The sequence below is a fragment of the Sceloporus occidentalis genome, unplaced genomic scaffold, assembly GCF_023333645.1.
Source record: "Sceloporus occidentalis isolate IW3139 unplaced genomic scaffold, rSceOcc1.0.p SCAF_30, whole genome shotgun sequence".
In the NCBI taxonomy this organism is placed as follows: domain Eukaryota; kingdom Metazoa; phylum Chordata; class Lepidosauria; order Squamata; family Phrynosomatidae; genus Sceloporus; species Sceloporus occidentalis.
This window is the reverse complement of record NW_028317010.1, coordinates 839,956-912,044: the sequence shown is the minus strand read 5'-3', so window position 1 is coordinate 912,044 and position 72,089 is coordinate 839,956. Positions and strand designations below refer to the sequence as shown.

Sequence of the window (72,089 nt, the reverse complement as noted above, 5' to 3'; positions counted from 1 at the left end):
ATCCTGTGGATTCGGCAGTTTCATTCTTTGCTTTACCTGTGCGTTTCTTAATCATTGTCTGTCTGTCTCAAGCCATGTTGGTGTTAAGTTGGAGGGGTTTTTTTGTGCTAAAATAAAACTACTGCATATTTTTGTATATAAGTCTGCGTGTTGTTAAAAAAAATATAGATATAATATTATATGTATGAGGATAGCGTATTATATCAGGCAGTGTATTTCTGTCTCTGTTGAGTTATGAGTGGGGATAAACCTTCTGCCAGGGATTAAAGATTTCAATGAGAGGGGGAGAGACAGAGAGAGATCAGAAAGGGAGACAGAGCCAGTATGAGAAATGGTCAGATATAGAAGAGTTAAAAACAGAGTGGATTGGAAAGGGGATAACAAAAGAGTTGCTGAGAAAAAAAATGGAAAAAAAGACTGGAAAATAATATTGGGAGTGACAAGTAGAAAGTTATATTCTAAATAGAAAACAGATTCTTACTGGTTTGATAGAGGTACAAAGTCAATAATGCAAAGACAGATTAGAGAGGGGAGGTAACGAGATTGTAGCGATTACATACAGGTAAAGATTGCATACAGGTAATAGACAGGGTTAGTCTTAGTGCCATGCAAAGTATCTGGACCTGGCACTGGCAGTCATCTCAGAAAATGTGCCCACTGTATCAGTCTGGTGCCTGACATTATTGTAACAGAATAGCCCACAATACATGAGGGTGCTCAAGAGGTGAATGCATTAATTGGCATTCTAAATGGATAAAAACACGTGGTGTTTGTGTGTGTGTAGGGATAACAAAGGTGCTTCAAGTACCAATCCTAGTTAACAGGGGCTATATGGTATCTGGTTAATGGTGTGGCATCTGAAAGAAAGTGACATAACACTGTGCCAAAGAATTGGGGAAAGAATATAGTGGGGTATGGCTAACATGTAATAAAGGGAGGGGGATACAGTGCGGGGCAAAAAAGATACTGTGTGGGAAAACAGGGCACACATTACACTGAGAGACAGCCTCGGTGATATCTGGAGGAATTAAAGAAATATTTCTATTTTCTAATCTACTAATCCTAGCAAATCTCATCCGAACTAGAGCTGTGTGTGTATTTTTGTGGGGAGGGGGAGGGTGCAGTTTAAGAGCACTGGTTGTGTGTGAATAGGGTGGAGAGGCAGAAGAAATGTCACCACGATGGATGCATGTCTTGAGAGAGCATAGTGTAAAGTGTTGGTTATGTTATTGAGAGCGAGCTGGGTGTCGTAAGAGTAGATTTGCTTTTTTACATGACTGATAGGAGGCTGATTGTGTATAGGATAAAAGGAAAATACCTAGACGGGATAAAGTTATGGCCATTTGGCCAAGTGCTCCTAAATAAGTGCAACTTCATGTAAGTGTCCTGTCTACCTGGACTTGAAAAGAGTTATATGAAAAGGCTTTTTGTTCAAAATCTTCATCTACATTTATTGCATGTGGTCATCAGCTATCCCTCTCTAGGGTCCTGATAGAGCTCAGCTGCCATCTGCACCTTTAGCCAAATGATAGTATAGCCCTTTAAAAAGAAATGTATCTCATGAAAAACCTAATGAGACATTGTTAAGGGGATAACAACATGAAAAAAATTATAGAAAAGCACTGGCTGCAGATACTGCAGATAATCCACTCTTATCATTCTACAAATCAATGAGGAGAAGCTGTGGAGAGGATTCAGATGGCTGCTACATGTAGCCTGGACTCAACCCTGGAATCTAACTCAAATGTAACTGGCTTGGTTCAGGAAGCCTTGAAGTCTATTTGATCCCTTTTTGATGCTAGACTTCTGGAAATCAATACTAACAAACTTGAGGCTACCACAGTAAAGGTCACTGAATTAGAACACCGATAAGGTGACCTTGAAGATACAATGGTACAACTACAGGTGGAAATGGCAAACCAAGCAAGAACCATTTAACTTTTACAAGACAAGATTGATGACCTGGAAAACAGGAGCCAAGGGAAAAACTTGAAGCTACTAAACCTCCTAGAAAATATCAACCCACTAATTAAAATCTTACAGAAGTGGCTTCCGCAATCCTTGGGTCTAAAGTACCCTAAAGAACACCAGATACAAACTGAAAGGGCACACGGGATGGACAGGGAAGTAGAGGACAGAAAATTAAAACCAAAGCTAGTCATCTTTAAAGTCTTTCAGGACCAAAAAAAAAATTATTACAGCCTATAGATCCAGAGGCGAACTTCATTATGGAAATAACAGACTTTTCCAGGACTATTCTGCACAGATGGCAAGTAGACAACAGGAATTTTCTTCTTCTTCACAGCCCTGTACAAGCCAAGTATACGTTTTGCTCTCATGTATCCAGCCAAACTAAAATTTATCATGAGGGAATTGTCTATCACCTGATAGACAATTCCAGGGCAGCTGCGGAGAAGATTAAGACTACAGTGTCCTTGAGTCCATAATTCTACCTATATGCACTAGAGACAGAATTGATAAGATGCCTACCTCAGTTCGATTTTCCCCAACTGTTATGCAGGATAATATAAAAGTTGGTACCTGGAATGTTAATGGCCTAGGCACAAGAATTAAACTGAAGAAGTTTATTAATAGGCTGCACTAGTTGAGTCCCATGTTTGTTAATGGGTAACTGGATTGGTCAATGTGTCACAGCCACTTATACATCTAATTCTAGAGGGTTGGCTATTGTTTTCCACAAATCATTAAACTATACGATCAAATCCAGTAAAATCTACCCAGAATGCAGATATGTTATATTAGAAGTGGTTATTAATGCTTGTAAATATCTGCTAGTAAATATCTGCTAGTGAATATGTATGCTCCTAACACACCAAACAGAAGTTTATTTTGCAGGTTGTAGGAGGATCTGTGTGACTCCTCTCTCTCTGAAGTGATATTGGGGGGCCATTGTAACATAGTAACATAGTAACATAGTTCATAAGGTTGAAAAAAGACCAAAGTCCATCAAGTTCAACCTATATACATATTGTGTCCCTATTGTGTTAGACCTGACTTTAGACAGACTATGCCTGAAAACGCTACCCTCGCTGCACCAACACGAAGATATTGCTCTAATTTGGGGCTAATTGATCTTGGAGAACATTGAACCCCACAACTAAAGACTTCACTTCCTTCTCCGGGGTACACCATACAATGACCAGACTTGATTACTTCTTGGTTACGCCAGACATGCTTCAAGGTATTAGCGTCACTGAAATTCACACAATTCATGTCTCAGATCACGCACGGTATCGATGACACGGTATCAATGACACGGTATCAATGACTGTGAGATTGCAGACCCCACTTGGAAAACTTCGACAGCTTTGGCTTCAAATACCACCTCTATGCAGAGGACACACAAATCTATCTCTCCACCCCCAATCTTACCACCTCAAAATAAATATATCTAAAACCGAGCTCCTTCTTATCCCTCCCTCTAACTCTATTCCCCCTTCTGATCTTTCCATCACCGTCAACGGTACCACTATCTCTCCTTCACCACAAGTCCGCTGCCTCGGAGTGACTCTTGACTCAAACCTATCTTTTATGCCTCACATCAAATCACTCTCTAAATCCTGCCACAACCAACTGCGCAACATTTCCAAAATTCATCCATTCCTGACTGCCAGCACCACTAAACAACGAATCCACTCCCTTGTAATCTCCCGTCTAGACTATCTCAACCGACGCTCTGCATCTGCCACACCTCTCTGCGAGTCCCTCCACTGGCTCCCCATCCATAGCAGAATTAAATTCAAATTACTCACTCTATCCTACAAAGCTCTCACTAACGCCGCTCCCCCCTACCTATCCTCCCTCATCAGCAAATATACTCCAGCCCCCCCCTCTAAGATCCAACAATGACCTGCTCCTCGCATCTTCACTTATCACCTCCTCCCACGGCCGCCTACAGGACTTCTCTCGCGCAGCACCAACCCTCTGGAACTCTCTTCCCCATGCTGTCTGACTCTCACCAACTCTACCCTCCTTCAAAAGCTCACTAAAAACTTTTCTCTTCAGGGAAGCCTACCATTGAGGTAATCATCAAAACTTCCCTCTCACCCACTTACAACCCTTATCTCGCCACATATTAATGTAATTCATTACTATGCAGTGCTCACCTCCTGTTTCTTACCCCCGTATCCACCTAGATTGTAAGTTCCTCTTGTATCTGTATGTCAATTGTTGTATTGTACCTGTCATTATCTGTAACCTTTTCACCTTGTACAGCGCTGCAGAATCTGTCGGCGCTTTAGAAATAAAGAATAATAATAATGCATAAACCCGCTTTTATTAGCGTTCTGGAGATGGTGTGGGGCAATTATTTAGATGACAATTCACAACATTAACAAGACCCCCTCATCTTTTGGTCGATAATGAAGGCTGTCATAAGGGGACATAATTAAATAAGGATTGGCAACAAAAATTTTAATCTGTAAACATATGGGTCTCAGAAACGTTCCAGACTATTATTAACAATACATACGAACAGAACACCCTAGAATACAGCCTTTAGAGGCTCACTTATTGGAGAGGGCCCCAAAACAATTATACTATATGAAGAATAAATTTTATCATTCAGGCAATAAGGCTGGGAAACTGCTGGCTGCTTTTGCCTAAAGCAGACAGGGAAAATGGCATATTAGTCACTTGTAGATGCAATAATTGAGTAATGTCTCAAAGACGAAAGCGATGAACTTGGGATCAGATAGACATTCACCTGGTGTTCATACCCTGGGCATTGAGTGGGAGCCTTAGGCTCTTATTTTTTTTTAGGCAGGGCCATAACTAGAAACCACTGGGTGAAAATTCCACTGGTCTGTGCCTTCTTTGCCCCCCAACATGCAACATATGTAAACTCACACAAATTACACACTCATACTAAGACACACTCCATCTCACCCCACTTACACAAGTCTGCATCCATACTCACACACACAAACACGTCCACATCCATGCTCACACACACACACGTCCACATCCATATTCGCACACACACACACGTCCACATCCATGCTCTCCCCATGCCGGTCGGTACAAGGAGACAGGAAGAAGGGGTCGCACCGGGCCCCCTAGAGCCACAGCTGCCACCACTGCGACCCCTGTAGTTACGTCAGTGTATTTAAGGGTTAAAATACCTATAGGTCTGAAATTGTTATATACTTTAAATATCTTTTTCATAATACAAAAAATTAAGAATGAGCTGCACTATTGGGGAAAAAAATGGGGTCATTCAACTAGGGCAACTAACTTGGGGGGATACTGCTTAACATAAAATAGTGTTTTATTTCTACAATCTCTTATTTTCTGGGCAAGAAATTAAAAGCAACAGGCAATATATGTGTAAAAATAGAAAACAAAATAAAGTAATAACAAACCGTGTGAAGAGATTGGTAATAAAATGGCTGTTGTCAAAAGTGTCCCAGTGAAATACCCTGGTTAGTCTTCTTTATAGTAACATAGTTTTATGAAGTGGTTTTGAGATCTGTGACTACTAGTTAGAGTCCCACCATGCTAAATTTGAAAAAAAAAAAGAATAAAAAAAACAGTGATGTACATCTTTTAATATCTGCCCTTTAACAGTAAAAAATCCTACGCATATAGGGTGGTTTCCATACCAAGTCAAGTGAATTAATATATTGAGTATTTTTTCCCATTGGCTTCAGCTGTTCACAATTTATATACATTATGTCTCATTTAAAAAAAAAATAATGTCTTACATTTATGCATATGGTTTTAAAAGAAAGCCCTACTTGTGCTGAAAGAAACTACGGGTGAACAGAGAGAGTAAAATGTCTCTTGTCCTGTAATGTAAAAAAGCACTGGTCCTTTGTAGGCTTTATAAGTGAACGTGACACTCCTCAAATATTAACATTTAATAGTCCATCAAAAAAGGCTCTTTATTGGTGGCAACTAATCGCTACTTGTGAGAAAGAGATACTCAAGATATACTAAAGAAAGATATCCAAGCAGAAATTTAAACAGTGATACACAAGTGAGACTCAAATATCATTGGCTCAGTCTATAATATGCGACCCAGAGAATATGCCAATTTATTCTGACACCCTGACTTTAGTGTAAAAACCCTGATACTCATCCAGATGTGGTAATATCTCATCCAGTCAAGTCAGTTTACCCCTTCTTCTACCGCCACGTAGTAAAAGACAAGCAAAAAAAGTATGTTGGTTGGCAACCCTCTAGCAGTTGTTAAAGAATAATGGCCTATACAGAGAATATTGTAGGGGTGCTGTATCTCACCTTTAAGCAAGTGCTGTGTTTTAGACGTTCCCTCAAGGACCGAAGCACAAGTGTTTCAGGAATAGGTATCCTCTGTTCATTCACAGAAGGTGCATCAATTTGCTCTGCAGAACTTTCACCGGCTTCCTCTGCAGATCGACCCCGGGTCTTTGTTTTTAAAAGTTTCTTACAATGACTCTTTGGAGTCTGTTTTACAGCCCCTTTTTCAGTGTTTTCAGTGAGAGACCTTTGAGTCTCTCTGAGAAAGAAGAACATCTCTTCATTCAAACCTACCTATTTCAGAACTGTTTTCTAGCTCTAACGTCTTTCTACTTATCTTTGTCTCTCTTCTTCAACTGGTAATCAGTAACAACCATGGACCCATGCTCCCCCCCGCCAACACAACAGCGCTTTGTTTTCATTCAACTTGTTGCTTTTGTATTACCCTTCAGAAGATGAAACCTCTACATCAATTATGCATGCCACAGAGTAATTACTAACTACCCTCGAAAAACCCATCCTAGAGTTATTTGATCTTTGCACTTGGGACTAGATTGTATAATTATATATATATATATATACATACATACACACACACACACAAACATTTAGGCAGTACTATAGTTTTGACTTAAGTAATAGAGGAGCCATGCTTTGCCTCTCTACACAGCAAAACAATATCGGTGGTTAAACCTAAGATCACATTAACATGCCTATTTAATTATGAATAAGTACCAAGCCTTAGTTTCTGACAAGATACAAATAACTCTGTTTCTGTAAGGGTACAGATAGACAAGAAGATTATTTGGGTAGATAGCAACCAATTAGTCAATAGTTTGCCTGCAGTGCATCTAATTTAACAAATGTTTACTGCCTTTTAGAAAGTCATTACAGGTATTCATTGCAATTGTTAATATTATTTTACTACATGAGTTACTATATGAGTTATATTATAGTCTCCTATATTCATAGATGCAAAGCATTGACTGTTGGTGCATATCAATAGAAATCCACTATTTGGATCTGCTAGTAATTTTGATCGCACAACCTATGGTACCATGGTAGAGATTCTGTAGCAGTGTGTGAATTAGTGAGGTTACCAGTACTTGATGATTCCACTCATAATACTACTAATCATAATAATGGATCATATAAAAATGCTGACAAATCAGGGGAGAGACACTGATATGCCACCACATCATATGTGGTTGGCACTTTGGACCTTTTTACCAACCATCACTTACATGCATTAAATAAGGGGGTATGGAACAGAGCAAGCTAAAACAAGAAATGAGAGGGTTCAGAATTGGATCACATTTGCATTGCACATATCTTTAAAATATGACAGGGTTAATGTAGATTGTCAGTAGATGTGTATATGAAAATTTGAAAAAAAAAAATGTGATAGCCAGGGATAAATGCCTAGATGGTCCGGTATAAATCCATATGTTGCTTTTGATGAGTTGGAGTACATTGCTGTACCATTTACATAAATTATGATATTTTCTGCTATTCCTATATACACACATTTAGGTCTTTTAGGACACAAATAGACTCATTGACCCCAAAACTCAGAGTCCTACAAAAAGCGCACATGACTGAGGTAGAGCTAATGTTGGCATCCCTTTTCCATTCCTCCACCTTAAATAACAATACATGAACAACAAACTCAATTTGACCAAATTTTAATAAAAAGTCAGCTATGAATAGTTTTGTCCAGGGTGCAGTCCATCCTGAATCTCCATACCTTCACACTAACAGCAATGTAACTTGATATGTATAACCATATGCAAATAAACAAGAACATATTAAAATATTTTCCACATCATTACCAAGCATTGGCAACCGAACCAACACATTGCGCTTTTACAAACAAATCCAGCCAACATAACCACTGCACATAACCGTCATTAAACCAACACTGGCTGACATAGGTGTATTAACTGTCATCCTGCTATGACTACTGGCATCCCATGCATGACAGCCCACATCCACCAACTGGAATCACGAGGGCACCAGCCCAAGGAGTGTTCTGCACTTAGGCCAGAGGCTTGTGCACAACTACCAGAGGATGTCCCACCTTGCATCTCACTGGCCCTTCAACACCTCATCTGTTCTTTCCAATCCAGTCTGGACATTGAGTAACCAGATATCTATCTCTGTATCTGAAAGGTGAACCCTTGTACACCGGGAAACTGCTCTCTCATATTTTCCGTCTTTGGGGGCCAACTGGGAAAACCCCTCCCACTGCGGACGAGAGAAGGAATCATTGATGCTCTTATCAACACCAGGAATATGAAAGTCCCTAAAGCTCATATTAAGCTACAAACAACCAAGGGCAAAGCATTTCAACAGCTTGACAACTGGGACAGATTAGGAGGTAAGGTTATTTACCCAACATCAGGAACAGGATCTCATTGTAGTCCCACAGAAATAGGTCTCACACCCGAAAGTCCTCCTTCAGACACTTGGTCAGGCAAATAAAATGATGTGTGAGCAACAGAGCGTCTACCATCATTACCTCCATTCGAGGCCTCCAGATCCTGTAACTGTCTGCCTTGCTGCCATGGAAAACTGCTTGTTCCGGAAGGCTCTGAAGAGCCCTATCCACTGTCCCGGACTGGACTGAACTGGAGCTTCTGGACTGCAGGACCTACTGGACACTGCCTTCTGACTGCCTGGGCCTAGCCACTCATCTGGATATTGCAGTACGCAGATTTTTCCTCTTCATATGCCTGTTGCTTCAATGCTGACAGTGGATCCTACTACAGGAAGGAGGTAGTGGAGAATCTCTGACCCTATATAACCAAATTCACAATATGTTTCTTGTATATTCACAACTGGCAAGAACCATTTGTATAAAATAATGCTTGTATTCACCTGCTTGCAGCACACTCATGTTGGTGCAAGTTAATAAAAATAAACAGATTTGGGATATATTTATCATAATTTTTGATTTTCAAATGTATACAGAAACTCCTGTATACCAAGTGAGCTAATTTATTAGGCTTAGCCAGTGTGTGGTGGGAATAAGCACCTAGTCCACTAAGTAGAGGGATGAGATCCATCCAGTGCACCAAGTGGGACCCTCCTGTAAGCAAGTGTTACCCTCTAAATAACTCATTGTGTTTGGCCTGGTTGGCTTGTGTGAGTTTTCCTTCTTTTCTTTTTAAACAGAGCTGCAAGGCAAATCCTGAGTAAAGTGCAAAACTGGTAAGTGAGGCATTAATTGCCAGGAAGAAGTTTAAATACAGGAAGGAAGTTGAAAGTATAAATTGAACACTTGCTTTTGCACACTTGTACTTTTATCTAAATTGTTTGGTAACACCAGTTGGAAAAGTTGGGAAACACCGCTCAATGCATATCTTGCCTCCCATTAGGAAGAAAACGTCACTGCAAGTGATGTCATATTTCCTCGAGTTCAAGTGAGGGCAAAATGATGGCGCATGCGGTGACGTTCTCTCACTCAATTGGACGAAGATAGCAGATTAAAGATAGAAGAGAATAGAGACGAGAAGGAAGAACATAAGGAAGAAGATGCGAAAGTGGATGTGGTTAGCAGAAGCAGAAGTGGTTCCAGAGAAACATTTAGAGAGGGTAAGAAAGACAGTGAACAAGTGTGTGACAGTTAATGTGAGCACCAGATTTCGTTTTTAAAATTAAAAATGCCCCCGAATTTTGAGCCGATCCGAGTGGGCAGGGAACGAAATTTGATGCCTGAAAATGATTGAGCCAAAAGTAAACTGAAAATTTAATACGAATAGTTTTTGGCCCATTTTGCACACATCTAGGAATAAAATCCCTGCACTTACTGCATTGGTAACAAGTGATAATGTGGATTTAGGGGTGTTACAGAGACCTGGTATAATGAGCAAAATGATGTTGCCATCCCAGAATACATGTCATACATAAAGGGCCACCCTGCCTTTATTTTTTTTTACATAAAGGCAGGGTGGCCCTTTATGTAAAAAAAATAATAATAATAATAATTACTTAAAGGTTAATTTTATACAAAGTAATAAGGAGAACCTACAGACAGTTTAGGTAACCTTAGGACTAGTTAACAAAGTGGTTGTTCACATTGGTGTGATATATAGCCCACTTGGACATGCGGAGAAGCTCAACCATCTGCTACTTGAAGATGTCAGTGAAAGGCGAGGTTATGATTACTTTAATCTTCCTAATGTAGATTGGAAAACCCAACCAGCAGGGTCAGAGACACCCTAAATTCCTAACAGACAATTCGTAGAGGAGACAACAACAAAATAGGGTGTGCTGGATTTAGTATTTACATATGGAGACTTGATTTCTGATACCACAGAGATTGTTTGGGCTCCAATGATCATCAATCTGTGTGGTTTAACCCCTTTGGCTGATTTTATTTTTTATACCCTTCGTGACAATGACTGTTTTACCATTTCTGCGGTGCTCGTGTTTAGCTGCAATTTTCTTCTTTCTCATCTACCTAACCCACACAAGTTATATGTTGGTTGTTTTTTCAGGACAGGAAGGGCTTTCTTTAGATTTCATTAGTTTGATTGTATCATATAATTTACTACATATAAAAGTATAAAATATGGTGAAACTGTCCTGACATTAAAAAAGGGCTTTTTCTGACTTTTACTTCAATCTTTTAAATCATCTTTTAAAATCTATAAAAGCTGCTAAAGAAAAATATGTTTTTTTGCTTTTTTCTGCAGGTTATAGGGCAACAATTACAAATAGCGTTTTGCTATTTCAAAACCATTTTTTTCCAACAATTCCTGGTAATTCTGCCCCAAAGTGCTATTTTGAAGCTGACCAATGCAATTTACCCTTTTAAACCATATAGTTTTGAAAACTAGACATCCCAGGGTATTTCAAATGCTAGTATTTTAACTCTTACCATGTACTAATTCTACCACCAGTCTGTCAAAACTTGTGGTAGTCATTTTGTCACATTTTCTTTTGTATCCGTTATATGTATATATGTTTGAAAACTAGACACCCCAGTGTATTTCAAGTGCTGGTATTTTTTTTTTTCAAGTCTCCGTTTATTGAAGAAGTAACATTGCTTAAGGAAGTGTACACAGCATAGCAGACGCAAAACACATTCGTAAGCATCGGGCAAGTAGTACACAAAAGGGTGACAGTTCGAAAAGACACAGCTGATGGCGAATACACGTCAAAGTACCATACAAAAACATACAGTGTGGAGAACGGTAAAAGTACAATGTCACAACGTATGGCAGCAGGTGAGCTCGCAACGGAGAGTCGCCACAGTGAACAAAAGTAAGAGAACATAACAAAAACATGAAACAAAAACGAAATTGTACGTGAGCAGGCGGGTGGGTGGCTGGATCGCCGTCTCCAAGAGCACAGTAAGTGAATGGCGACACAATGGAGCAAAAGGAGACAAATTGAAACAAAATAACAAGGCCAGAGGTAAGTCAAACGCGTACGGGTCGACAAGCTACCCTAGTCTAAGTCCGGGGGAGCTGCAACGAAGCTACCCAGAACAGCCTGAAAAGAAGGGGAGGCCAAGAACTCCCTCCAGGGCAACCACTTCAGGCCGTTCTTATACCCAAAACCCCTAGAGGTCATGACCAAATCCTCCATCTGGCATATGAATTTGACCTTCCTCAACCACACAGAGACAGACGGGGGCGTAGCCCGACGCCAAAAACAGGGGATGGTAGCCCTAGCAGCAGTGATAAAGTGGATCGTGAGTGACCTCTTGGAAGGACCGAGGCCGGAGGGACCGTGAAGTAAAAGCAGCGCCTCGGGGGAGGCCTGAAAGGAGGGGTCGTCAACAGCCCGTATCACCGCGACCACGGCCGTCCATAAGGGCTGCACCAGGGGGCAAGACCACCACAGATGCATGTAGGAGCCAACATCAGCTCCACACCTCCAACACAGGGGGGAGACCCGTGGAAGGAAGCGATGGAGATCCTCAGGCACCCTATACCACCTGGTAAGGAGTTTGTAAGCAGACTCTTGCAATCTACTGGAAGTGACCCCCTTAAGGGCGAGCAACATCATCCTGTCCCAGTCTGCGGACTCAAACGAACGGCCCAGATCCCTCTCCCACAGACTGAGAAAGTACGGTTTTCGGGGGGGTACGGTACGTCAAAAGGAGTTTGTAGAGTGTGGAGAGAAGGTGCGAGTGCCTAGAGGGGTCCGCACAGAGCAGTTCAAATGGCGTCAGAGGTCTGGACAAGTCGGGGGCTGGAGAGAGGGAGGACAGGAAATGCTTGATTTGGTGGTAGAGAAATGTAGTCCCAAAGGGAACTGGAGTGGTAGGAAAAAAGTCCGAGAGAGGGCGAACCGAGTCCCCAGTAAAGAGGTGGGAGGCCCGAAGCACCCACTCCCGAGCCGGCAGGAGGGGCCGTATGTCTGCCTGGTTGAGGCCTGGGGGGAAATCAGGGTTAGACGAAATGGGGGACAGAGGGCCAGGGCAGGACGCGAGGGGGTACCTGGCGAGGGACCTCTGAAGGACACGTAGTGTCGGGGTGATGGTCGGGTGAGTAGGGACAGCGGGCCGGCTATGGCGGCGAGGCAGCCATGGTATGGCGGCAATATCCGAGGGGAAAAGGGAGTTTTCGAGATGCACCCATTGTTTGCGGACGCTAGACGTCCACTCCACCACCCTCCGGAGATGGGAGGCGACCCAGTATCCCTCAACGTCCGGGAGGCCCAAGCCGGCCTGTTCTTTAGTGCCAATCAGGTATTGGAGGGCCAGCCTGGGAGAACGGTTGGACCAGACGTAGCCCATAAAGGTCCTGGTCCATTTCTTAAGGTGCGACTGCGTCAGATAAACGGGAAGGGTCTGGAGCAGATACAACAGGCGTGGGAGAATATTCATTTTAAGAACTCCGACTCTCCCAAACCAGGAGATGTGGCCAAAGGACCATTTCTTAAGGTCCTTGGCGACTGAGGATAGCAGGGGGGTGAAGTTCACCTCAAGCAGCGTAGATAAGTCCTCCGGGATATGTACCCCCAGGTAGGTAAGGGAGGAGTCCGTCCATCGGAAAGGGTGGGCAGATCGTATCTGCGATTTAACAGAGGAAGCAACACGTACACCCAGAATTTCCGATTTTTGTAGATTGATTTTATAGTGTGATAGGTCGTGGAACTGGCGTAGCTCAGAGGTGAGGTGCGAAAGAGAAGACAGAGGGTTCGTGACCAAACACAGCATATCATCGGCGTATATGGAGAGTTTGTAATCCACACCCGCCACCGACAGGCCGGTGATGGAAGGGTTCGCTCGGATGGCGTTGGCCAGGGGCTCTAGTGATAGGAGGAAGAGAAGGGGAGAGAGGGGACAGCCCTGCCTAGTGCCATTAGTCAGGGCGATCCTGTCGGAGAGGGTGCCATTAACACGAACAAATGCAAAGGGAGAGGAGTACAGAGACCGAATGAGTTGAATAAACCTGGGGCCAACAGCAAGCCTCTCTAGGACTCGGAACAGGAAGGCCCACGAGACCCTGTCGAAGGCCTTCTCAGCGTCCATCGACACCAGGAGAAGAGGAGTGTTGCGGGAGTGCCATCAGATTCAACACCTTCATGGTATTATCTCTGGGCTCGCGTCCCGGAACAAAGCCGGCTTGATCACTGTGTATAAGCTTAGGGAGGAGTGGATTAAGCCGAAATGAGAGGATTTTGGCGAGGATTTTGAGGTCGACATTGATGAGCGAGATCGGGCGGTAATTACCACAGATCTCGGGGTCCTTGCCCGGCTTCGGAATGACCGTGATGTGGGCAACGTTAGCCTGAGGGTCAAGAGAAGACCCGGAGGCCAGAGCATTAAACAGGGACACCATGTGGGGGCCAAGGGCGCGCAAAAATTTACTGTAGTAGAGTGGGGTGAAGCCGTCTGGACCCGGGCTCTTGCCTTTCGGAAGGGACTTAACCGCCCTCTCCACCTCCTCTAGGGTAATAGGCGAGTTAAGGCCGGCCCTTTCGTCGGCAGAGAGTCTGAGTTTAAGGTGCTTGTCTAAGTAGGCTGCTATGCGGGGAAGCGCTGCGTCACCTGGGTCTTTACCCTCACCGATATTATAGAGCTTGGAGTAATAATCAGAAAAACAGCGGGCAATATCCCCTGTGTGGTGGTGCAGGGTACCGGATACGTCCCTGACCCTGGGGATGTATGTGGCAGCCCTCTTGACCCGGAGCGCCCTGGCGAGGAGCTTTCCAGGCCTGTCCCCTAATTCGTAAAAGTGTCTCCTAGTGAGGAGATAATTCCGTTTGACCCTGGAGTCCAGGAGGGCAGAGAGGCGAGTACGTAGGGCTTGGAGCTGTTCGAAAATTTCGTGGGACAAAGTCAATTTATGTCTAAGTTCCAGCTCCGCTATCTGACGCGTCAGGGAGATAAGGGACAAGCGATCCAAGCGTTTGAGTTTGGCGCCAAGCTGGATCAAGTGACCTCTCATCACCGCCTTATGGGCCTCCCAGACTGTCGGGACCGGGGTGCCACAAGAGGAGTTGTCAACAAAGTAATTCTTGAGGTGCTCCTCAAGCTCCGGAAGGAACGTGGGGTCATTAATCAAATTGGCATTAAGGCGCCAGCACCACACCTTGGGAGGTAACAAGGGGAGATGAAGGGTGGCGTGGACCGGAGCATGATCGCTAAGTGCCTGAGAGCCAATAGAAGCGGAGCGGAGATAGGACAGGTGGTGGTGGGACAAGAAGAGAGCGTCAATACGTGTGTAGCGGTCATGAGGGGGGGAGTAGAAAGTGTAGTCAAGGGTGGTGGGATGGGAGGCCCTCCAAACATCAACCAGTTGGTTGAGGAGAAGCATACGTTTAACTTTCTTGATGTTTGCATAGGAGAGGTGGTATGTACCCGTCGAACAGTCGAGTCTGGGGTCCAGGACCATGTTAAGGTCCCCCCCGAAAACCGTCACCCCCTCCTGACAGTCCGCCAACCTGGAAAGGAAGCGGACCAAAAAAGGGATTTGGTCCTTGTTGGGGGCATAGACAGTAGCGAGTGTAATTTTGTGCATGCCCAAAAACCCTTTAACAATCAGACCCCTGCCCTCTGTGTCTCTCCATACATCGAGAAGTTGAAAAGGGAGGCTGTTGTGCAGAAGGATAGCGACCCCCTTGGTCTTAGTAGTGGGGGAGCTGGAGAAATATGCCAAGTGAAAGCGGTTATCGGTAAGGTGAAACTCCTTCCCGGCCACAAAGTGGGTCTCCTGAAGGAAGGCAATATGCGTTTTGTAAGAGCGGAGGAGGTAAAGTAATTTAGACCGCTGCTGAGGTTTATTGAGGCCCCTGACGTTCAGAGATGTACAGTTAATGTGGGGGGCAGCCATGGGGTATAAAAGAAAGAAAAACAAGAATTAACGAGAACGGCGCAACACACCACCCGATAAGGCACCCTATGGCAAGGAATACAAATGATATCACGTACAATGAAATAAGAAAAACAAAAACGGAATCGAACTGGGCAACGAGAAGCCCGATGTAGCCACATCGAATTTTGAGCCGAGCGACCAGGGTAGTGGTCAGTGAACTAGTGTCCATGCCCAGAGGGCAAGGTAGGTAGGCTCTGGTGGGGGAAGTGGAACAGCTGAATGTACGGCGCAAAAAGGCAACAAAAAGAACAAAAACAGGACAAACCATGATGGACATGTGGTGGTGAGGCAGGATGCGTGAGCACCCTCTCCGTGTCTAAGTGTCGGCGTAAACGGCAGCGTGTGTGCGTGCGTGTGTGGGGGGAGAACGGCCATGAGGCCGGTAGGCGGTGGAGGCAAGAGGGCCCGTCCCGGGAAGGCAACCGGTCAGGGCTAACAACCGTACACCCCAAGTAATCAGAAGGGGGGGGCAGAAGGGGGAGCAAGGCCCGACCAGACAACAGCACTGTGGGGCGCGGTGGCAGAACACCATGCACCCCCGCAGGGGGACAGCGTAGCATCGGGTGAGCGGAGAGAAGGAGCAGACCCCTACAGAAAAGGCGCGTCACCCAAAACCGAACAGGGCGGCATAGGGCAGTATAATGGAGCGGGCCAGGAGGAGAGAGGCATAGGCCTGTGTGCAAGGGGGGGGGCGTGTGGAAAGGGGGAACGAAGGCGACCCTATGGGCAACGGGAGCCAGGGGCGCCCGTGTATCAAGGGCACAGGGGCGGAAAAAAAAAAAAAAAGGGAATCAACAATAAGGCGAACGAAACCAAAATCGTGTACCGTGGAACAGCGACTGGGGGGCCAGGGCCTAGCAGTACAGCAGAGCGTCCAGAAGAGAGTCCATGGCTGCAGCCCACAAAAGTCCAGAAGAAGATCAACCCGACGGCGTCACGGTGCAGGAGCCGAAAAATCGAAGTGTCCCGGCGGAAATCCAGAGGTCCTCATCACGGGTGGGCGACGCAGCAGAGTCATGGCGTCGGGAGCTTCTGGCGCTTGGCCCTCCGAGGCTTGGGCATCCAGTCCTGAGCAGGGTCCCGCAGGGTCGTGGGAGCGGAAAGGGCCAACTCCAGTCCGGAACGGGTATAGAGGGCAGTCCCAGGCTCTCTAGAAAAGACGGGGCGTCCGAGGCTTGGCGGAGGATGAACGTGTCGGCATCCTTCCGAGCGATCAGCGCGAACGGGAAACCCCACTGATAGGGGATAGAAGCCGCTCGTAGTGCCGCTGTAACCGGCCTCAGGACGCGCCTCGTCTGCAGGGTAGAGGGGGAGAGGTCCGGGAAAATGGAGATGGCGTGCCCATTCCACTTTGGGTCGCCGCTTGCACGGCAGGCTTTAAGAATACTCTCCTTCACGGAGTAGTAGTGGAGCCTGCAGACAATATCCCGCGGAGGGGCACCGGCATCACTACGCGGCCTGAGGGCCCTGTGAGCCCGGTCAAATTCGATTGGGGTGTCTATAGGGCGTTGCAGGACGCCGTTGAAAATGGCCTGCAGGGTCGAGGCGAGGTCAGTGTGGTTGACGTCCTCCGGGACACCGCGTACCCTTAGGTTGTTGCGCCTGCCCCGATTGTCTAGATCCTCAAATTTGCGAGCCAGAGTCCGCAGCATGTGTGAGTGATCAGAGACACGCGAGGAGAGAGTATCCACGGTTTCAGCGATCCGAGCCGCGTCGGTCTCTACCGTCGCCACGCGGTCACCAAGGTGCTGGACATCAGCCTTCAGCTCAGTTAAGGCGTCACGGATGCCCTGAGTAGCCTTTTCTATAAGCGGCACCATGTCGTCTTTCGTAGGTAATTGCCGGAGAGTATCGCGGAGGGTAGAGTATTCCCTGGAGTCTGCACCAGAATCCTCTGGGCCGTCGCTACACGAACCGGCAGGAGAAGGTGCCATTTTGTGAAGGGAGTCGCTAGAGTCATTGTCGTGGGCTCCTTGGAAATAGGAGCGGACCGAGGCGAGTGAGGACTTTTCCCTAGGTGCGGAGGGCTTCGGGGTGCCGGGAGGTCTGTTGGTCTTGCCCATGGCAGAAAAAAACACGCGGTTTGTGACAGAAACACGGAGAGGGGCTGAGGAGCAAAGTGCCTAAGCAGCCATCTTCGTCCGCAGCTAGCCACGCCCCCCTCAAGTGCTGGTATTTTAACACTTTCCATGCACCAATTGTACCAGCAGCCTTTGTCAAAATTTGTGGCGGTATTTGTTTGTTTTTCTTTACACACACACATTGTACTTCAGGTACGAATTTACCACTCCTGGTATATGTCACTGTCCGACAACACTCCAATACAGTATCTCATAAAAGTGAGTACACCCCTCACATTTTTGTAAATATTTTATTACCGTATTTATCAGCGTATAACACGCAGCATAACATGCATTTTTATAACTAAAATACAAAGCTGAAACCCTGTGTGTTATACGCCGATGAATCCTAGAGCTGCATGATTTGTAGCCACGTCTCCCTCACTTCTGGTTCTGGGAAGGGCGCGTATTATACGCCGGTGCGTGTTAAACACAGATAAATACGGTATCTTTTCATGTGACAACACTGAAGAAATGACACTCTGCTACAATGTAAAGTAGTGAGTGTACAGCCTGTATAACAGTGTAAATTTGCTGTCCCCTTAAAAATAACTCAACACAAAGCAATTAATGTCTAAACCTTGGCAATAAAAGTAAGTACGCCCCTAAGTGGAAATGTCTAAATTGGGCCCAATTAGCCATTTCCCCTCCCCGGTGTCATGTGACTCAGTGTTACAAGGTCTCAGATGTGAATAGGGAGCAGGTGTGTTAAATTTGGTGTTATTGCTCTCACACTCTCTCATACTGGTCACTGGAAGTTCAACATGGCACCTCATGGCAAAGAACTCTCTGAGGATCTGAAAAAAAGAATTGTTGCTCTACATAAAGATGGCCTAGGCTATAAGAAGATTGCCAAGACCCTGAAACTGAGCTGCAGCACGGTGGGCGAGACAGCGGTTTCACAGGACAGGTTCCACTCAGAACAGGCCTCGCCATGGTCGACCAAAGAAGTTGAGTGTGCGTGTTCAGCGTCATATCCAGAGGTTGTATTTGGGAAATAGACATACGAGTCCTGTCAGTATTGCTGCAGAGGCTGAAAGCGTGGGGGGGCAGCCTATCAGTGCTCAGACCATATGCCGCACACTGCATCAAATTGGTCTGCATGGCTGTGGTCCCAGAAGGAAGCCTCTTCTAAAGATGATGCACAGGAAAGCCCGCAAACAGTTTGCTGAAGACAAGCAGACTAAGGACATGGATTACTGGAACCATGTCCTGTGGTCCGATGAGACCAAGATCAACTTATTTGGTTCAGATGGTGTCAAGCGTGTGTGGTGGCAACCAGGTGAGGAGTACAAAGACAAGTGCGTCTTGGCTACAATCAAGCTTGGTGGTGGGAGTGTCATGGTCTGGGCCTGCATGAGTGCCGTCGGCACTGGGGAGCTACAGTTCATTGAGGGAACTATGAATGCCAACATGTACTGTGACATACTGAAGCAGAGCATGATCCCCTTCCTTAGGAGACTGGGCCACAGGCAGTATTCCAACATGAGGAATCCAGTGGCAACCTCTGAAGCTCTGGTGAACTCCATGCCCAAGAGGGTTAAAGCAGTGCTGGAAAATAATGGTAGCCACACAAAATATTTACACTTTGGGCCCAATTTGGACATTTCCACTTTTGTTGCCAAGGTTTAGACATTGATGGCTGTGTGTTGAGTAAGATAACAGCACATTTACACTGTTATACAGGCTTTACACTCACTACTTTACATTGTAGCAGAGTGCCATTTCTTTAGCATTGTCACATGAAAAGATAAGGTTTGTGAGATTATTTGTGAGGAAAGGGCCAACTTTAAGAGGTGTGCAATTTTTTTGGGGAATTTGGACATCTGGTCAGTCTGTGCCCATGTCCTATTTTTGGGACATCTTTGAACTGGGTCAATTTGATTCACCCCATCAAATCATAATTTTTTTTTTATACTAGGCACTCCATGGGCATTTTACTTGTCAGTATTTTAACTGTAACAGCTAACAACTTACCTGCAGCTGCTACAGCCGTAGCAGCCTCCCGCAGACACTGCCAGGCGAGATCCTCACGCATGCGCATGCCACTCCTAAGATAGCCAGGCATTCTCTCTGTGTATTTATGCTAATAGTTTGAGACGGGGTTATCTGCCTGGGGGCTATTTGAGGGCTCCTTAGCTGTCCACTCACTGCCTGTCAAAGAGTTTCATACTTTGTTTCTCTGGGCTCTGTTGAGGTTTTGTGTTTGCTCCAAGTTCTGACTTCGGCTTCGTATCACGGTTATCCTGACTTCTCCAACCCTTGACTTCGGCTTCGTCTCTCGGCTATCCTGACTTCTCCAATCATAGGTGGTCTCTGCATCTGAGTCGTCAAATCTCGTTATTGGCACCATCAGCACCGATCTTACCCAACCGATTGCCGTATCTCAATATCCACGACCCATTTCTCTCCAAGTTCCTAGCCAACGTCTGTTCGGCCAGCCTCGATTTATTAAACCATTGCTCGCCCGGTTCCATGCTTCTCCCGTGGCAGGTCATCGTGGAATTCGCAACACCCTGTTCCTTCTTCGACGGACTTATTGGTGGCCCAACACGCACCAAGACATCAAAGACTTCATCCGGGCTTGCTCCGTATGTGCTTGCCACAAAGTTCCACGTTCCAAGTCTGGGTTGTTGTGCCCCCTGCCTATTCCTGACAGACCATGGAGCCACATAGCTATGGACTTTATTACAGACTTACCCAAATCCCAGGGCAATACCGCAATTTTAGTGGTAGTTGATTTCTTTTCCAAAATGGCTCACTTTACCGCGTAGCCCAAGTTACCCGCCGCCAGGGAACTCTCCAACGTTTTTCTGCGGGATATTGTTAGACTCCACGGCGTGCCGCAAAGAATTATCTCTGACCGTGGTCCTCAATTTATATCTCGTTTCTGGAGGAGCTTATGCACTCATCTCGGCATAGCTATGCACTTCTCCTCTGCGTATCATCCTCAATCCAATGGTGAAACCGAAAGAACCAACCAGGTGCTCAAACACCTTCGTTCCTATGTCTCCGAAGATCACTCCAATTGGTCCCAGTTGCTTCATTTGGCCGAATTCTCATATAACAATTCATTTCATGAATCCCTACAGAATTCTCCGTTCTTTGTCACATGTGGATTTAACCCTTCCATGTGGCCCTCTGCTCAGACACCGTCCGATTTACCTGAAGCAGACGCTTTGGCACGAGACATTGTCACTAGATGGCAGACTACTCGACGACTTCTCGTGGCTGCCAAACAGAAACAGAAGGCGGCTAATCTGCATCGCTCTCCTGCTCCATGTCTCCAGCCTGGTGCTAAAGTATGGCTTTCTACCAAGAATTTACATTTATACCAGAATTCCAGAACTCTAGGTCCCAAATACATAGGTCCCTACACGGTTTGCTCTAGGATCAATGCAGTATCGTACAAGCTGGATCTACCTGTGTCCATGAAGATATCTGATTCTTTTCATGTCTCCCAGCTTAAGGCGGCAGTTACTAATAGATTCTCGGATCCGTTTTGTATTCCCAAGGCTGTGGCGATTCAGAGCCAGGAGGAGTATGCGGTTCGTCGGATCCTTGATTCTCGCATTCGGAGGGGTCAATTTCAATTATTGATTGGAAAGGTTATGGTCCAGAGGAGAGATCCTGGGAACCCGTCTCCAATATCCACGCCCCGGCCAGGATTCGTGACTTTCATTTACGCTGGCCTTCCAAGCCTGGTCCTGGGCGCTCGGAGCGCGCCCTTGTGGCGGGGGATGGTGTAACAGCTAACAACTTACCTGCAGCTGCTACAGCCGTAGCAGCCTCCCGCAGACACTGCCAGACGAGATCCTCACGCATGCGCATGCCACTCCTAAGATAGCCAGGCATTCTCTCTGTGTATTTATGCTAATAGTTTGAAGCCGGGTTATCTGCCTTGGGGCTATTTGAGGGCTCCATAGCTGTCCACTCACTGCCTGTCAAAGAGTTTCATGCTTTGTTTCTCTGGGCTCTGTTGCGGTTTTGTGTTTGCTCCAAGTTCTGACTTCGGCTTCGTATCACGGTTATCCTGACTTCTCCAACCCTTGACTTCGGCTTCGTCTCTCGGCTATCCTGACTTCTCCAATCCTTGACCTCGGCTTCGTCCCACGTTTATCCGGACTTCTGCAGTACCATTTCGCCTGCCTCTGGTTCATGCACAGGTTCTGCACTGTGGATCCTCGGCTACTGATCCTGACCATCCCTGGCCGTTACATTAACTCTGTCGATGCCATAATAAAAAATTTTGTAAAGATATAACAATCATTTTATTTTTGGACATTTTGTTGGAACTGGAAGGTTCCCCTAATGGTGACATTAGTTGGGAATTATTTTTACATGTTACCCATTTTTTTTTCACTATTTTTACTTTTTATTTATTTATTTTACTAATCACATTGTGAGAAGCTAGCTTTTAAGAACTATAAAAAGAAGCTAAGCTTAGGGAGGCAAAGCACATTATTGCTGTGCCAAAGCAAACACTGAGGAGAAAATTGCAGTTAAAAAATAGGGTGACAAAACATTTCTTTTTAGATATATAAGTGAAAGAATAAGATATAAAACAGGAATATCAAACTTAAGACAAATATAAACAGAACCAATGCTATACACCCAAAGTTATTAAAAAGTCACTGTTAGCAAGAGTAGTTCCAGAAGACTGAAAATTGACAACTGTAATACCACTTCACAAAAAAGGTAGCAGGGAAGACTTGGCCAACTAAGTCCTACGTCAGTAGTTGGCAAATTAATGGAAATCCGGGAACCAGTCCTTAAAAAAATATTATGAAACTAGAAAGGGATTCGAAGATCTTAGTTATGAAGAGGGACTAAAAAAGTTGCATCTATAGACACTTGAAAAACGGTGTCGTAGAGGGGATTTTATAACTAGTGGGGTACTTCAGGTGTCAGTATTGGGACCCATACTTCTTTTTGCAAATGATACAAAGGTTTGCCCACAGGGTAGAACAAGTCAAATGACTAAAAGAAATAAGAAGAATGGTCGTGACTGTGGCAGCTGCAGTTTAATATTGATAAATGTAAAAGAATGTACTTGGGATGTAAAAATCTCAAGGCAGAATATAGCATTAGGGGCACTGTTCTGTCAGTGACAATGGAAAAGAGGGACATAGGAGTAATTATTTCTGATGACTCAGAGGTAAGCAGAGAATACAATAAAGCATCCAAAAAACAACCTGGGTGCTTGATGGTATAGCAAGAGGCATTAGTAGTAGGAAAAGGGAAGATGTTATGCCACCTTATATATATCTGGTCAGGCCTCACCTAGAGTATTGTGTACAGTTCTGGACACCCTATCTCCAAAAGCATTTTGACACATTTGAGAAAGTTCAGAGGGGAGCTACAAAAATGGTACTGGGTTTGCAGAATAGAAATAATCAGAAAATACTTAGAGATAATATATATATAGCTTGGAGGAAAGAAGAGAGATGGGAGATGCTATAGAAACATTTAAATATTTAAAGTGATTTAACAAAATACAGGAGGAAAGCTTATTTGAAAGGAGGAGCAATATTAGAACAAGTCTAAAACTAGAGGGTCAGACACTTAGAGGTAATGAAACGAAGTTCTACTTTACGGAGAGGGTAGTAGATAAATGGAACACACTCCCAACAGAAGTGGTAGGACCTAATGCAGTGGGGGGATTTAAACAGGCACTATAGAACCAGACCAAGAACTGATAGGGGTTTGAATCTATTACATCAGAAAAAATGGGCAGACTGGATGGTTCTTTATTTGCGAACGACCCATAGCCACCAGGAATACAAGATGGAGCTAGCGTCGAAGACAGCAGGAAATGCAGCTTCTCAGGAACCTCAGTGGCACTGTAACATAGCAATACAGTGCTAACAAGGACAGCACCGAGGCTTACCCCAATAACAAGACAGAACACGTATTGAGGTAAAACAGGAACTGACTTTATTGGGAACTGCATAGATATTTATACAGACAACATAACTGGATCAGGAGTATAATCCCATCAACTATCAGACAGGCCAGTGACTCCATACAGCTCTATGGCCAGCAATACTCACACAACAAAAAGTCAATATTTGCGGGGTGATCCTGAAGGAGCAGAGTCAATCCCAGCATACCAATGGAGAGCTGAGAATGTTATGTTTCAAAAAGCATTTTGATCCGGTGTTGGGACCCTGAGTGGCAGCATCGGAAATATACTCGGGAATAGTCCACGTGGCTGCATAAACTCTGGTCCTAAAGATTGGTAATAAAACTAGGGTTCCCAAATGAGCTCCCCCTCCGTAACCACCACTGAGTGTTGCTCACCAAAAACATACAGGTGTCTGTAGCAACACAGTTCCAATTGTTGTCTGGCATCTTCACAGTTCCATGGATTTGCTGCTAGGTCTCAGTCAGGCGCATCGAGCCTTTCTGGATATGTAGAGCTGGCTAGTCCCTAGGAATCTGGTAAGGGCAGGCCAGATGGGGTTTTCCGGTCACTCTGTACCCCCCTCAATGAGCACAGAGTGACTTAGACATAAGACGGAACCGGGCAGGCAGGTAAGGAGTCACTCCATGAATTCGCCATGCCCCCCTCCCAACTCAAACCTACCCCCATGTGTCCTCAGCCTCAGGGGGTTTCCGTGACAACATCCACCCTCTAGTAGGTGTAATGCCAGGACAGAGGTCAATAGAGTAGTCATAATTGCACTGGAGAGGCAGGATCCCATTATTTTTTACTGAACACATCAGCATAGGCAGCATAATTTGGTGGAAGAGAAGGATCCAGGACAGGAGAGTAAATGGTGACTGTGCCGGTCTTTGAATGATATGTCTCCCGACAAGAGGATACGTTTGTATCTTTTGAGCCATGGATAATTAAATATTAAAAGGAAAGTAATTAACACTAGACATTTTAGCGCAAAGTGTCCAGATTCACTACAGTATAAACAAGAGTTGGTTTATAAGTATATTAATTTGTTTGTATGTGTTTGCCAGTATGAATGTGTGTTTTGTTTTCTGCCAGGAAACCCCCTGGCACTGGTTGTGTATTGATAGATTGCAGATGTCACCAGTACCACCTCTAAAGTGCACCAAAAAGCATTGGCGGGCCTTCTGCACAGATCTCATGTCCCTGTTGTGTATATCTTTTATTATGCCTGTCTAATTTGTCTGCAGTGTTGTATAATGACATTAGATATTGCGGTGTAGATTGCAGGATAACAGTAAATCAACACCACAATCTATGTGTGTCAGTACTACTGTAAACAAAAACAGTGTAAGTAATATGTCCTTTATATACTCCAACCTGTCACAAGCAGACAATGCTATCACTGACTTGGTAAGTTATTATGGAGTTTTAAATTGTACAATGCAATTTCAGGGGCATCAGTTAACCTATTAAATGCAATATAATACATTTAAAATGTCTGAAAACGGATCTCCTTCTTACCCAGGATTCACATTTCGAGAAGCAAAAGATGTGACATTGGAAAGACACAGAGTTGGTAAAGTAATATGCTATCCTGAAAACCAATAAAACAACGTGGCACTGAGACTACTAATGACTTTGGGGTCACAGCTACTGTAGATCTTGGCACCACCCATCCCCACCGACATTTGCATATATTTGTGTAGGAGTATAAAAAGATACTTTGTGAAGTAGGGGAATTTGGACATCCATGCCACCACGAGCATTATATGCAGAGATTAGAAATGCTTTATTTTAAGTACAGTTGCTGAAAACATCATACTTGTAATCACAAGTTGGTTAGTAAACAAGATACATTATATTGATAAAAAAAATAGCAGGAAATTGTGCCTCCTATTAGAGGGGGCTATAGGTAGCTGCTTAATGTTGTTATATGGTAGTGCCACACCTGATAATATGGAAATAAATATTTACATACCTCCCAAGTGTCTAACTTTAGGAGTAACTGTATCACATACTTACCCACTTCTGCGACATCCTCCTCTTCATGGTGAGTGCTCTTGGTGACATTAACTCGGTGCTATGTGGGACAGACTATGACTTGTAGGCAGCGCAGCCGTGTGAGTGCTCTTCAGGGAGTTTTTTTAAACATCTCAGATGCAGCCTCAGTCAATTATGACCTTGGCTGCAGCCTGTCAGTTAATCAGCTTGTCACTTTCAGAACCTGATTTGTTAACAAGTCTTTGGTTCCAACTGATCCATTACCAGCGTGACAAGGAAATGGTTTATGAATTATCTTTGCCCAGTTCATGTTGCCCATTTAAAGAGTTTAGGTGCTCCTACTGTGGATGATATACATTTTGTTTACCCTGTGTACCAAACGTTGGCTTCACCCTGGACTTATCTCTGTCCCCATGTACACAACTTTTGGCTTGACCCTGACCACATTTGAGTTGGTTTTCTCTTGTACCAAACTCCTGGCTTGTTAATGACTACATCTATTTGCTGCTCCTGCTGTTTCTCTCTTCTGTTACCAGCACTTTGGCAGACAGGGAAAGCCCTGTGGCTGAAGAGGTTCAATCTTAAGGGGAAATAGGGGTAGTCATAGGTGAATACCATACCTCTAGTGCTAGAAAATGTCATTGTGGGCAATTTTCCCTCTAATTTTTAGAAGATGGAGTGCGCAGAAATCCTCCGTTGTGCAAATTGTTTTCCTGTCACAAAGGTATGTGCCCACTGAATGCTTGTGCAAATGTAAACCTGAAATGTATTTTGGCACAGCCTTTCTGTTTTGGCTAATAAAACTGTATTGCCATGTTTAAATATAACACAAACATAAATACAATCTATGAATTTCTATAATTTTAAAGTTTGCTTGTTCAGTTGTTCAGTTTGCTGTTCCATTAAATAAAACAGCAAGGAAGGTTCCCCCATGTCCATCAACATGTGTTATTTGTATGTATGTACAGTATGTATGTGTTGGATTGTTGTGTGTATGTAAGTGTATTGTGTTACAGTGGCTGTGTTTGTATTATGCATGTATATGTAAGGTGTTAAAGTTTGTGTGTGTATGTACGTATGTATGTCTGTATTATGTATGTATGAGTAAGTGAATGGTGTCAGAGTGGTTGTATGTGTGTGGATGTAACCACAGCATAATAATTTGTTCACAACTCCCACAACAATCCTTACACTACAACCACTACACTTTCCACCCCCTACCATCATCACCCTATATTGAATCACAATAAACTGCCTTCATGCCTCCTAACATAACTTCTCATAATCACCCTACCCACCCAGCATTATTCCCCATCATCTTCATACTCTCCCCTTAGCACACCCCTTTATATTCATACAAACATATTACTCCCCCACCTCCCTGTACTTTACCTCTGAGACTGGCACCCTGCAGTGCGATCTTCCTCTGCACATCTGCCTTTGTCTGTCTGGAAGTTATGACTTCTATGATTCATCCAATTACTCCTTCAGCCTGTGCAATGCACCTGCAGTGAAAAAATGCTACATATCTCAGTATGGGCATTTCTAGGCTATCAAGCACAGATAGACAGAAAATGGTAAAAGGTAATTCTGGCACAGAAACAGGAAAATTATGATAACAATACCTAGATAACATTGTGATAGAATGGTCTATATGCTACAGCTGAGATGTGTGACTTTGAGAAAACTAAATTAATCTTCCTAGGGTACGTCATCTTTGCAGGAGGTCTGCAAAGATGCTGAGGGTAAAGGTGATGGACTGGCCAAGCATGTCTCCAGACCTAAACCCTATTGAGCATCTGTGGGGCACCCAACGGAAGGTGGGGGAGCGCAAGGTCTCTAACATCCACCAGATCCGTGATGTGGTCATGGGGCCCAATTTGGGCCCAATTTAGACATTTCCACTTAGGGGTGTACTCACTTTTGATGCCAAGGTTTAGACATTAATGGCTGTGTGTTGAGTTATTTTAAGGGGGACAGCAAATTCACACTGTTATACAGGCTGTAAACTCACTACTTTACATTGTAGCAGTGTCATTTCTTCAGTTTTGTCACATGAAAAGATATAAAATACTTACAAAAATGTGAGGGGTGTACTCACTTTTGTAAGATACTGTATATCTACCTATACTACGCTATTATTGTTTATTTTGTGTATTTGTTCCCCTGCTTTTGAAAGTGATTTGCAATTAAAGTATTGAAGAAGTACTTGCGAGGGAGCAGCAGCTTTAAAAGGTTAGGGTGTTACTTTGTGTATCACTTGGTGTGCAGTGTTACAGCTTGTTTGTTATGGAAAATGTACCTGTTCTCTAGTAATCTCTGAGGTAAACTCTACTCCCCCCTGTAACGTTATTAATTTATTTTAGGACGGCTTGTAGATCTGCCTCAGTGCCTCTCCAAAGAAAAACATATTGTCAATAAAACAACCATAGATGACCAGGTCGCCTTCCAGATGCCAGTATTAAAGATTCATGGTGCAATCAGGCCTCCCACTAAAACAAACAGATCAGGCAAGGAGGGTATGAATAAGAGAGGCGACAAAGAGACCAAAGGTAACTCTCAAGGAGCTTCAAATCTCCACAGCGGAGATAGTATCGCTTTCAGCATTCACACCACAGAACTGGGCTTTACAGAAATACGGCCAGAAAAAAGCCATTGCTTAAAGAAAAGAAAAAAACAAATATGTTTGCTGTTCACCAAAAGGTATGTGGGAGACTCTCCAAACATATGGAAGAAGGTGCTATGTTCAGATGAGACTAAAATGTAGCTTTTTGGCCATCAAGGAAAATGCTAGGTCTGGCTCAAACCCAACATCTCTCATCACCCCAAGAACACTATTGCCACAGTGAACCATGGTGGTGACAGCATCATGCTGTGGGAATGCAGGGACTGGGAAACTGGTTAGGATTGAAGGAATGATGGATAGCGCTAAATACAGGGACATTCTTTAACAAGTATGCGTGATTGAGGGAATGAATGAGTATCTGTGAATGAATGAATATCTGTGAATGAGAATGTTTGCGGGAGTGGGAGGGATCGGATACATATGTTGCGGGAGCGGGTAGGATTGGACACACATGTTGTGGGAGTTGGCGGGAGTGGAACACACACCTTGCGGGGGGTAATGGTCAGAAATACAGCGGGAACGGGATTAAGAAAACAGTCCCCTGCAGGGCTCTACTACAAAGTATTGACTTTGGGGGGTGAATAGTTATGATCAAGTTTTGTTTTATTTCTTGTTTGCTTCACAATAAATGGTTGTGAAAATTTTGTGAAAATGTAATGATGCTAACCCCCAACAAATCCATTTTAATTCCAGGTTGAAATGCAACAAAATAAGAAAAATACCAAGGGAGGTGAATACAATTGACCTGCTGGGTGGGGAGGGGATATTCTTACGTATCTTTGGGAGGAAGTAGAAAATGTGAATCTTTGGATTTGGTATAAAACAGGTAGTTCATCTAATGAAATAAACTATGTATTTACATCATTTAATTGTCTGATTCTTTTAAATAATACGTTTACGTTATAACTAAACCTCTACTCTTATCGACACACTTTATAATTATTTCAGGGTCCTTTATAGTTTCTTTAATGCAATGCTTTTCCACTAAAATTCCTTTTGAATCTATTTGGCTTGTTGTATCTTTTGTAAATCCTTAACCATTAGTTGGCCAATTATTTTTTCGATTAATCAGATAAAAAAACAAATGTAAATTTTTCATTTATTTAAAATAATTTAATAAACAAACAGGATGGTAAAAACAAACGGCAGAATAAAAAATGCATTTCTTGTTTTTATTTCCCAACCTGCCCCCCAATTATGCATATTTGAGCCCAGGCTTGCCACACTGCCTCCCAGATATGCCACATACCCCCAGATATGCCACACCACCCTCCCCACATATGCCTTATATACCCTATATGCCTAATACACCCTGATATGCCTTATATACCCTATATGCCTAGTACACCCTGATATGCCACATAACCCCATATATGCCACATATACCCTATATGCCTAATACACCCTGATATGCCTTATATACCCTATATGCCTAGTACACCCTGATATGCCTTATACCCCCAGATATGTCACTCGGTCCTCCCCAGATATGCCTTATACCCCCCAGATATCCCATAGTGCCCTCATAGATTCACAGACCCGTTCACAGCACACTGATGCAATACTTTTATAAATAAATACAGGATTAATCTTCACTGCTCCCAGGATTTAGATTCCCTTTACTTTGCCCCCCATTACCTCTAACTGCACCTTAAGTTAACCTTATTAAATTAATTAAATTAACCCTCAGTCCTCAGCATTAAATTAACCATAACTGCCCCTAAATTAACCCTACACACCCCATCAACCATAACTGCCCCTAAATTAACCCTAAACACCCCATCAACCATAACTGCCCCTAAATTAACCCTAAACACCCTATCAACCATAACTGCCGCTAAATTAACCCTAAACACCACATTAACCATAACTGCCCCTAAAATAACCCCCACTTCCCCTAACTTTCAGCAGCCCACACAAAGTTATACTCACAGTTAGATGAGTCCCTGAGCAGTGTGGACGCTATAAGGGAATGGGTGGGGCCAATAGTCGGTGTGACTGCAGGGAGGGACTGTGAAGCAGAAAGGGGCTGGGCCAATTAGAGGGATTGCAGGGAGAGACTGTAAGTAGTAACTGCTGTGAGTCACACTGAATGAAATGGATTATAAAACGAGGGTTATTTTTCAGAACATTTTTAAAAAAATCGATTCAACTAATCGATTATGAAATTAGTTGGCAACGATTTTCATTATTGACTATCGATTTTATCGATTAGTTGTTGCAGCCCTATTTCTCACAATTATATTGTTTAAAAAAACATTTCTTCAAATATATTTTTCCAATAAATTTCTGTACGTAAATATAGGCCGAAAAAGAATTAAAATGTTCTTCAAAGCTTTTTTCTGGGTCCCAGTCAATATTTTAGAGCTAAGGTTAAAAATACCTACCTCAATTTCACCAACTGATTTTTTTACTCTGAACTATACTACTTTAAATTGATTATGTTTTACTATGTTGTATCATACGCCCTGCTCTATTACCTCCAGGCTTCTTATTTTTTTATTGGAATATTTGAGGCTAAAAAGATCACCTATCTTATTGCCTATGTTCCTGCTCCACAAGGGGTGGTTTTATCTTGTGGGTAATCTACCAAGGTTTTTCAGTTATGATTTTATTATCAGTCACTCATATGAAGCAGTTTCCAATTTAAAAAGACACAGAGGCTCATATTATGCATAACTTTCTTTAATTCCCTCAGCAGCAAGAAGGAAAAACATTTTTTTTAAACCAATCACAACACACTCCTCAGTAAACACTACTCCCATTATCAACACTGACTACAATAAACTCCTCTTTCTTGCTGCTTCCCTCAGGTTTTTTCATTACAGTCCCCATCTACCATACGTGCCAATATGCCTTATAGGGATTCCCTTGACCCTGCTGCCTCTGCTCCCTCAGGGTCCGCCCATGAGGCCAGACAGCCACCGTCACTATGCACTATAGATCAGCCGTCTGACTTAGATAACACAATGTCCAGGTCTGTCACACAGGCAATTGAGACTGCTATGGGGCTCATGTCATCTAATATTGCTGACTCCATCACATCTACCCTGAGAACTGCCCATGATCCTGCCTCAGAGGAAGGTATTAATGCTACCCATACCGTGAACCCGACCAGTGCAACCGGCCGCAAGTTCTCCTGTAAATCCAGACATGCTATACCACCTGCCTCCAAAAAATGTTTAACTGACATGAATGATCATGTGAATGATGGCGCGCTACAACCACGCAAAAGAGCCCAGTACCGGGCAAAAACGGTACGGAAGTGGAAGAAGGCAAGAGCCTTACCTGATGACTCTGATTCCGAGTGTGATTCTGAGGCTTCAGTGGGGTCAGAGGAGTCCGTCCCAGACATAATGTTGGATGAGGACACCTCATAGTTTTGTCCATGGACTATAACCGGGACATACCTGCTCGATCCTCAGGGCGAACCCGTTTGACTCGGACAACCTCCAATACCCATGTTCCCAGACTAGTTTCCAACCTCCAAGCCTGACCCTCAGGCAAAAGGCATGCTATTCGGTGATAGCTTTGTAAAGGAGCTGGGCTCCTTTGTACAAACATTTACTGCCTTGGACAAGGCCCAGGCAAATATGAAGCGAGTCTTCCATCCCAACGTTTTCGATAGGACGGGCAGATGTCTGGCCAGCTGTTATCAATGTGGACCAGTCCATGGTTCCTGAGGTCCCAGTTTTTCCAGATAGTCCTTTCAAGAGACCTGGACTCCAGCCACCCCCTTCTTCCCACAAAGGAGTCGTCCTTGGCAGAACCAAGGGGCCAAAGGCTCTTATCAGTCAAGACGCCCTTGCGGTAAGTCTATACTCATTACCTGAGATCCCTGAGGTAAAGGTTGGGGGGAGACTGAGATATTTTCTCAGTTCATGGACTATGCTGACCTCAGACACATGGATCCTACAAACAGTGACAGGCTAACACATAGAGTTTACATCCCTACCTCAACAGGTAGTGTTGCCAGGTACCATTCAGTTCTCCCCTCAGGACCAATGTCTAGTTACACAAGAGGTTCAGGCCCTGGCAAGCAAAGGTGCGATAATTCATGTCCCTATGTGCTCTCAGGGGTTTCTGAGCAACCTGTTTCTGGTCCCCAAGAAGGGAGGGGGAACTTGTCCTGTTAGGCTGTTGAACGAGTTTGTCGTGTATCGGGACTTCAAAATGGAGGGGATTCACTCCCTGCAGGATTTACCGAGAATAGGAGATTGGATGGTCAAGCTCGACCTACAAGATGCCTACCTCACTGTTCCTATAACAGAAGCGCATCAAAATTCCCTTCAGTTAAAGTGGAATGGCCAGAAATGGCGCTTCACTTGTCTACCATTTGGTCTATCCTCAGCCCCTTGGTGCTTCACCAAGTTGTTAAAGCCAGTAGTCGGATACTTACACAGGAAAGGCGTCTGCGTCATCATATTTTTAGATGACTTGTTGATTATGTTCCAAGACATGTCGTCCGTATATCTCCACCTACAGTGGACCACTTCAATCCTTCAGGAACTAGGCTTTTTCATAAATTGGGACAAGTCAGTACTCTTACCTTCACAGTCAATGGAGTGGTCGGTCCAGGGTTCTTTGCACCTGCCACAAAAAAACTGCCACAAAAAAAACATTTTTAATTCTGCAGTGTGCCCCCGGTATATGCATGTACCAGGTTTCTCTGTAGTTATAGAGTCCTATAGGATACATGCACTTTTCAGCTGTCAAATGTGAAATTTTGACCATTTGATTTTATGGGCCAATTGTCTAAATTTGGGGACAACCACAATTTTCCTTGACTTGGCAGTCCATTTGCAATAGTGGACCTCCAAGGCTGCATGGCAGGTGACATTTTGTGCCAATTTCTGACAAAGTTTTTGTGGGCATTTTTCTGTATATTTTTCTTACGCAGTGCACTTTATATGAAAGATAAAGAGAACTTATGGGTAGTAGCAGGTGTTATCGAGCCCTCCAGCAGCCCTTGGGCTTCCCCGGTAGCGCTAGTGCCGAAGCGGGACGGCAAGACCCGCTTCTGCATGGACTACCGTAAGTTAAATGACCGGACTACGACCGACGCTTACCCCAAAGATCCAGGCATGAAATTAAAAAGCTAACATTTCAAATACCCATGGGTTGTCTAGCCTAAAAAATATATATTGCCTGATGTGGTAAATGGAATTGGCCGGATTCAAAGATGTCCCATTAGGACATGGGCCCAGACTGACCAGATGTCAAAAAGAAAAAAGGTGCACCTCCCATAAGTGCCCTTTTAGCTCCTAACCAACCCGACAAACCTGACATGGGTGGTATCATTGTAAACATATTGGGGTGTGGTTTGACAGATTCAGGCACATACTTTGAGGTTGCAAGTTTCCTCCTTCTTGTCCCACTGAGGGAGGCGGTGGTACAAAAAATAAAAAACAGCATGTCCTTGAGGGGTTAACATATTTTATACTAGATAAAGCAGTGGTATCGCTTATACCTTGGACAGGATAATAATTCTTACATATCCACAATCTCTTTCTAAACAACATTTGGTGGTATAAATTGTTTTACCCAAGGATACCAAGCAACCCTAAATGGGAGTTCGAAAATGTTTCACCTTGACTGCCTTTTCAGCTGTAGCTCTAGAAAAACCAATATATAATTGTCCATGACTCAATACAGGTTGGGACAAATCCCAACCATTAGCAAACATGAACCCTCCATTAGCAGACATGAGCAGTATCAATTAACCCCCTCCATTGCCAGACATGAGCCGTCAGGCAATTAACCTCTCAATTACCGAGACATGAGCAGTCCCCAGGAGCCTTTGATCGCTCTTACAGCAGCAATTCTACAGCATCAACAAGTACACCAGCGTATGGCATTCCCAGCTGCCACCTAATGTATCGGTTTGTCTTAGTCTGTCAGTTCTAGTTTTGTTATACCCCTTGAATATATGTATTGTAAGAAGTGCTGCGTAAATTGTTGAGCTATATATAAAAAAAAAACTAATATACTGCTCTGCTTGAGTCGGGGGAGTAAGAGCAAGGCGTAAGGGAAAAGGCAAGCTGGGCCTGCTTATGCAGCTACTCGTCTTGCCTATGTGGTTCTTAGCTGCCAACACAATCTATGTTGCACTTTGTATGCTTCTATTCATCCCCATACATGTACAGTACATGTTGTATTGCAGATTTAAATCATAACTTTACCTCAGTTTACGCTTGTTATATATTTGAGCGATTGCGTAACTGCTGCTTACAATGTCACCCCGCAATTACACTTTCTCTCCCCGCCCGCGGCCTCACTGTCTTTTATTTCCTCAGGGTGGGGGCGTGGTTTGTTGGAGCTAACCGTGTCACGCTACCTTGTCTACAAATTGGAGGTGCGTAGCTACCTGGAAGGAGGTTTATTGGTCGAGCTGCTTCTGACCAGCAATTCATCACCGACAAAAAGTAAGTAGGGTTATCTATAATAGTAATAGGCATAGTCGGTCATATTTGTTGCGTATGCCCAGGGCAGTGTTTTAAAAGTGGCCCGAGGGGCTCTACATGGGTAGCCTAGTGGGCGTGTTAAAAAATCGCTTTTAATGATACTATGAGCTCCTTGTTGCGGTCCTGGGGGTCTTTCTGTGTCAATCTGTTGGAGCGTTCGTGTGTTCAAACTCCACGTAACCAAACCGTTCGTTAGTTCTGCAAACGACTAGGTGATGACAGAGAACACGGAAGGTAAATTCACTTGCAGACCTAGTGAATGCTTCGCATATGTGGGATTATCTCGAAAATCAAAACTGGGGAAATAAATTGGATGCATTTGTAAGTTTTCCTTTTGTTGCACTAGTGCTTATTAAGATATATTTGTAAAACACTAGCATATTATGTAAGCCATTGATTGCACTGATTTGTATTCGTGTAAGACTGTGGATTGCTAGTGTACTTGGGCATACTGCCCTGGGCTGGCAAACCAGGCAACTGTCCAGTGGCTGATGGTTCCTGCGCTTGCATTTATTGTCCCCCAGCAACCGAAAGGGTACAATGCATGGCCGCCGGCTGGATGTATGCTGCCATGCCCTGCTAGAAACTAAGGTCAGCTGCCGAAGGCTGGTCTTAAGGTGCCAGAGCTGTTTTCTTCAACACTTCGGTCCTGGGCATGAGACCCACTAAGAGTACCGGTCTTCACAGCAAGCCCATGAATGCTCCTGTTTGCAAAAGTGTCCAGGGGATGATGGGCCAGTCCAGGGGATGATGGGCCAGTCCAGGGGATGATGGGACAGTCCAGGGGATGATGGGACAGTTCGGATGTTTGGTTCGGTAAAGAAATGTTAACAGCACATTGGAAAATATTAATCAGATAAGTGCAGTTTGCTGTATTTTTACCAGGAAAAATATTTTCCAATACTTCTAAAACCATCCCTTGTGTAGAGCTACTGTACCGAGCAAAAGGTCTTACCCCTTATTTTTCTTTTTATTGTGCTTTTGCAGTGCCTGAATACACCATTATATACTTCAGTGTCAGAGGTGAGTGTAAAATCACTTTTGGGACATCCATTAAATGTTTGGAAGTATTTTTCCCAGCTCAAGTTTATCTTTAGGTCAATTCCAACTCATTATCAAGCCATAATTTACCTTTAAACCGTCATCCTAATAATATGTTAGTTGTTCTCAGTTTATAGTCTTATCATGTGAGTGATTTTTTTTTTTCTTGCTGCTGCCCCTTTGCTTACAGCTCCATTTTTCCCTGTAGTTAAAATCTTACTGACCACTTAAACTATAAGATTGTCCTCTCCATTCAGTTGCCTAGATAGTCTTGTTTCCTATTGAGAAAAGGAAGAAATCTTGGTTCTGCTCCCGCTGTATGCTTTGTCTTGTTGTGTGTGTGTTTAAATGCCCACACTTGTCTACCCTGCATAGGACAACTTACTTTAGATTTATATAAAAAAAAAAAAAAAAAATGACTTGGTCAGGAAAGACAGATGGATCTCAATGTGTATATTTTGGGGTAGAAGGAATGTGATACATAAATAGGGGTTTAACAAAGTACAGAAGGGTAGATTATGTTAACCCCTTTCAGTCCCTTATAAACGTACCAGTACTGTACTAAGAAGCCCTTTAGGACGTACGTAAGGAATGCAGATGGGATAAAAAAAAAAAATTAAAAAAAGACAAATCCCTCCCCCGTTAAGTTATTTTCTGAATTTTGCTGGAACTGTAAAATGTTTTATTTGGTCTTTGCTCAATGATTAATCTAGAATAATTGTATATCATATCCTTCAAACTCCCAACATGGTTATTTCTGGTGGTTTTCCAGGGCGTTGTGAAGCAATGAGGATGCTTCTGGCTGATCAGGGCGTGGAGTGGAAGGAAGATGTTATAAGTATGGAAGCTTGGGGGCAAGGCAATCAAAAGGCTAAAGCGGTAAGGCCGTGGTATAAAATATTCCTGAATTAAAAGTGGTAATCTTATAGCCGTATAGTTCCGGTACCATGCAGAGTATCTCTACTGGTCATTGTGATAAGGTCCTGTTAACCAGTTGGATGTCTGGATAGGTTTTTATTTTTTATTTTTTTTGTTTGAGATGCCACCTAGGTCCACACTATTGGCAAGAGTGTAGTTGTGAAACGTGAGGCAGCAGTAGGTGTGTGGAGAGGAGTTAATGGGTGTAACAGAAGCTACATTGTCTGGAAGGTCCTTGGATGTTGCCTGCTTCTTCTTGATATGCTACAGAAGAGTATCCATCTTGGTTTTCTGAGTAAAATGCAGCTCTAGAGATTTCCTAGTAAATCTCATTCTATCAATATGTAGTGACTACAGATGGGTAGCCATATCACTTCATCTGTACTGCAGTAGAAGTAATAAGTGTGTGATATAATATGTTAGCTGTGCCTAGTTCCCCACTAGAGAACGGTGGTATGGGGTTTTGTTTATGAAAGTGAGGAGAAGTTTAATGGTGGTGAACAAGGAACATGAACCATGGTCCTGACTGCCACTCTGACTCTGAAAGCAAATTCATGATGGCATGGTTGATAAAGGAGTTTTATGACCAATCAAATACTTTTTATTTATTTTGCCCAAAATTGCTCTTTGCCTAGCCTATTACTTGTTGTTTTGCAGGTATTTGGACAGCTTCCTGGGTTTAAAGATGGTGATATTGTTTTGTACCAGTCTAATGCCATTTTGCGCCATCTTGCCAGGAAACATGGTAAGCCACCTTTTTAGTTTGCCCTTTCATTTCTGTTTCTTGAATCGTGTGCCCAGCCAGTACGGTTGTCATTTTTCTCACTCAAAGCTATTACTGTAACCAGAAACTTCAGCTTTCTTGAGCTCCACTTAACTGCAATTGAATGTTTTACTGCAGGTCTGTATGGGAAGCAGCCAAATGACGCGTCTCTGATAGACATGATGAATGACGGAGTAGAAGATCTTAGGCTGAAGTACATCCGTCTTATCTATCAGAACTATGTGAGTGATGCTCTGAGGACAGACAGGGCTTTTATTAATTTTAGATGTACAGTTGAGATAAAAAGTTTGCATCCCCTTGGAAAATTGGTAATATCTGTACCATAAAAAAAACCAAAAAACAGTAAACTGGCAAAACACATTTATTACTTATTTATATTCAACTGTAGGTCATAACAGAAAGGCACGATCATAAACCAAAACATGGCAACAAAGAAAAAAAATAAAAAAATAACCCCTGTTCAAAAGTCTGCATACTCTTAGTTCTTAATACTGTGTATTGTCCCCTTTAGCATCGATGACAGCGTGCAGTCTTTTGTAATAATTCTCCGAGGCTCCAAATTCTTGCAGGTGTTATAGGCTGCCCATTTGTCAGAATGCCTCCAGGTCATGCAAAGCATGCTCAGTGCATTCACGTGAAAGCTAACAAACTTATTGACTATTTATACACACTAATTGCAATTTAACCTCTTAATGACCTATGACGGGTCATGCAAAAAATTGTGAGTTAACGACCAATTACGTGCCTGGCACGTCATGACGTTAAACAAATTATCACTTTTCTTCGCTTAAATGGTTTTGCTGTAATGCCTCGATGTCGGCATCAGAGCCCCTCCCCGGGGCTTCAACGTCCGCCTTGCACTGTATGGCCGTTTTAACAGTTTAGGAGACGATTAACGATCGCTTCCTAAACTTCAGTTGTGTAGCTGAAATGCCTTTATAGTGAGGCATTCAGCAACACCGAACACCCACCCCAGGACATGCCGTGAACCCTCCAGAGAGCGGTCACAACCACCACTGCGAGAGATTTTGCCACTTGCAAGATGGCAGCGTGTCCTTTAAAAGAAATGCAAGTATTGCATTCAACCATGCAAGTCAGTGGAGCCCAGCTTTCTAATTGCAATGTGATTAGTAAAATAACGGGTTTAAAAGAGATTGGGGATAAGAAATACCCAAACACCTTGTACTCTCAACTTTAGAAACTTCTGCTGTAGGAAGTGCTTGATTGACCCTGTATTGAATATACCAGATGTATTTAATCATCTCACCCACTGAGTTACATAATATGCAGAGAAATATGCCAGTGTTAGATGTTCAATAATGACTGGTAATCTGAGGGAGCCGGAATTTAAGCTTATGTAAAGTTCACCTTAAATTTATAAACTTTAAGTTCTAGTTCCACTATTTTCTTTCCTATTGAACACTTTCTTCTCTTCTACAGGAGGAAGGGAAGGAAACCTACATTAAGAATCTCCCTGATGAATTAAAGCACTTTGAACGTTTTCTCTCAGAGAATAATGGAGGAAAAGGCTTTCTTATAGGAGAAGAGGTGAGGTTTGAGGCAGTGGACCTATGTTCTAAAGCTACCTAGAATATCTGTGGTTTGGGAATATGAAATATGTGAGTTTAGTAACTCTTTCAAAGGCTATGGTGATGTTGATATTGGCAATTGCTTATTTTTACAGTGCATTGACATGTTCAGTTCCGCAAGAAAGGCACACAATATAGTTATTTTTTCAAGATGTTAGAGCTGAGACGATCCCCAGGGTAAACAAGTTATCCAGCTAATGGGCATAGCATTACAAAGCATTGTTGAGCCAGGCCATGACCAGTACAGTATATGGGATTTGGTGAGAGTCTCCAGACTGGTTCTTCTAGGACACAAGTGATGTTAGCAGGTAAAGTGTTATAATTTTCTTGTTAAATGTAATCCATGAATGTGACCTTGCATTGTCTGTCTTCAAGATTTCCTTTGCTGATTATAACCTTGTGGATCTTCTGCTCAATCACCTTGTATTGGCTCCAGAGTGTCTCGCAGACTTCCCTCTTCTCTCAGCATATGTCAAGCGCATCACTTCTCGACCCAAGATCCAGGCCTTCCTCTCCAGTGATGCCCACAAAAAAAGACCAATTAATGGCAACGGAAAGCAGTAACTAGACTAACAGCTGTTTGTGGTTTCTCTGTGTGTCCATTACAGTAATAAACTGTTCACGAGTCAAACTGTAGATCTGTCTGTGTCCTGAACATCATGATACCTTTTAAATGTAGTTAGGCTTATACACAACACGTTATCAAGGGTGTGCACTGCAAAAAATAAACTTCTATTAACTGCAGGTTATATTTGAAACATATTTCAAAGCGACTACCAGACTTGATCTTGTCATGGTAGACCCTTCCTGTGCAATCGCTTTTGACGGTGATGGATTAAGCTTTTATTGGTGTACCATATTTCGACAGGTGGGTGGGGAGCCTCAAGGCCTGGCTTATCATGGAGATAGCTTGCAAAGCTAATAAATGGGCTTAGTTTTATCTTTATTTATATAGCGCCAAGAGGTATGACAAGACTAGAATTGACAGTCCAGGGCTTGAGTGTTTGCCTTTTCGTATCCAGCAGCTACTGTTACGCAAATTGCCAAAAAAAAGTTCATGCTGGTTCTGATAGAAAGGTGATAGAAACATTGCAGGTTTTTGCGTATGAGGCTACGTAGCCACAGACCAGTCAGGGCGCCCATGCTGACCCCTGTTTACTGCTGAAAGTGCCTACAATGGACCCGCGAGCAATAGAACTCTTCCACAGAGCAACGGAAGAAGATGGCCCGGTCTAATGAATCTCACAAATGGCCTGGTGGGTGTGTATTCTCCACATGGAGAACACATAGCACCTTGATGCAACTTACAGGATTTAAACGATCTACTGCTTATGGCATGGTGCAGAGCACCTTCATAGAACTAGTGGAGTCCATGCCACAAAGGATCAGGGCTGTTTAGGTGGCAACACAATATTAGGCAGGTGGTTGTAATTTTATGGCTGATCGGTGTATATGTAATACAATATATACTGTATTTGCTCTATTATAAGATGACCCTGATTCTAAGGCACCCCCCCCCCCAAGATTTGAATATTAATATAGAAAATAAACACCTGAATATAAGACTACCCTATGGGGAAAAAGGTTTTATTAGTAAACATTAATTCACATGTAAACTGTTTTTTAATATTAAATAAAAACTGATTGAGAAAAATGCATTTGCCAACCTGGCCCCCAGTTATGCGCATCTGCCCCCCTATATACCTTAAACCCCCCCCTACGCCCATTGGACAGAGCTACGGAATTTGATGGCGCTATATAAAACAATAAATGATAATATGCAACTTTGCCCCCCATATATGCCCTATACCCGCTATAAGCCACTCTGCCCCCTAGATATGCCTTATACCCCCCTATGTGCCACTCTGTCCCCCGACTGTGACTGAGCACCGGAAGGTCATGTCACGCCAGCGGAAGTGCCGGGCAGAAGCGGAGGTTGTCTGCGTGCATCGTGCAGATGTACACCCGCTGCCAAGAGAGGAGGATCCAGGTCTCCTGCAGCTCTGCGGGGGACCCTCCTCTATGGCAGCCGGTGAACGTCTGTGCTATGTGCGCAGACAACCTCTGCTTCTGCCCGCCACTTCTGCTGGGGCTTCTACGAAGGAGCCCTGGAAGGTCATGTAAGCCCAAAAGGAAGTGCCAGCAGCAGCGGAGGTTGCCAAAGAGGAGGATCCAGGTCCCCTGCAGACCTCTATTTGAGGTCAGATTATAAGACGAGGGGTATTTTTCTGAGTATTTGCTCTGAAAAAAACCTTGTCTTATATCCGAGCAAATACGGTATACATACACTGCTTAAGGGAACACTTAAACAACACAATGTAACTCGAAGTCAATCACACTTCTGTGAAATCACACTGTCCACTCAGGAAGCAACACTGATGGACAATCAATTTCACATGCTGTAGAGGAAGGCATTGATGCTATGGACTGGCCCGCCCGTTCCCCAGACCTGAATCCGATTGAGCACATCTGGGATATCATGTTTTGCTCCATTCACCAACGCCACGTTGCACCACAGACTGTCCAGGAGTTGGCGGATGCTTTAGTCCAGGTCTGGGAGGACATCCCTCAGGAGGCGTTGTAGGGAGGTCACGTGGAGGCCACACACACTACTGAGCCTCATTGTGACTTGTTTTAAGGACTTAATTACATCAAAGTTGGATCAGCCTGTAGTGTGGTTTTCCATTTTGATTTTGAGTGTGACTCCATATCCAGACCTCCATGGGTTGATAAATTTGATTTCCATTGAGGATTTTTGTGTGATTTTGTTGTCAGCACATTCAACTATGTAAAGACGCAAGTATGTCATACGATTAGTTCATTCATTCAGATCTAGGATGTGTAATCTTAGTGTTCCCTTTAATTTTTGGAGCAGTGTATATCAAAGGAGAAATATTAGAACAAGAGGCCATAGTCTAAAACTGGAGTGTCAGAGGTTTAGATACAGGGTAGTTTTAGCTTACAGAGAGGGTGGGAGATAAATGGAGTAGCCTCCCAGAAGTGAAAGAAACTAATACAGTGAGGGAATTTAAGCATTCATGGTATAGGCATAAGGGTATCCTGAATCTCAAACAAGACCAAGGACCGATTAAAGGTGCTATTCCACATAAATGTTTCTGTCCCCAACATTCCTGGAATTTTGATATTATGTACTAAAATGAAATGCGTCTTAAATTAGCTTATTACCTTTTTAACCCCTTAATGACAAACCCTGTACATGTACAGGCTCAAATGCATTGTTTTCAATGGGTTTATGGACCGCCCATTGTCCTTAAGGGGTTAAAAATAACATCCCATTTTGCTGTATTTGCCTGTTGTTTAGCCTACCCAACTTTGACATCACAGAAAGGGTGTTACTTTCTAATCCCTTTCATCATACCTATAACACAGAACATCCCACTTAATCACACTCACTGGCCATCACTGTAAATGTGAATTGGTAAAGCTTTGCTGTTTCACATGCATAGAATGGCCAAGTGGCCCATGGCTATAGGTGGTCAGACTGCTCTGATGTAATACATAGAGGAGGGCTTTGGAGAATTGATAGGACTGTTCATAGGCAACTGTAGTATTTGAACAAACTTTATTAAAAAGCATTAAAGATAAAAACAAAATTATAGATTTCTTTTGGAACAGCTATAAGGTCTCTACATCAGAACAAATGGGCGGACTAGATAGATAGTTCTTATCTGCTATCGAATTCCAAGTTTCTTTAAACATTTTCCTAGTCTCCTTTGGGAAAGGACTTCACAGGCAGGATTTAGTGAGTCCACGCAGTCCTCACCTCCTGTTTCTCACCCCTTATCCAGCTAGAATGTAAGTTCCTGCGGGAACAGGGCCCTCCATTCGTCTTGTATCTGTATGTCAATTGCTTGTCATTTTGTACTTGTCGTTATCTGTAAAATGTTTACCTTGTACAGCGCTGCGGAATCTGTCGGCGCTTTATAAATAAAGTATAATAACAATAACAGAGTGAAATCAAATGTGACACCAAGGCAGAAACTTGTTCTGTCAGGTAGACTGAGGAATCCTCAGTCTTGGTGATATTGATCTTCAGCTGGTGGGATGCCATCCAGGATGCGATTTCAGGAAGATAGGTGGGAGGGAGGAGGTGCAGATAAAAATTAGTAGAAGCTGTAGAACTGAGCCATGCAAGGCACCAACACAGAGGGGTAGGGGAGAGTGGCAGAACTGTATTAACCAAAAATCACTTGAAAAAAAATGGTTTTGAAATAGCAAAATACTACTTGCCCTCATTGCCCTATTACTATAACCAAAAACATAAAAACATTGAGTATTTTGAAACTTAGGACAAATACTAGAATCTACTAAGCAGGTTTTTTCCACTTGCTTTTTTAGAGGAGTAAAAATATTTTCAAATAAAAGTCAAAGAGCTTTTTTCAATTATTCACAATATTTTATATTTTTTATATAGTAAATTAGATTATATGATAAAACTAATGGTATCTAGATAAAGCTCCTTTTGTTCTTAAATAAAAACAATATACAATTTGTGTGGGTACACTAAATAAGAGAGAAATGTTAAAACAGCCATTGTCACAAAGGGTAAAAAATAAAAAACAGCCCTGGATATGCAGAAAATGACCGTAGGGAGCAGATTTGCGGTATGGTGCATTCCTAGAGGGTATGATTTGTTTTAGTTTGCACAGGTAAAGTATTAGTTTGCATAATTAAAGTATCCATTAAAGACACTTCAGCCATCATTTGGACCTTATTGAGCAGAGAAAAGGTCCCTTTAAAGGTCCCTTTAAATTTGTGGTGTCACCCTTGCAAATGCATGGGGGATTCTGCAGAATCTCCCATATACATTTGCCCCTTTGCCAACCCCCAGCTATTTTCCGTGAAAAAAAAATGTTTTGCTGAATAAATCCACATGATATACTTACCATTAGCCAGCTCTAGTGTTGTCCCGACTTAACAAAGCCATTTAAAGGTAAGAATCTTCACACCACAGAGTAGGGTGGGAAGCTGCAGCTTCCCCCTATGATAAGTTCATTTTTTCACTATTTTATTTCTAACTTCGAACAAGTACAAAGTACTTTAATATGCATTGTTTGTTTAGGGTGTTCTCACAGGGACACTGGAGTGCCCCTTTATGCACTGCACTGCAGTCAGTCGAATATCCTTTTGTACTGAACAACTGTAGTTCCATTTCGAAATATAGAGTATATCTGTTTGTTTGGTAATTAGTTGGGGTTTTTTGTTATATATGGATAAACCTTTCCCTTTAAAACTGCCCACCACTGAGCTAAAATGTGTGCAAGAGCAGTGTAAGCAGGCTTGTGGGAGTCATAAATTCATATGGGTTGTTACACAATTTACCTATCCTAGATGCAGGTACCTCCAAGACTGAGCTAACCTCACTGTTTTCACAAAGGTATATGTATGTTTGTTATCTGGCCAGACTGAGCATGCAAATGTTTTAATCCAAGTACTAAGCATGAGTAGTGACAAAGTCGTGCCAAAGACAGTTCAGTTATTTTCTGGGTTTTTTTTCAGGTAAGATGAAAACCGGCAAGACAAGCAACAAGCTCAGTAATTAGATGTCCGTTTCTCTGAAAAATAGGCATAGGCCCATTGGCTTGCAGGGCATTTGCTATGTGTTCCCTGTGGCCTAGTATACATTCTATAGGTGGCCCTAGTTAGTAGCCATCCTCTGGTTCTTTTAGTGGCTGCCTTTTAAATTCCTTTAGTTTCAGTGTTGTCAATATTGCTTCTGCCACTTAAATGGTTAATAATGTGCAGTAGACAAGCTTTCATGTAATCTATCTAATAGATCAAATGTCAGTGGTTACTTCTGAAGTGCACCTTACAGTGTGTTCATTGTATGTATATAAGTACATGTTTATGCTTTTGCTGATCTCATGGTGAGTTAGCTAGATTTCAAAAAAACAGATATCAATGAGATCACACAGGAAGTGTGAGATGAATTATACAAAGAAAAGAGAAGCATCCAATGTTATGATGAAACAATTATGCCTGTTTTTGCAGAATTATTACATTTTTGTACTTATGTCCTGTTCCTTACGAAAAATTACTGCAGTTTTTTCTGAAGTAATACTGCAGTTTTTTGGACATGAAAAAACTGCAATACTGCACTTTTACTGCAGTATTACTGCACATTTACTGCACTTTTACTGCAGTATTACTGCACTTTTACTGCACTTTTTTTTTATACTGCAAACCTACAGTTGTACTTCAAAGTACTGTAGCTTTATTGCATTTGTACTTCCGTACAAAAATAACTGCAGTACAACTGCAGTACAGTGAAGTACAAATGCCGTAAAACTGCAGTAAATGTGCAGTAATACTGCAGTAAAAGTGCAGTATTGCAGTTTTTTCATGTCCAAAAAACTGCAGTATTACTTCAGAAAAACTGCAGTATTTTTTTTGTAAGGGGAGCACTATGCTATTTTGTCTGGCTGAATAATGTTGGTATTTTGTTTAGGTTGTGTGTATTAAGCCATTTGTGTAGCAACTGTCACGGTAACCCCCTGAGGCTGAGGATACATGGGTGTAGCTTTGAGTTTGGGATGAGGGGCCATGACAGTATCATGGAGTGACTCCAGTTCCCTCTTCTGTCTAAGTCACTCTGTGCTCATTAGGTGTACAGGGTGGAACCCTGTCTGTTCTGCCCTAACCAGACTTCTATGGACTAGCCAGCTATGGGGGCTCTACATGGTCAGAAACGCTCCACGCGCCTTACCGTGACCTGTGCAGCAGTTGGAAACCTTGGTGAGAGAGGGAGAGGGAGCTCATTTGGGAAAACTGGTTTTAGTACCCATCTTTAGAACCGGGGTTTACCCAGCCGGAGCTGTGAAACCGTGCAGACTATTCCCGTGGTTGCTCAGGGTCCCGACAATGGATCAAGTCGCTTTTTGGAACATAACATCCTTGGATCCTGAGCGTTCCATTGTTACTCCAGGATTGATACCACTCTTCTGGGATTATCCCGAAATCGTGACTCGTGTTGGGTGGGCATTGCTGGCCATAGATGGATGGAGGCTGTCTGGTGGTGATTACACTCCTGATCTAATTATGCTTTTTTGTGTAAATAGCCGTAGCGTTCCAAATAAACGTAGTTTGTGTTTTCCATCTCAACATCAGCTCTGTCTGATGATTGGGGTGGGCTGCTCTGACAACTTATTGTCCTTTTCAGGCCACAGTGCCAGCACGGCACCATTAGATTGATGTCCTGCTTTGTCTCGCCAGTGCTAGTCTCGTCTAGCGCTGAAGGGGTTAACTGCTGGTGTTTTGGCAGAGGGAAGCACGTTTCGGTGGGTGTACCCAGTCGGGGGTACAGGTCGTCCCACCGCACTCACATCTGGTGGCAGTGGTGGGATACTTCCTTTGTACCAGGATTGATCGACAGGACGGCAGACTTTGGTCACCATGACATCAACGTGGCATGAGTACCAGGGGCTGCTGCAGATCACCCTCTTGATGATAGTTATACTGTACCATCGTCAGGCTCGGTATATATTGATGTGAGTTATGCTACCACCCTCAGTATCATAATGTGAATAAATCAATGGTTTGGGGACATTTTTTCAATTTCTTTTTTTTTTTTTTACTCTCTACAGTTCAAATATGAATGTCATTGTTATTTATCTGCATTCCTCAAAATAACCTCTATATAGTGGGGGGCACAATTTTCTGTTGTTGCCTCAGGTGCAAAAAGAGTTAGTTACAGCTTTGCCCCTTTCACTTAGCAGCTTCTTTAACCCCTTAAGGACAATGGGCGGCCCCTAAACCCATTGAAAACAATGCATTTTGAGCCCGTACATGTACGGGCTTTGTCATTAAGGGGTTAAAGTCAGGCCAGCGGATGTCACTGATCCATTTAGTGTAATGCTGTTTGGGGTCAAAGATGGCACTGTGGGAAGTGAGTGAAGTACGAGGGCCCAAAGAGGTGGAGTGAGTTCCATAGAAAATGTGTGTGGTTAAGGGGGGGAGTTAGCAATATCACCACACCCACCTGGGGTGCCAAAACATTTTTTTTTGCACTCAGACATCAGTGACCCTAGGTTGGGCCTTAGGGAAAACAATAAGAAACAAAGCAAAAAAAAATAATCTCCCACCTCTCCTGACCATGTAGATACCACATATGTGCATAATTTCCTCTTTACACAGTCACATGCACACCAAACTAATCCCATAATCTATATATATTCCCCAAAAGCATAAAGCCTCAGAGACACCTACTTACCTCTGTAAATGGACCACCATGACCACAAATCTAACAGGAACACAGGAGATCGAGGTTTTTTGGCATTACGTACCTGGTATGTCTCTGGTCGTGATGGGGTTAATCTAAACTATGTTTGTATAGTGTACTACCATTTAGCCCTACCGGTGTGCCTACCGTGCACGATCCGTTTTGTACTCCGAAAAAAACATAAAAAATACAATGTTGGGGTTTTTTCAAATTCAAGACACTTACATTAAAATATTTTGTGGTATTTTGGTCCATAGAAAATGGTTAATCATTGAGCCACGCCCACACAGGGGGCAGGGGGTGCCAAAGGCGGGTGGCATGTTACTTAGTAAAATTGAAGGGCCAAAAGAGGTTGAGTGGTTGTCATAGTTAATGGGTGTTGTTAGAAGTACTACATTTGTTAAAGGGAGGAGATAGCAATATAGCCACACCCACTTGCAGGTGACAAAAATAATTGCACCCAGGCATCGTGACCTTAGCCCCGTCTACCTTGGGAAACCTGTATTCTGTTAGTCCCATCTCCTGCCAGGTGGTCTGAAGTCCAGGCAGTATCCTAGGTAGGACTTCTTACTTCCATTAGGAGCCTTTCCAACTGTCTCCTGGGCTAGGGTGTCAGGTATCAAGTTTTACTGCAGCTCCAGTGGCCTGCTGTGCACCTCTGGTTGCCAATGAAGTCACATGTTCGGGTGTTATTGGCTAATTGTCTTGGACCTTGATACCCACATATATGTCATGCTGACAAATTACAGGGTTTTTTTTGGGGGGGGGGGGTAACTTTCAGCCTTTGTAGGCTGCCAGCTCCACAAACATGTTGCTTACTGATGGATGAGCAGCATTTCCCTTCTTTTACCAAAGCCTTTGTAGTTACATGTAAACTGCAGGCTTCTGTCTATAGCTGAAGTCTCACTTGCACATTTTAACACACTAGATTTAGGATTGGCATTCCAACTGCAGTATAGAAAGCTTTTCTCCACTATCATTTTTACTTATCAGCACCGGAGAATACAAATAAATGACACCATTAAAGTTAACAATAAATAGAATTGACAATAACACAAATACACATAAGACATGCTAGTACAGTAGAGGAAGAGGGCCCTTTTCTTGCAAGCTTACAGTCTGAGGGGTAATGGGACAGAAACCTCTAGCCACACTCTAATTTAGTTTGGTATAAAAACATTGCTGAAAATGTAAATGACTGTTCTTTAAACGTAATGACTGTTTAAAGCATTAGCCGATGTCTTGTCATGCTTACAGGGTTGTTCTCTGTGCAGTAGGTCACAGGTGAAAATGCTGCGAAGCAGAGCAATAACCCAAGGCAAAGGCGTTCACAGGGAAACAATCAAACCAGGGTTGAGTCTACTAAAATGTTCAGACACGCAATGACCAAACTATATGACAGAAAAGTTGTAGCTTCACTATTTGAATAAGGAACCTTAGAATGGAGTGAGTGGACACTATGACTATGGTGAAACAATTAAAAAAGGACAAACCTATGAGTTAATTGAGCGAGATGAGAGCCATACAAAAATCTTTTGAGTTCCACTTGGCTTCAGCTATCATTAGGGATCATATGACCCCTTACTCTTGACTATTTGTGAATACACTACAAAATCCCCAAAAACATAGACTAGCGTATTATTCTTCAGCTCATTCTTGTTTCTGGATGGCTTTCACATACCTCCTAAGTGTACATCTGTAGTAAAGACCCACTCTGCCCTTCTGCTCTGGAATCCCTCTTTCCTGGAAGCTCAGAATATTTGGTGGTCATGAGTTTATTATAGTGTCGCACTGGTCTAAAACGTATATAAATGATAGAAAAATGTTTTATATATATATATATATGTTTTATATATTAAAGAATGTATGTAAAATACATTCAGAAATGCCTTCTAAACAGCCATAACATAAAAAAAAAAAGTAATAATAAAGTCTTGCCTGCTACCTATTCCCCTAAATACACTCCGTAAAACAAAAAAATGTCCCGCTTTGGTCATAAGAAATGTTGGAAGTTATGTGGGGTTTTTTTGGAAGGACAAAGTGAGTGTGAAAAATATAAACTTTCAGGATCTTCTGTCCCTTAGTATTCGCTCAAAATTGTTGTTTAAACGTGCTGTTTGGCGAAGATAAAACATTATTTGTGATTGTTTAGATTTTTTTGCAGCATATATGGCAACAGTGGTTGTATTATAAATGAGGCATTCTTTTGTATTAACTATTTCATGGACATACTAGGGCATTCAGCCATAATGTGAATTATGTTTCTCATGTTGCATTTAGTTACAAAGATGTGAAATTCAGCACAGTCAATGGGACAACCCCTGTAAATGTGGGACAACATTAACCATGCCAAGCACTCTCAAACGACCTACATATAAGGCTAAATTAAGGATATTTGGTTAAAACCAATCTGTTGCTGCATGCAGGGCTAGTGCAAGGATTTTTGCTACCCAAGGCAAAACATAATTTTGCTGCCTCTGGCTCCAACCCACAAGCCCCTCCCATTTTACCACACCCACTTAAACCCCCACTCCTCCCATCAAGTGACCGGTGGTTCGCGGCTGCTGGCCCCCCCTAGGCGGGCACCTACTTTGCCTATAGGTGGCAACCATGCCTATAGGTGGCAACCATGGCACACACTAAATAGAGTGCTTGATGTGTCTCATGTGGAGTAAAGAAGATTAACATATTATTACTATAGTGTGTTTCTTTTCTGTTCTCTATCACCTGCATTCCCGGTTGTTATGCATTATGACATTATGGTGCTATCATTGTGACTCAGCAGAAGTCAGCCTCTATATATACATTACCTGTCCCTTAGAGACGAGCAAGGATCTCCACTGAGGCAACAGTTCCGTCTTAGAAGAAGCTACTTAGACACCTCATAAAAAGTGAGAGCAGCTGCCACAATGCATTCTAGGTTGCCAGGGGACACATGGTGTGGTTTGTGTATAGCTAATTATTGCTGTCTTTTCTGTGTTTAAAAAAAAAATCTAATCTGTTGCAATATCTATTAAACCTTAAATTTTGCAATGCATAGCAGTTGTAGGATGTTGACATTGCATGAAATGCTTGTTCTGTTTGCTCTGATGTGTTAACTGTGTTACCGGTGACTTTCTGATTGTTCCCCTTTGTAATATATAGGTATTTTCCATATTTTTCCATGTTTGGTTCATAAGATAGCACAAAGAGTGTTATGTTAAAAATGTATTCTTGTTATAAGCTTAGAAAGTGAGTGCGACGCTTACAGACAGATTCACAAATCACACATAAACAATAATTATACACAGGCAGTCACATAAGAACATGACCAGTCAGCATTTTGCATCATGTTTATTTGTATTGATTATTTTGTGTACATTGATGCCCATCTCAAGCATTTTTGAATTCCATTTCTTCTTGCCTATCCTCCTTCCCCTGGAAGACTATTCCAACCACCTACTACCATTTTGTCTTTAAATCACATTTATAGATTAACTATAGATTTATTACTGCTGAAGGTAAGTATGACACATTACATAGTGTAGTTTATATATATATAGTTTATTTATATATATATATATATATATATATATATACACACACACACATACATACATACATACTAGTTTGTGTAGTTTTCCATTATGGTTGCTTTTGTGCTTTGGGCTGCCAGTCAGTCTACCTTCTATTTGATCCTAGAATGTACAACATTCTGTAGAAAAAAACAGCAGAGGGGATTGTGGGTGCATGTGTCGTGTATCCCATCTGACAGTCAAGTTTGTAGTTTTAAACTATATTCAGATACATTTAAATTTGAAATATCCTCTCCTTATATGTTTCCTAGCCTATTGGCCAGCACAGTCTATATTACTCCCTACAAAGTGACACCTTGTCATTTTTCAGTGACAGGTGTTTGTTAAAACTATTTAATGAGTTCAATTCCTGAGTTTTTATGGCTGTTCTCTAAGTAGGCTGTTGATTGACATAGTGTTTTCTTTCCCCTTAGTGCCAGGATATGTTTTGACCTACTTCCCAATCAGAGGTAAGTGTAAACTGTATACATGTAAGCTTACACTACAAACTGACCTAATGTTTCATAATTTGGTTTATGTTCTTTAAAATTACCAAGAATTACAGACTCATATACTTTGATGGCAGCTAAGAACCCACACGTGAGCCTATGGTTAATGGTCCCTGGGTGCAGTATTTTTCACCTGAACCCCCACCCCGTAATCACTCTAACACCAAACAGTTACACATACATATCACAAACACTCTTCCTTCACCCAGGAGCCACAAACGCTAGGCCCACTCCTGACACTCTTAACAGCACACGCTGACACCCACACACAAGCTAAAGCTAAATACTAACACACACTCATGCTAGCACATAAACTAACATACACACAGTCTAAACACCGTTTAGTAATGCACACAGGGCTGGCCCAAGACAAAATGCCGCCTGGGGCGAAGTTTAAAATGCCGCCCCCCCATTATCTACCCTGCCGCCCCCCCATTATCTACCCTTCCTCTCCCCCTCCCCCCTGTACTTACCTTTCAGCAGTCCTGCGGCGAGTCTCCCTGCTCGGTCTCGGTGCCGGTTTGTAATGCTGAGCGCCGGAAATGACGTCATCTTCCAGCGCTCAGCATTACAAGCTGGCACCGAGACTGAGCTAGAGGGCTCGCAGAGGAGAGAGGGGCGCCGAGCGGGTACTAACAACAGATGCTCACACACTTTCACACTGTGCACTAATACACATGCACACACCACTTTAACATGCACACATATGTATTTAAACACACAAACACTCTTTCCTCCCGTCTTCATTGCAGCTTATACAACCCTAAAGAGCAGTCTTCAGTGGCCACTACACTGGTGGGTTAACTATAACGCGTTATGTGATAATGCTGAGCTCTTTAGTTATCAAGGCTCCTGGACACTGTGCATCCCATAACACCATAAGACCCCACTAGTCGGCCCATTATCCTGCTATAAAGAACTCAAACCTTATTAGGTCCTTGATCTTGTCTTGTATTCAGGATAAACATATGCCTACCGCATGACTGTTCAAATTTCCTCATTGTGATACTAATAATAATAATGTCACTATTTATTGATCCAGTCTGAATTTTACAAGTGTTTGTATTTTATATTTCCATTTCTCAAATATTTCCCTCTCACTACTGAATCATCCAGGACTATCACAAATATTTAGCTTGTGATTCTATTCTATTCAGGAAGGGCGGAGCCTATACGATTACTGCTAGCAGATCAAGGGGCCAAGTGGACAGAAGATGAAGTGCAGCTGTCTGACTGGTTTTCAGGAAAGAATGATCTTAAAAAGAATGCGGTGAGAATGTTTTCTGACACCTATTCTGTGACAGTTTTCGTAGACAGTATTTCCTTGACAGGGCCATCAACATATGTAAACACACAAATTACACACACTTACTCATACTCACTATACACACTACCTCTCACCCCACTTACAGATCCATACACACACACACACACACACACAAGTACACATCCATGCTCACATATATACATTTCTGTTACAGTAAATGGAAAGAAAAAGCATCTGGTGCATTTTTTCTGTAAAAAAATCCAATTCCACCACATAAACTTTAAGTTTGAGTAGCCGATACTGTCGGCTGACAGTCGGCTGACAACCTACCTTTTATTGGGCCAACATAGAAAAAAGATGTATAGTTACATAAGCTTTTGCGACCTCAGAGGTCAGATACAGAAGGATGAGGCGAAGGGGTATTCCAAGTATATGCTAAAATAGAACACCAGGTAAATAAGAGACATAAACAGGGTACAGATGAGCAAAATGGTCCAAGCCAATGCCTAGGGTTACTGCTTTATAATTTGGGGGTGCTTAGGGCTATTAAGACAGGAATAAAGTAGGGGTTTTTTTTCACTTTAAATGCAAAGTATTCACAATTTTACAAGGTCTGTTAAACCCACCTCAATTATGATGCGAGATAAAACAGTGAAGCCACGGCATTGGCTACAAATAACTACATTGACTACATTGTTAAATGCTTACATGTGACATGACCCAAATAATAAAAGCTGTCTTTTACTAAGATGTAAGATACAACTAGAATCTAAGCACACCCAGGGGTCCTTTCCCACTGTCTGTGAGGTTAGTGTATGGGGATTGAGGAGGATGTGGCTTAGCTTTGTAAAGATTGTACACTTCCTCAAATGTTTTGTAATATAGTACTAGATAGTAAAGTCCACCGTACCATGGACAAAGTGGATGGCATAATAATTCTTACATATCAATAATCTCTTTGTAAACAACAATTGGGGTATAAATTGTGTTACTTAATCCCTTAAAGGCGGAGGATGTAGAGGATACATCACCAAAATACTGGTCCAAGGACATATCCCCTATGTCATGGGGTTTTGACACTGGCAGTGTTAAATCAATGCTGGTGAACTGAGATCAGGCTGTCAACCTAGTCTCCCCTCTGATAGCTAGGGCCAAAATTTGACTGAGGAATCACTCAACTAAAAACTAAAATATATATATATATATATATATACATTTTTTAAAGAAAACATCCCATCATATGTAGTCCTATATAAAATTTTAAAAATACCATGCCCTACAGCACTCCCCATTTACCTACAAAAATCATAAAAAATAGAAATGTACAAATGTACTCTGCTGACTACTGTTTTAGGTGAAACAATTTTTTTCTGCAGTCACATTTTCTGGGCAAGAAAATAGTGGTATTTCAACACTTCCCATGCACTAATACATACTTTTGTCATAGTAATTTTTAGTGTAATTTAGTTACTACTGCAAAATAACAAAGGCTGATAGTAGAATTAGTGCATGGAAAGAGTTAAAATACCAGTATTTAAAATACCCTGGGGTGTCTAGTTTTCAAAAATATATGGTTTGATGAGGGTAAATTGAATTGGCCAGCTTCAAAGATGTCCCAAATAGCACATGGAGGTAGGATGACTAGATGTGGATAAACATGGTTCTGAAATAGCAAAACACTACTTGTACATATTGCCCTATAACTTGCTAAAAAGAAAACATAAAAACATTAGGTATTTCTAAACTCAGGACAAATAGTAGAATTTGCTTAGCGGATTTTTGTAGATGACTAAAAACATTTTCAAATAAAAGTAATATATAAAAAGTAATAATATTTTATTTTATGGGTAACAAACTTTTCAGCTGCAGCTCTAGAAAAACTGGCATACAATTGTGCATGATTAAATATACTGTAGGTTGGGACAAATATATTGCAACCCTACTTCTTAAGACCCTGACTTAAACTACGGGCTAAGTACAGTGACAAGAAAAAGTAAGTTAACCCTTTGTAATTACTAGCATTTATGTAAAGATATTATCTTAATATTATGATATGATCTATATATAAGTTACAATAATGAACAAACACATTCTGTTTTAACTAATAGCACACAAATGATTGTATTCTTCTTGTCCATATTGAATATATCGTTCAAACATTCACGGTGCGGGTTTGAAAAAGTATGTGAACCCCTAGGCTAATCACTTCAACAAAAGCTAATTGTAGTCAGGAATTAGTAACCTTGGGGTTGAATCAATGAAACTGGAGGACTGGAGGTGTGTTTTAGAAGCATACATATCCACCAGTCCACAGTTATGCAAATTGTTTAAAAAATTAGAAGATTTGGTAATACGGCTATTTTTCGAAGAAACGGGCGCCCAGCCAAGGTCAGGATGGTCAATGAGGTAAATAAAGATCTCTAAAGTAAAGGCTTGAAGGAATCATTGGAACTAGTTATCATTCTCTGTCCATGAGTCCACCATATGAAAAACATTGAACACGTATGGAGACCATGGAGATCACTGTTCACCTGAAGTTTGCCAAAGAGCACCTTGCACTCCACAACGCTACTGGGAAAATGTTTTGTGGCCTGATGAAACTAAGGTTGTTCGGGAAGAACATGCAGCACTACATATGGCTGAAAAAGGGCACCGCATACCCAAATAAAAACATTATCTCAATGGAGAGGTATGTTGAAGGGAGCATCATGATTTAGGACTGCTTTGCTGCCCCAGGGCCTGGACAGCATGCCATCGAGGGGATAATAAATCCCCAGGTTTATCAAGTTATGATACAGGATAATGTCACAGTGGCTGTGGGCCAGCCAAAGCGCAATAGAAGTTGCGTAAAGCAGCAGGACAATGACCCTAAGCAGAGTAAATCTATTACAGAATAGTTTCAAAAAAGAGAATCCGTCTTTTGGAGTGGCCCAGTCAGAGTCCAGACCTTAACTTATTAGAAATACTACGGAATGACTTCAAGTGAGGCGTTCACATCAGACATGCTAGGAATATGGGTGAGAAAGAGCAGCTCTTTAAGGAAGAACAGTTTAAAGGTCCCTATGAATGTTGTGCAGGTCTGATCTGCGGCTACTAGATGCACTTGTTTGAGGTCATTGTTGCCAGTGAAGGACCAATCAGTTATTACATCCAAGGATTTGCTTACTTTTTTGACCTGCACAATGATTGTGTGTTCATTAAAGAGATTAAAGAATATCATTGTTTGTGTGTTATTAGCTTAAGCACATTGTTTTTGTCTATACTTGTTACTTCGATGTAGCTAAGATCACATTTTATGAACACAAAAAACAGGTATTTAGTTACAAAGGGTTGACTTACATTTTCTTGCCACTGTGTCTAAGGGATCATGTGTCTGTATATAGCTGTAATGTTCCTCTGTATAAGGGCCCATGTGCTGGTATATAGAATTATAGAAGCAGATGCCTTTATGAAGCGCAGAGGTGATCATCCTGTATAGGTCAGTGCAGTTATGCGGCAGAAGTGGGCATCATTCTGGTACAGAGCAGAGCATTAGGGTGTTTTTTGCTGCCTGCTTGATGGTCATCTATGGTGGTAGTGTTTTAGCATGTTCTTTTTTTCTTTGCTTTCAGGTCTTTGGACAGCTGCCTCAGTTTCAAGATGAAGATTTTGTTTTATATCAGAGTAATGCCATTTTAAGATACCTGGGTCGCAAGCACGGTGAGATGGAGTTCTTGCATTACATGATTTTTCTGTACATCTACTATCACAAAGAGGACTGCTTCATTAGCATAGCGGTGTGTTTTTGAATGAGTAAACTGATAATATAATATAATGTCAAACTCTGTAAGCGAGAAAGCTAATCTCAGGTGGAGTAAATATTATATTTAACTATAATCCGAGAGCTTGATTTATTTCTCCAAAGAAACAAAATCAGTCATTCGAGGGTCATTAGTAGCTCACTATTGGTGTAGCACAATTCCAGGTTGCGCAAACACCACTTTTTCCTTACCCTGCGGATGCTGTAGCTACAAATTAATAGGCATCTCTTTCTCAGGGACAATTATTATTATTATTAAGAACTCTTATTTACTATGATACAACTATGAGTACATTGGCATGAGCGGTTGTTTTTCATAATAAAGGAATCCGAACACACCCACAGAATGTTTTCCGGAACTCCTATAAATGCAATTTTAAAAATTGAAATCAAGATATACAGTAAATATTGAGGATGCAGTCAGATCATATGGCCATATATTGTTTAGCCAACCATTGCAAAAAAAATACACACATTTTCTGTGTCTTATTTAGTCCTGATGTGGCCACATATAACTTTTAAACCCAGTAAGTTCAAATCAGTGTCTGTCCATATGTAATAGACATTTTATACACTTTCTAATACTTGTTTGTACATGAACATCAAATGTATAAATATTTGGAAGTCCCAGAGAAACATCAGAACATATTATGAAATATTTTATATTTATATATTAATCACAGGACTAGTGGGGAGCAATGAGAAGGAGAGCGCTCTGATCGACATGGTGAATGATGGTGTTGAAGATCTAAGGCTAAAATTCAGTCGTCTGATCTTCTATGAATTTGTATGTGTAGACTAAGTATATGACTTCATGCCATTAAACATTCTCACTACTTTCATAAAACGACATACTTTATGTACACCGTGCATATAAAATAGTTTCTTCCCAGTGTCTTCATTGGCTAAATTAATCGCTATCAACAGGTCACAGTGTAACATAAAAAAACCTTATTAAGACATAATGCCTAGTAGCATTGGTAACCACGCCTACTAAAGCAAAAGTGTCCATTTTTGGCCCTTCAGAAAGTTTTTCTGTTATGAAACTATAATCAGAGGGTGTATTTGCAGCTTCCAGGAAAGCTAAAGCTAACAGGGAGAACTTTAGAGCTGATATCTCAAACAATGAACAAACTAGGTATGACCTTGAGGTACATATATCATGTTACAAGTAACATAATCACAATTTTACAAAATTCATATCTCAAATAATGGAACTATGGATTACCACAAATTGCTAAAGGAATATTAAAGCCAGACGTCCATCCTTTAACAGTGAGCTAATCGTTGACTGGCAACCTAGAATGCTCTACAGTCCGTCTCCGCTGTTAAGTTAGCTACACATTTAAGACAATTGTAGCAAACAGTCTATCGTATTTAATTCACCAGTACAGCATGACGATTTTACCTACATTCTTGAAAATGGAGGTTGTGCTTATTGTCTGACAATGTTTTTCAGTAAATTCTATTGCCCCTTGGTGTCCCTCCTTCACTCTTAAAGATTCAAAAGCCAGTGACTATTTTGGTATTTCCCTGTAATATCTGCTGTATATATATATTCTTTAATATAGAATATGCAGCAGAGTAATTTTTTTCATATCTACATTTTTATCAATACAAACAAAAACCGGTAAACAGCAGAGACAGTTGTATTTACAATTGGATCCACTCATTTAATATTTTCTTTCTAGGAAACAGGAAAAGATAAATATCTGAATGATCTGCCTAACCAACTGGCTCCATTCGAGAGACTGCTTTCCCAGAATTCCAGTGGAGGAAAGTTTGTGTTGGGAGATAAGGTAATATGACCCAAGCTATCTGCGTGATCTCATTATGACTAATCAAAATTCTACATACAATATATATTGTAATATTAATATCAAATATCTAATTCACCCACAGATCTCGTTTACTGACTATAACTTCCTGGATATCTTGCAAGTTCATCTTGACCTTTCCCCAACATGTTTGTCCGCATTCCCCCTGCTCTCTGCCTACGTTGAACACATGACTACTCGTCCCAAACTAAGCGAGTACTTGAAATCTGAGAAACGTAACAAACGTCCAATCACCCCCAAACATCAATGATCTGTAATCATTCCTTACGCAATTATCATTTGTTCCTATGTGTGTCTACCTTCCCAATAAAGAGCACCTCTTTGTAAGATAATGTTTCCTTTGTTGAATTTTTAGATTGTTGCGGAGAACGGAATCCATAGAACTAAAAGTTTTAGTCTTTTATATATACCATCTGTAAATATGTTTCATTTTAAGAGTGATTTTCTAGTTCTGAGAGAAGTAGCTACACAGTATTTTTTACTTTCTCTGTAGGGGCAACCTAGCTATAAATATAAACGATATAATTATACATCTAATAGCACAAAGCCAACTCTTTGTTGCATCAATTTATCAAGACTGTTTTAGTTTCTAAAATGTTGTATACCCCTAACATTGCATTAACCTTAATAGGATGTTGTTAAAACATAATGCTGAAACTTAAGAAAAGCAACCATGCAGTTCTTCCACACCAGACTTATCCAACCATGTCTTTATGGACCTTGCTTTGTGCACTGGGACACAATCATGCTGTTCCCACAATGTTGGAAGCATAGCATTGCCCAAAATGTCTTGATATGTCCCATGCAGCATACCAGAAAAACTTGAATGGCCTAAACGTAGCCCGGACCTTTACCCCATTGAACACCTTTTAGATGAACTGGAACAGAGATTGCGAGCCAACATCAGTGCCTAATTATACAAATACTTTACTGGATAAACTGGCACAAATTCCCACAGAAACACTCCAAAATCTTGTGCAAAGCCTTCCCAGAAGAGTGGAAGCTTTTATAGCTGAAAAGGGGGGACCAATTTAGGTATGATGGGTGGAATGGGCATTATGGGTGAGTAGGTACCTAATAAGGTGTACACTATATGGACAAAAGTATTGGGACACCTGACTAGAGGACTGCATTGGGATGCGGGTCCCGCAATGTACCTGCAGGTCCCCGTAATCCTGCGCACTCCTGCAAGGCTGCCTTTGCGTTGCTCCCTCACAGCGTCTCTTCTCTTGTTCCCAGCGGAGTCACGTTAAGTGGCGTAAATTCACGTTACTCTGCTGGGTTCCTGGGCAGAACAAGAGAAGAGACGCTGTGAGGGAGCAACGAAAAGGCAGCCTTGCGGGATTGCGCGGGAAATCTGCAGTTCAGGTAAGGGGGTGGGCGGGATTGACCACGTATGTGGGGGGAGCGGGTGGGATTGGACGCATATGTTGTGGGAGCGGACGGGGTTGGACACATGTTGCGGGAGTGGACACACACATTGCGGAAACGGTCGGAAATGGTCACAAAATCAGTGGGAGCGGGATTAAAAAACAGTCCCGCACAGGGCTCTACACCTGACCATTACAGCAACAGGGACTTTGATAGCATATTTATAATGCAATGTCATCAAAGTCCCTGTTGGTGTTATGGTCAGGTGTCCCAATACTTTTGTCCATATAGTGTACAACTCATAAGGTACCCGCTCAGCCATCATGCCCGTTCCACCACACTGCCTATTATGTGCTGAAGGCTGTACGGGCCAATATAAAGAATGAGATTGACCATATTCTGGCATTAGTGGTCAGCAAGTGCTCAATGCAACTTCTGAACTGCCCTCTCTGAACACCGCTAATGAGGCGCCTGTGTGGTAGGTGGGGTGCTCAACCGGAAGGTTTGGTCACAAAAAAAATTTCAGAAATGGGAGCACACCCTTAAAAGCATACACATTAGGATTGCAGGGTGCTGCTGAAACAACCAACATGTACACACAACAAAGAAAGAGATCAGCGCATACTCGGCAAATGCTATTTAAAATCACCTAGATGAGGCATAACTATTGGGTATTCCATCACACTATTTGCCCATACATTGCTTAGCCTACCACTTACCACACAGGTGGTATGGTGTTATGCATTCTTCATGTTGGATGCATGATTAAAAATGTTTTTTTGTTTGCTTTTGGAAAAAAAACAATTCTATTCTTATTTATTAATGCCCACTACAGTTTTTCTGCTTGTTTTTCTGCATGTAACCTTATTTAAAGCGGAACATATTGATAAATAAGCATCCATGTAATTGTTTCCAAGCTGTAGAGTAAATCAGGGTCCTATGTTGATGGGTATCTAAAAAAACAAACTCTATAGGGTTCCTCCACAGGGTCTTGTGAACCATCAACCCCAAGCTATTAGTAGCTAAAGAAGTACTTTGGACTACAGGGCCATGGAAGATGGCAAGTTGTCCTCTTCTTTTACCCAAGGCAGTAAATATTTTGACACATTTGTGCACTTAAGTGTAAATTTATTTGGACAAAACTGTGTAGTCCATGTTAAACAGTGTCTTAAACTGTATGCCTGACAGAGGACCCCCCCAATATCCTCTGGTGCAATACAGTGGCTATGCAATCATCTGTAATGTAACATCCTTTACAAACACATTATTAACTGGGTTATTTATTTGCATATAGACACATTGTTGTCAGGTATAATAATTTAACTCTTTCAGTTTTTGCGAACATAATTACATTTGTCTTAAATAACACTAGAAAGAGTTAGCTGCCAATTTTAGTGTTGTTTTTTGTTATTTATTGGATATTTCCAAGTCTATTACATATCTTTTTCATTTGCTAACGTTAGTGGCTTTCTTTCTGTTTGCATTTAAGAACATGAATACATAGTTTTGTATACGAACTTTCCTTCATCAGTGACCTTTCAGTCACTGGGATTCTTAGCTCTGCTTTTGTTTGTTGGCTTCAATGTGTTTTACTCTAGGTTCAATATGTTTTACATTGTCACCACGTTACACTTAGTGGTATTGATTAAAGGCTGCAGGGGTTGGCTAAAACTTTGACTGCTATTTTGTGTAGCAATAAACTAACATTATGGGTTTTATTGACTAAAAGGAAAGTCGGCAGGAGGGGTATGGTTCCTCCATTTTACTATTCATTACAAAGGGCCGAAACTGGCAGGTTTTTCTAGCAACAAGATCAGGGCTAGCGCTGTATAATGCATATTTAAATACACGAGGAAACTTAGAAGGGATATCACAGACTTCGCTATGCATTATACAGTGACATACATGCCTTCTCTCTCTCTGTAACAGAAGCTCACTGAAGTTGAGAAGCCCTAATAACTGGTTGAAACCACAGCTCCCCTGCCAATTATCCCTTTAGTGAATAGATGACATAATGGCATTTATTATTTTTTTTGCACGAATGTGTCTAGGGTGCCCTCTACACGCCATTTTGAACAAAACATTTTTGTAGCTGCCACACAGCCCCTGAGAAGACTGGCAGCCGTGTTCACTCCTCTAGGCAGAAGTCATAAAAGCTCTGGCTTCCTCTGAAAAGAAGAGAAAGGCGCAGCTGTATAAAACTAAAGTAATATGGCTGCTTGCTATTATGCAATTATCACCTAACCATGGCATTTATTTATTTTTTGCAAATCACTGTCTAGCAGAGAAATAGACGTAGTGTGTGCTCGTGTCTGTTTGCATATTGCCCATAGCTTTGGGTCCCTGCCATACTTTTGTTCTTTCCCCCCTCAATGAAGTGTTATTCCTCCTCCCTGTGGTGTGTCTGCACTCCACTGCCCTGTGTCCTGTGATATCTCACTGTGACTCAGCAGAAACAGCCAAATATATAAATCAGAACAATGGAACACACAGTCCATTCCACACTGAGACAGGCACAGATCCACTCGTGACAACCTACTGACAAGTAACAGAAAATACTAGTTACAAGTAACCATTCTCTCTCTTTCTCATCAAAATCTTTTTAAAAGTTCTTTTAAAATGTATCACTTTTATTGAAAACTTCTCTTTGCCTTTTTCGTTTATGGCTGACAGTAAAAAATTGCTGTACTTACATTTGCTCATTGATGGTTCTCTATCTTGTTGTCTCTTTAATTACAATGTGTTGTGGTTAAATGCAGTGCCACGTTTTCTTTGTCTTGTCACTTTATTATGTCTTTATTTTGGATTAATGTGTGACCGTTGGTATCTCTTTCAGTGCCTGGATACACACTGACTTACTTCCCATTGAGAGGTGAATATTAATTACTTATTACCAGCTGCCTGTTAAAAAATGAACCTGTTCCTGAAAGTTGTCTTAACTGTTGATGAGCTTACACAATTACTCCATATTTTTAGTAAAATGTTCCAGGTTGATTTTCATTGAGAAAACTGAAACCCTTCGTATAACAGTAAACTATTGATGTTTAATTAACCTCTTCAGTGCTGAACCCCTGTATATATAGCCTTGGTATGGATGAAAGGAAATAAACGACACCTCTTTACGATCACAAGGGATAAAATACCATACCAGCCCTATTGGTATTTTACCATATCCCAACTATTTATTTTATTTTACTAGCAGTATTATGTAATTACTTTATGGCTAGTTAAACATATTGGAGAAGATAATATATATATAAAAGTAGCACTAATTGGTAATAAACTCAATGTATTTGTCTATTTTCTTTCAGGGAGAGCAGAACATATACGGCTGCTGCTGGGAGATCAGGGGTTGTCATGGACGGAGGATGAAGTACAAATGCAGGATTGGGCATCTGGAAAAAGAGACCTAAAGAAAAATGCGGTGAGCTGTGTCCCATGAACAATGATACTAAAATAATGGGATGTTAACTACGCACATCAGACACAGACAGGTTGCTAATTATTGATTGTTTCAGGTAGGGTATAATTGAATCTGGGATTCTAATTTAGAAACATTCTGATGACCACACTAATTGAATGCCAAGGTTTTTGCCCTAGTGTTTAATATATTTGCCCTGCCCTTTTCATAGCAATCTGACTTTTTAATTGTAAAAAACTTTTTCTTACATATCTTCTTCATGTAATCATATGCAATTTGATACATGTGATAGCTGAGTGGTCCCTTTAAATTCACTTTGTGTCCCCCCCTCGCAAATGCATATAGGGTTTCTGCATTTTTTTTTTAACATTCCTCACACCCTGCGATTTGGCTTGCAGGAGATGTGGTTGGCCAAACACATCTCCTTCCACATGATATACTTTCTGCCAATCAGTTCCAGGGCTGGCTGTGTGAGAGTTCAGGGGAAAGGTGTGAGACTCCCAATATACATCAACAGTAAAGACTCCTGTTGATTTCAATCGGAGTGCTTTCTTGCTACTGATTGGCTGCATCAAGCTGTAGTGAATGCACTTACAAAGTTCTTCAATCTGCAGTGTTTGTTGTCGATCCTGCCTGGGCATTGTAGTGTGCCTTTAAGTCTTATTGTTATAGGGATTTCTTTCCTCTTCAGACTCATGCATCATCAACGGCAAGTTTGCCAATTCCAAGCACTTAACTACATTTATTTTGATACTTCTCTCTTGTGTCTTATTTCTCTAATCTTTCTCTAACCTGGATGCCTGCTTAGTCTTCCTCTGAAATGATTGGCTTCATCAGTCATCCACTCTTTAAACTATTGGTTTTTTTTAACTGTTTTCTTTGTTTGAATGTCTAACAGGTCTTTGGACAGCTGCCTCGTTTTCAAGATGGAGACTTTGTTCTGTATCAGAGTAATGCCATCCTAAGATACCTGGGTCACAAACACGGTGAGAAAATATTCTATTGTATCTTACATACATTTTACATCACGGTCTTTCTGAGTCAGATGTAAAATGGACATCCGCTTAAGCTGCCTTCCATCCCTGACAAAGCCAAATTCTCAGCGGAATTTAGATTGATCTGTCTCTCACATGTTTCAACTTCTAAACTAGTTAGTATCTGTTTGTAGTTTAGGAATAATGAGCATAGCCTCCATCTGTGCACATCTGGGGTGGACTATGCCATGCACAATGCACAATAGACTGCAATATGCATTTAACATGGAAATACAGCTAAACAGCACCTTTTAAATGCAAATTAGCACTTTATTGTTGGAAGGGGGAAATACAAAAGTCTATCATGATCAAACTTCCAGGTATCTATACATGCTAGTAAAAAAAAAACCAGTAAGTTTCCCAGGTTTGTTTAAGAGGTTAAAGTATTTCTTATGATAAAGGCCATTATATTTTTCCATACTTGTACTAAATGGATCTTATATCTTATTATTTAATTCCACATATAAATGAAATATTCTTTATATAGAAATACATTCCTATGCTGAATATTAAACCTAATTTCTGCTAATCTTAAGGGATGTCATATTTTATTGTCACTGAGCTCTGTTTTTGATATGCACACTCACTGGCCACTTTATTAGGTACTGTTCAATTGCTTGTTAACACAAATAGCTAGTCAGCCAGTCACATGGAAGCAACACGATGACTTTAGGCATGCAGACGTGGTCAAGCCAACTTGCTAAAGTTTAAACCGAGCATCAGAATGGGGAAAGAAAGGGGATTTAAGTGACTTTGAACGTGGCATGGTTGTTGGTGCCAGACGGACTGGTCTGAGTATTTCAGAAACTGCTGATCTACTGGGATATTCACGCACAACCATCTCTAGGGTTTACAGAGAATGGCAGAAAGGCAACAGTAACTCAAATAACCACTGGTTACAACCAAGGTATGCAGAATATCATTCACAACACGTCGAATCATGAAGCAGATGGGTTACAGCAGCAGAAGACCACACCGGGTGCCACTCCTGTCAGTTAAGAACAGTAAACTGAGGCTACAATCCACACAGGCTCTCCAAATGTGGACAATGGAAGATTGGAAGAACATTGCCTGGTCTGATGAGTCTCGATTCCAGCTGCGACATTCAGATGGCAGGGTCAGACTTTGGCTTAAACAACATGAAAGCATTGATCCATCCTGCCTTGTATCAAAGCTTCAGGCTGGTGGTGGTGTAACGGTGCGGGGGACATTTGGCACACTTTGGGCCCCTTGGAACCAATTGCGCATCATTTAAACGCGACAGCCTACCTGAGTAGTGTTGCTGACCATGTCCATCCCTTTATGACCACAGTGTACTCATCTTCTGATGGCTACTTCCAGCAGGATAATGCACCATGTCATAAAGTTCACATCATCCCCAACTGGTTTCTTGAACATGGCAATTAGTTCACTGTACTCCAATGGCTTCCACAGTCACCAGATCTCAAACCAACACTGCACCTTTGGGATGTGGTGGAATGGGAGATTCACATCATGGATGTGCAGCTGACATATATTAGGCAACTGTGTGATGCCATCATGTCCATATGGACAAAAATCTCTGAGGAATGTTTCCAGCACCTTGTAGAAAGTATGCCACGAAGAATGAAGGCAGTTCTGAAGGCAAAAGGGGGTCCAACCTGGTACTAGCAAGGTGTACTTAATAAAGTGGCCAGTGAGTGTATGTCTCTGTCCTGTACAAGTATTATTCTACTATGCAGTCGTTGGAAAACTAACAAAAAGCAATTATAGTGGATAACATATCTCAACCATCCATTCAGGGGTCACATGGACAATCCAGAGTGTTAAAGCAACAAAGAAGTTATTCCATATCACATGCGACTCATTCTAGATCATTGTGATGTTTTTTGCAGGGTTGAGTGGCAGCAATGAACAGGAAAATGCAGTCATTGACATGATGAATGATGGAGTGGAGGATCTCAGGCTCAAATACTACAGATTCCTATTCTTGGAAAACGTAGGTTATGAATGACAGTGAAAGAGTCTTGATATAGGTTTATAAGTCCTCATTTTGTAGAGCGCTGGGGCATGACTTCATACCTCAACATTCTGCCTCCTATGGTCATGCAAAGGTGCAACAGTAGTGTAGCCTAAATAAAAAAAGTTTTAAGGAATATGAGAGGCCAATCCAACTGGCCAATTGTGCTGTGGCCAATATGCAGCTGGAAATTCCCAAGAATGCTTATACCAGTGACAAAACTGGTGAAAGGAAATAATTTGACCTTTGTCATTTGGCCATGCAGGCACCAAATAAGGAAAAATACTTGCAAGAACTTTCAGACCAGCTGGCTGCATTTGAGCGAATCCTAGCCAACAACTCAAAAGGACCAAAATTCCTTGTGGGAGATAAGGTAAATCACCTTTCATAGTGTACCTGTCAGTATTTATAGTCTTGCTTTATATTCCTTATAACCACAGTTAACTTCCAATTACAGATTTCATATGCTGATTATAACCTACTGGATATCTTGCACTGTAACCTCGACATTTCCCCGGAAATTCTGTCCTCATTTCCACTTCTCTCAGCCTACGTTGAAAATCTTGTTGCTCGACCAAAACTTAGTGGGTACCTGAAATCTGATGGTCGGAAAAAGCGCCCCATCACTCCCAAGCATAAGTGACCCACTGGTAAATTCAACTAGACTAAAAATAAACAGTGACATTTTATATCGCCTTTGCGTTACTTTTTATTTACACATTTGTCAAGGATGGCATGTGATACAATGCACTTAAATAAAGTGTACATGACAATATGTTTATACAAAGGTATCTAATGCTGTGCAAAAACCAGGATCTATAGCCAGGATACCTGGCTATAGTGTTGATGTCCTTACTGAGTTCTCTGGAAATGGTCAATGCGTACCACATCTACTAGGTGGCTGATCCCTTTAATAGTGACGTAAAACTCCCTTTTATAACATTAGATCAAATATTAATGCAGGGGCAGAACCGAGAGCTTGATCTCGAGAGAGACACTCACACTAACACACATATCCAGGCACGCAACCTATCACCCCCCCAACACATTAACTAACACACCCAGAAAAACACTTTCATACCAGACCCATTCCCAAACACACACTAACACACCAAAGAGTCTAAATACCCACACTCTAACATACTCAGACAAAGACACATGTTCACATACTAAAATCCCCCACACACACTAACATACTCAAAGACACATGTTCACATGCCAACATACTGTAAGGGACTAGGATCCAGACAGACATAAAAAAAGTAAATTGCAAAACACCTTTATTAAGGTGCCAGGCAGAATAGCAGAATTTTGAACCAAAAGCAAAGTCCGAATAACAAGCCGGAGTCAATAACTAGAGCAGGTAATCAGACAAGCTGGGTCAGGAATACAAAGGTCAGTGAAGTCAGGGTACAGAAACCAGGAGTCAGTAGCCAGGAGAGTAGTCATAAGAAGCCAGGTAATACATGGGAACACAGGAACAACAATGGGGTGCACTTGGTAACAGGAAACATACACAAGGGCAAGGAGGCAATGGACCTACAGTAGCTGCTAAAATAGCCTGGAAGGGGTTGGCTGGTAACAATTAGGTGAGTAACCATGGTGACAGAGATGTAAGGCAGCTCGTTCAACAACAGCTGAGTCTGCCTGATACAAAAAAGAAAAAAGCTGTGTGTGGTGCCGGTGTGGCAGAGCCTGTCCTGGTGTGTGTGATCATCTGTTTCCTAGCTAGTACTTTTACTTACTGTAGAAATAAACTATTTAATTTTTACTTATCCAGAGATAAAACACCCGCCTGAATTTGTAGACCACTTCAGATGGTAAAGCTTTCTAGGCCCAGAAATCAGTGAGTGGAAAAGTAAAGGTATTGTGTTATTTAACCCCTTAACGACCAATGACTTGCCAGACACGTCATGCAACTACAGTTGGTTATCGACTAATGATGATCCCTTTATTAGTTTTAACGGCGTTGCTGTAATGGCTCAGTGCTGAGACATTCAGCGACACTGAAAACCCATTCCAGGGCACTCTGGACAGTGGCAGTGTCCTTTAAAAAAAAAAGTTTCCAAGAGGGTTCTCCAGGCTCTTCTGAGAACTCTTCCCCTGCAGGTTGAATACAGGTACTGCATTTTAATCATGCAAGTCAATGAAGCCCAGCTGTCTAATCACAATATGATTAGTAAAATATAAAAAAAATGGGGGGAAAATAAAATGTAGTCACATTTAAAAATAATTATGCAGTGATGTCAGGGGAAGCATCCAATTATTACAAAATGAAAGGAAAGTGATTTACGCTTGCTTTCTGCACCCAAATGGTGTTGCTGTAATGCCTTCATGTCGAGGCATTCAGCAACACCGAGATCAACATCAGGTGCCATGCCTAACCTCTCCTGGGGCATCAACGTCCGCCATACACTGTACAGCAGCGGACGCATGTTTTAAAATGGTTTAGGAGGCGATCAACGCTCGCCTCCTAAACTTCAATGGTGTCGCTGAAATGCCTCGATAGCAAGCACAGCTATTAATGAGTTCACATTTGAAACGGTTTTGGCCATCAACGTTTGTACAATGTACTGCCAAAGTGCAGAATCCCATTATAATGTTATAACTCATAGAAGTACTTCTATTTCCTACAGCTTAACCACTAAGACCACATGCAGTTTGACACAGGGTATGGATGCAAAACCCTGCTGGAAGATATAATGCTGCTGTAGTTTCTAAGTTAACCAGTTCTCCGTGCTCATATCTAGTGCATAATGAAAATGGCACAGACTTATCAAAGCAACAGAGTTCATTTACAGAATGAAATGAACTAACACAGAACACACATTCCTAATGAATCACGTGTGACAAATAAAAATCGAACTTCAGCATCTGACTGTTATCCTGGATTATGATAGCTTCAGAGAGGTGTTATTATTATTTGTTTTATATAGCACCTTCAAATTCCGTAATGCTGTACAAAGGGTAGCCAGGGTATAACAAGTATTATATAACATAAGAAGATGATGTATCGAGACAACAGGTGAAGAGGGTCCTGCAAAAATGATCTTTCAATCTAGAGGTTAAGTGGTTGCCCATAGTCCTAATTCTCCAAACAAAGCAGGCTTGAGGCCTCATTTGTCCTGGCCTGCTCACAACAGCAGCTCACATCTGGAACGTATTGGGGGTCACAGTGAAACTGAAACTGAGTGAAATCTGCAGGAGCGGAGAGGTAAGCGGTAATCGGTGGCGGGAAGGAGGGAGGTGGGATGTATTGTACAGTGGATATAAAAAGTATACATACCCCTGTTAAAATGCCAGGTTCTTGTGATGTTAAAGAATGTGACAAACATAAATTATGTCAGAACATTTTCCACCTTTAATGTGACCTGTAACGTGTACAATTCGATTGCAAAACAAACTGATATCTTGGAGGGAAAAAAAATTAAATAAAAACTCACAATAACCTGGCTGCATCGATAAGGATCCTTTTAGGAATCTCTCGTACATCTTATGTATGCTAGTGATGTCACTGAGCTCACTGTATATTCTTTCACTTTTTATCTTTGTGGGAAGAGCTAGAAATGTTTCCTGCACTGATCACAAGTCAATGACAAGGGTACGGTGAATTCATTAATGTCAAAAACTAGATCCGGCAGAAACATGAGACAAGCAAGTTCAGGAACAAATGATTAAATATATATAAGCAACAGAGTTGGACAGACAGGCTACCTCAACGTAACACAAAGACAGGTCAGTGGCCAAATTAGGCTAGATAGCGATAGCTAAACCAAAGATCCACTTCCTGGGCTCAACTGGTTGAGGGTAAAAGGTGCCATTTGTGACATACAGGAAACTTAATCAAGGAAGTAGTGATGTCCGGATCATGAACGAATCGTTCATTTGATCCGGTTCTTTTTAGTGATCCGGATGAATCGGTTCACTAGACTGAACGATTCATTTATAGCGGTTCAGTCTGTGAATCATGCAGCTGTAACCTGATCCTAGAGCTGTGAGTCATCACACAGACTCTGGGGTCAGGTTACAGCTCATTAATTCACACAGGAACGATGACTCATAGAGTCAGAGAGTCGTTCAAAGAGTCGAATGATCCGAAGAGTCGAATGATCCGAAGAGTCGAATGATCCGAAGAGTCGAATGATTCGAATCTTACAGGGATCCGGATCTTACAAGGATCCGAATCTTACAGAGATTCAAATCATTCAGAGAATATTACTGATACCATACTTTTCTAAATAAATACATTAATAATGTTCACACTGGCCCCAGGATTTAGATTCCCCTGAGTTTGCCCCCCTTTACCTATAACTTTATTAAATTAATTAAATTAACCCTCAGTCATCAGCATAAAATTAACCCTTATACCCCATCAACCATAACTGCCCCTGAAATTAACCGTAAAGATCCCATTAACCATAACGGCCCCTGAAATTAACCCTAAAGACCCCATTAACCATAACGGCCCCTGAAATTAACCCTAAATACTCCATTAACCATGACTGCCCCTAAATTAATTGCATGTACTCCAGATAAATTACCTAATAAATTGGTATGGTTGATGGGGTCTTTAGTGTTAATTTGGGGGCAGTTATGCTTAATTGGGTGTTTAGGGATAATTTAGGGGCAGCTATGCTTAATGGGGTCTTTAGTGTTAATTTAGGGGCAGTTATGCTTAATGAGGTGTTTAGGGTTAATTTGGGGGCAGTTATGCTTAATGGGGTCTTTAGTGTTAATTTAGGGGCAGTTATGCTTAATGAGGTGTTTAGGGTTAATTTGGGGGTAGTTATGCTTAATGGGGTCTTTAGTGTTAATTTAGGGGCAGTTATGCTTAATGAGGTGTTTAGGGTTAATTTGGGGGCAGTTATGCTTATTGGGGTCTTTAGTGTTAATTTAGGGGCATTTATGCTTAATGAGGTGTTTAGGGTTAATTTGGGGGCAGTTATGCTTAATGGGGTGTTTAGGGTGAATTTGGGGGCAGTTATGGTTAATGGGGTGTTAAGGGTTAATTTTAGGGGCAGTCATGGTTGATGGGGTGTTAAGGGTTAATTTTAGGGGCAGTCATGGTTGATGGGGTGTTTAGGGTTAATTTAATGGTGAGGGTTAATTTAATTAATTTAATAAAGTTAGCTTAAGGTGCAGTTGCAGGTAAAGGGGAATGTAAATCCTGGGGGCAGTGATTATTAATGTATTATTTATAACAGTATGGTGACATTCTCTGAATGATTAGAATGCCAATGAAGGCAGAGAGTCGTTCAAAGATCCGGATCTTACAATGATCCGAATCTTACAATGATCCGGATCTTACAGTGATCCGGATCACTGTAAGATTCGGATCCCTGTAAGATCCGAATCTTTGAACGACTCTCTGCCTTCATTGACATCACTGGAGGCAGGGGGGAGGATTCATAATGAAAGGGGCGGGGCCAATCGTTAGTGTGCCTGCATGGAGTTACTGGAAAACAGTAACTCCGTGCAGGCACACTGAGTGATCCGAAGATCCGGATCATGAATCGGATCATTTCAGTGAACGAATCGAAATGATCCGATTCACTTTAATGATCCGAACTTCCCATCACTACAAGGAAGTAGGATGACTGGCACAGCTGCAACATACTAGTGATGGGAAGTTCGGATCATTAAAGTGAATCGGATCATTTCGATTCGTTCACTGAAATGATCCGATTCATGATCCGGATCTTCGGATCACTCAGTGTGTCTGCACGGAGTTACTGTTTTCCAGTAACTCCGTGCAGGCACACTAACGATTGGCCCCGCCCCTTTCATTATGAATCCTCCCCCCTGCCTCCAGTGATGTCAATGAAGGCAGAGAGTCGTTCAAAGATTCGAATCTTACAGTGATCCGGATCACTGTAAGATCCGGATCATTGTAAGATCCGGATCATTGTAAGATCCGGATCATTGTAAGATCCGGATCTTTGAAGGACTCTCTGCCTTCATTGGCATTCTAATCATTCAGAGAATGTCACCATACTGTTATAAATAATACATTAATAATCACTGCC

At 42.0% G+C, this 72,089-nt stretch overlaps 3 protein-coding genes across 3 annotated transcripts; all 3 read left to right on the top strand.

Annotated features, from left to right (window-relative positions):
* Positions 1–31,446: 31,446 nt before the first annotated feature.
* On the top strand, positions 31,447–39,596 carry LOC149298862 (glutathione S-transferase P 1-like). Its single transcript, XM_089486739.1, has 9 exons — positions 31,447–31,493; positions 33,137–33,270; positions 34,533–34,661; positions 35,688–35,723; positions 36,514–36,620; positions 37,317–37,404; positions 37,561–37,664; positions 38,884–38,991; positions 39,408–39,596. The coding sequence occupies exons 1-9, from the start codon at positions 31,447–31,449 to the stop codon at positions 39,594–39,596; spliced, it is 942 nt and encodes a 313-aa protein (XP_089342865.1).
* A 6,122-nt stretch (positions 39,597–45,718) lies between these two features.
* On the top strand, positions 45,719–58,488 carry LOC149298861 (glutathione S-transferase P 1-like). Its single transcript, XM_089486738.1, has 7 exons — positions 45,719–45,788; positions 51,260–51,295; positions 52,492–52,604; positions 56,213–56,300; positions 57,084–57,187; positions 58,092–58,199; positions 58,303–58,488. Exons 1-7 carry the CDS (start codon positions 45,719–45,721, stop codon positions 58,486–58,488), a joined length of 705 nt encoding a protein of 234 aa, XP_089342864.1.
* Positions 58,489–59,278: 790 nt separating this feature from the next.
* On the top strand, positions 59,279–66,706 carry LOC149298860 (glutathione S-transferase P 1-like). The gene is made up of 7 exons (XM_089486737.1): positions 59,279–59,300; positions 62,446–62,481; positions 62,921–63,033; positions 63,929–64,016; positions 65,939–66,042; positions 66,329–66,436; positions 66,521–66,706. The coding sequence occupies exons 1-7, from the start codon at positions 59,279–59,281 to the stop codon at positions 66,704–66,706; spliced, it is 657 nt and encodes a 218-aa protein (XP_089342863.1).
* Positions 66,707–72,089: the final 5,383 nt, after the last annotated feature.

Coding starts and splice junctions, on each gene's coding strand:
- LOC149298862 (XM_089486739.1), top strand. CDS start 31,447: ATGGCGCGCTACAACCACGCAAAAGAGCCCAGTACCGGGCAAAAACG. Junction 33,271..34,532: donor CCGCTTCTGCATGGACTACC/GTAAGTTAAATG, acceptor TTATTTCCTCAG/GGTGGGGGCGTGGTTTGTTG. Junction 37,405..37,560: donor CCATCTTGCCAGGAAACATG/GTAAGCCACCTT, acceptor GTTTTACTGCAG/GTCTGTATGGGAAGCAGCCA.
- LOC149298861 (XM_089486738.1), top strand. CDS start 45,719: ATGGGGGCTCTACATGGTCAGAAACGCTCCACGCGCCTTACCGTGACC. Junction 52,605..56,212: donor ATGATCTTAAAAAGAATGCG/GTGAGAATGTTT, acceptor CTTTGCTTTCAG/GTCTTTGGACAGCTGCCTCA. Junction 57,188..58,091: donor GTCTGATCTTCTATGAATTT/GTATGTGTAGAC, acceptor TTTTCTTTCTAG/GAAACAGGAAAAGATAAATA.
- LOC149298860 (XM_089486737.1), top strand. CDS start 59,279: ATGGGTGGAATGGGCATTATGG. Junction 59,301..62,445: donor GGGTGGAATGGGCATTATGG/GTGAGTAGGTAC, acceptor TATCTCTTTCAG/TGCCTGGATACACACTGACT. Junction 66,437..66,520: donor AATTCCTTGTGGGAGATAAG/GTAAATCACCTT, acceptor TTCCAATTACAG/ATTTCATATGCTGATTATAA.